General features: G+C 37.0%; 2 protein-coding genes across 4 annotated transcripts; one reads left to right on the forward strand and one right to left on the reverse strand.

The window, feature by feature from the left end:
• The first annotated feature begins 25,061 nt into the window (after positions 1-25,061).
• Positions 25,062-32,253, forward strand: LOC132640363 (proline transporter 2-like). Of its 2 annotated transcripts, none has more exons than XM_060356938.1 (7): positions 25,062-25,635; positions 29,072-29,282; positions 29,630-29,724; positions 30,474-30,663; positions 30,853-30,977; positions 31,391-31,606; positions 31,733-32,253. In XM_060356938.1, the coding sequence occupies exons 1-7, from the start codon at positions 25,597-25,599 to the stop codon at positions 32,108-32,110; spliced, it is 1,254 nt and encodes a 417-aa protein (XP_060212921.1). In that variant the 5' UTR covers positions 25,062-25,596; the 3' UTR covers positions 32,111-32,253. The 2 variants fall into 2 exon arrangements, with proteins under 2 accessions (XP_060212921.1, XP_060212920.1); XM_060356937.1 differs by having other exon boundaries at positions 25,066-25,635; positions 29,058-29,282.
• Positions 32,254-37,275: 5,022 nt separating this feature from the next.
• On the reverse strand, positions 37,276-43,140 carry LOC132640364 (proline transporter 1-like). Of its 2 annotated transcripts, none has more exons than XM_060356939.1 (7): positions 42,825-43,140; positions 41,640-41,864; positions 41,415-41,509; positions 40,889-41,078; positions 39,062-39,186; positions 38,296-38,511; positions 37,276-37,765 (listed from the first exon to the last, which is right to left on the reverse strand). In XM_060356939.1, the coding sequence occupies exons 1-7, from the start codon at positions 42,955-42,957 to the stop codon at positions 37,388-37,390; spliced, it is 1,362 nt and encodes a 453-aa protein (XP_060212922.1). In that variant the 5' UTR covers positions 42,958-43,140; the 3' UTR covers positions 37,276-37,387. The 2 variants fall into 2 exon arrangements, with proteins under 2 accessions (XP_060212922.1, XP_060212923.1); XM_060356940.1 differs by having other exon boundaries at positions 42,835-42,972.
• Positions 43,141-72,089: the final 28,949 nt, after the last annotated feature.

A 72,089-nucleotide genomic window follows, 5' to 3' on the forward strand; every position in this document is an offset into this window, starting at 1 on the left:
TTGTTTTAAGGAGTCGCCACCTAATTAATTTTAAGGTGGATTAGGGCACCTAATTATTAACTAAGGTAAAATTAACTAAACCTCCATTAATCGTCTGCTTAATCAGTGTGATTCTAGGTAAGGGTCCTATATCATTCTAAAGGGAAGGGGTTAGGCATCCTTTAGAATCCGTTAACTACGGTTATCCAGCCAAACTTAGGTTAATTAATCAATGTTGGATATAGTATTTAAATTTTAAGAAAATAGCTTGTGCAAATAAGACTTGTAAAAACATAACAATTTGTGCAAAAGAAGATTTTAAATGTCATTTTATAAAAAAAAAAAAAAAGACTTCAAATAATAATACTATTTTAAATAAGACTAATATTAGTATAAAGGAGATTTTAAAATGCTATTTAAATAAGGCTTAAAACTGCTAATGTCTTAGGTGAAAGTATAATAATAGGATTGGCAAAAGATGATGATTTGCATATAATTAAAAAAAAAACAGGTTTGTGCGATATTTTAGTAAATATCTGAGGCAAACTAAACGATGAAGTATTAGTTGATCCTGTACTTTAGAAGTATAAATGAAATACGAAACAGCTAACGAGTTTCTTTACCCTTTTGTTATCTTTTGTTAACCGAGCTTAATTAAGATTAGATCAACTTATAATACCTGAATTCATATATTTAGGTCTATGATACGTTAAATCCCTATTGCGATAAAGGGGTGGAAAGTAATCCTCCGGCTCAAGGCATTTGTTCTCATTATCGGAAGTTTATGATTCTAATATTAGTAGATATTATAAATGGTGTAAATAATTTGAGATGAATATTAAAGATAATGTAAATAACTTAAGATAGATATTATAGATAATATAAGTAAATAAAATGGAGCCTACTGAGTTATCTATTTAATTTCTCTTTAATTAACTACCCATTATACTAAACTAACCCACCAATTTACCAGAATTCACAAGTTATGAAGACAAATAAAGGCACAAAATAGATAAAAGGGGACCAAATAATGTCAAATGGGCCAGCCCGTTTTGAGACTGCTGCTGGTCTTTTTTTTTTTATATTTGGGCTTTGACCCAAAACTCCACTTTTATTTCTTTGGCAGCGGGCAGAGGGGGGAAATGATATTCCGTAGGGCCTTGAGCCCAACATCAAATGCGGAAGACGAGTCCCTCGGACCCGTATGCGAATGTCATGCATAAAATAAAAGGAAATGGATTAGTATGGGTCTAGATGATTAATAATTCAAAAAATGCAAAATCCATAATTCAAAGAAAGAGATTTTAAATACTATCACATAACAAATAGAAAACTAAATTGGATCAGGCTATCCACACACAAGTATATCCATATACGAGTATCTCCTTATACGAAATCAGATTTGATGCGTATTCCATGTTTTGGACGAAAGGAAGTCGTAACGGATCCAGCAAAAAAAAGCAACATATGTACCCAATAAATCTCAAGACACACGTGGTATGCATAGACTCAATTAAACAAACGTTGCGGAGTTATTTCGAAACATGGACATAAACACACATGGGCAAAGTATGCAAGCAGGCCTTATCAACATGCTAACTAGTGCAAAGGAGGATATTCGGAGGGTTCGTATGACTAAACAACCACCAAAACACATAAAAGATTTTTTACATTTTTTTTGAAGAAACAGAGTCATCAAGGAGTATGCGAAGAGGTCTGGGTTCAGCTTTAAACTAGTAAGCATGCTTCAAATATCAACTTTAGTTTGATAGTAACCTAAATCAGAGAAGAGGTTAAATATATCAGCCAAGCTAAGATAAAAAGAAAAGAACTGAAATGTGCGTCCTTAGTTTAAAGCTGAACTAAACTCCCAGTTGAATTTGAAGGAAACAGCCAAACTGACACAGAACCAAACGCACCCTTGATCTATTGAATTTTTGCTCGACTCAAATATGAAGGAAATGAAGAAGATGAACAGCAAGAACAAAGGGATCATTTATGACAACAGAAAAACAACCTGGTACCGAAAACTGATCCTCATGGATTCAGAGATAAGGAAAACATCAGAACGTGCAAAGTATGAAAAATGAGCTAAATCAAGAACCACAGAAGAATCTGAAAGAGAAAGAAGTCAACTCAAACAAAGAATTAAGACCTTCAAACAACCAAATCAAACATCATTTTTTTTAAAAGACCAGTCAAGAAAAAGGAGCCTGGAAAGAAACGCTGTTAAACTCACAGAAAACTAAGTTAGCCAGTAGCAAAACATTCACAGGGAAAACTCAATCCAAACCTAGTTATTACTGGGGTTATTCCTCATCTATGTTCAAACTCAGACACAGAACCATATAAGTAGTTTAAACAGATCAAACCATTCAGCAGTGCATTCCTCAAATTATGCTAGACACATGATTGAATATTTAATCAAAACAGGCATACATTCTTGATATACTCATGATAATGTTGCGATCTAAAATAACCTCTAGGCTCCACACATGTTCAATTTATACAATGGTAAGAAACAGGACCAGAGCATGCTATGCCTGCTTCACAAAAAAGGGATTCATGCCATTCTGGACTTTCAAACAAGTATTCAAACCAACAGTGCCATTTACTTTAAAATAAAGCAATCTGAATCGCATATTTATACATGTTGGGATACCACTTAGTGCTGTGCAGAAAAGGATCACATAAGGGAACAAATGACCATTCCTCACATACGAAAGCATGTTTTATTTCAAATGTGCCATGAATTATCCAGATAGACAGGTATAGAAGTGACCTTAATCAGTAGATAGAAATGAACTAAGCACTTAAAAATACCTATAGTGAATTGTAGACCATGAACCATTCCAATACACGGAGAAACAACATGAGAATATTCTTTGGGGAATGAAACGCATTTAATCAGTATGTTGGATCATTTACTCAACCTACTGAATCTCGACTAAACAAGACCCAGTTGACAATAGTCGAGAATTAGATGCTCTTAAACATGATTAAACTTTGCAAATGGTGAGAACACAATTAAACCTAACTAAATTTAACGTATACAATCCTGGTTGAAACAAGCAAACAATTTAATTACACCAAATTTTGAATAAACAAACAGAGTCAGAGTTTAAACACAAAATACAAATACAAATAGAAGTAAACAATTTATCTTACAGTTGACACAAAAAGAAACTAATCATAATTTGTGCAGAACCGAAATAAAAGAAAATATAAAGGAAAATTACCTTTTGCAGGTGCAGCGAAATGGGTGCGGGGCTTCGATATCTACTCGAACACAATCGAATCCAAACTTGCGATGCTCGGATTCGCAACAAACACCAAGGCAAACGATGAATTGATTCGGTATTTTACTGATAACAAACAAAGATCAAACTGCCAATAGAACGTATTTTAGGGATTTTTGCGACTGGAAGCTTTGATTTTTTAGGGGGAGGGGGTTTCTGCGATTCAAAAAAAGGGTCTCAGTTCTTGGGGGAAAAAAAAAATTGCAACAGATTTTTTCGATTCAAAAAACCTCAGGTTCTAGGGGAATTTCATGAAAATCCCACCTCCCCCCTCCCATTTCTGACTTGGGAAAGAATTATTTATAACATCAATCTTAGGTTTGAACTAGGGTTTTCGTCCGAAAAGGAAGAGAGAGAGGAGCGTGGGGGGACAATATGAAGTGGGGGACAGCAAGGAACAGGGCGTAGTGGGGGAGAGGAGAGGTATGGGCGAAAATGGAGGGAGAAGAGAGGGAAGGAGAAGAGAGAGAACAGGGGCGGGGAGGGGAAGCGGCGGAGGTGAAGAGAATAAAATGAAAGGGGAAAAGGGTTTCCTCATTTTGAACGGAGATGGGCTGGACCCAGTCCATTTGTGGACTGGGTCAAATTTTTTGGACTGAGTATTGAAAGAATGGGCTAGAATTAAAACATGGGCCGGTCTAAAAATTGAGATAAAAGATAGGGGCTAGTCCAAAAATATTAGGAGTTAATCGGACTTTGATTTGGGGTCCGATAAGTCAAAATACGGACTGAGTGTAAGGAACAGTTTGGCTTCCAAATTTAAATAAAAGACCCATTTTAATTAGTAATATACTGAGTATGACAAAATATTACCTAATACAAAAATGTGTAATCATTAGGACTCGGGCAATAAAATTATATGATGCTATAATAGCCGTGCAATATCATTTTAACAATAAATAAACACTATCATTTGAAATGCGCGAAATAAATGCGATGTGTATGCGGAAGTTGGTAAAAACGCTGAAATGCAAATTTCAATAATACTAAATAATAGTAGCGAATGAATAGCGATAATAATGCTGCTAATAATAATAATGATGATGATAATGGTAATAACAAGAATAATAATGATTAATAACAATTAATAATAAAAATGATAATTTAAGAATAATAATAATAATAATGATAATAATAATAATAATAATAATAATAATAATAATAATAATAATAATAATAATAATAATAATAACAATAATAACTGCAGTGGAATAATAAAACGTGGGTGTTAATAAAAGACTAATAATTATAGTAAAATTAAAATGCATATTTTTTAATTTCTCAAAATACCAGAGGTATAAATAGGTATTTCGGGGGGAGAGGCGGGACAAAATTGGGTGTCAACAACTTGTCCCTCTTTGCCTGGTAATGATGAAAGAATTTTCGGGCAAAGACGTTGACTTAGTAGCCTATTTTGTCCCGGCTAAAGGATTGTGGAGGACTAAGGGTAAAGAAAATTACGGCCGAACTCTGGTCTTTGAATCGCCTACATATCTCGGGTTGCACGAGAATCAGGCCGTGTGTAGTTCCGCGAAGACTACGACACCTATGACTGGCAACTCCCGATTTGATGCGAATCTTCGCAAAAATATTGTCCCAGTGTCGAATTATGATGACACTGGGTATTGTGATAGAACCCTGAAAATTGATTGTGCTGGAATGTGAACGGGAAATTTGAATTTGGAGCCGAGTGTTCGAGGTAGATCTTTGACCCTTGTCGAGAAGTCTGCTTGTCCTTCCCGAAGTATTGCCCCAGTTCGCTGCCGAAGAAATAGTTCCACGTTGCGCTAAAAGCTCCTGCGAAACTAAAAACTAGATAAAAATAGTCAGTAAGAATAAATATTGAAATACAGCGATGCAAGCGCGGTGCAATGCTGCTGCGAGCATATGCAGGGCATCAACAAAATAATAATAAAACAAGGTAGGTGCGGTGCAATGTCTTTATGCGGAGATTTAGAAAGGCGGTGCATGGCCCACGTGATATACGAAAGAGCGATGCAAAGGGCGTGCGCAGTCCATGCATCATATGAAAGGTGGTGCACAGCCTTATGCAGAAAATTTAAAGGGCGGTGCATGGCCCAGGCAGTATATGAAAGTGATGCAAAGGGCGGTGCGTAGCCCATGCATCCTATGAAAGGCGGTGCGCAACCTTATGCGAAAAAATTAAAAGGGCGGTGCATGGTCCAAGCAATACATGAGAGCGATGCAAAGGGCGGTGCGCAGTCCATGCATCATATGAAAGGCGGGGCACAGCCTTATGCAGAAATTTTCAAAGGGCGGTGCGCAGCCCAAAATGTCCTATTAAAGGCGGATTAGTCTAAACTGCCCTATTAAAGGCGGACTAGCCTAAAATGTTCAATTAAAGGCGAACAAACCTAAAGTGTCCTATTAAAGACGGACGAGCTTAAAAGTCCTATTAAAGGCAGACGAGCCTAAATATCCTATTAAAGGCAGACGAGCCTAAACTGCCCTATTAAAGGCGGACTAGCCTAAAATGTTCAATTAAAGGCGAACAAGCCTAAAATGTCCTATTAAAGGCGGGCGGGCCTAAATTGCCCTATTAAAGGCGGACTAGCCTAAAATGTTCAATTAAAGGCGAACAAGCCTAAAATGTCCTATTAAAGGCGGGCGGGCCTAAATGTCCTATTAAAGGCGGACGGGCCTAAATGTCCTATTAAAGGCGGACGGGCCTAAATGTCCTATTAAAGGCGGACGGGCCTAAAAGTCCTATTAAAGGCAGACGAGCCTAAATGTCCTATTAAAGGCGGACGGGCCTAAATGTCCTATTAAAGGCGGACGGGCCTAAATGAGGTGCTTTTGCGAACAATGATGATGTGCCTTTGCAGGGCATTTGAAAGTAATAATGTAATGCAGGTGCGGTTGCTTTTGCAGTGCGGGGCATTTTGAAAACAGTAGTGCAGTGCGGGGCATTTAAAGCAATAGTGCATGCGCATTGTATTTGAAAGCATTTATGCAAGGCATTTGAAAGCAATAGGAAATGTTTGTGCATCGACACGTTTGAAAAATCATTTGCAAGACTCAAGCATTAATTTGTTGCGAATCTCGTATATTATTGATACTCGAGAGGCATAATCGTTATAAGAAAGATCAAACCGTTCGACGTGCAATCCTTGCAAGGCTGCGAACATTATATATTTTGGCTTCCGCAACTTGGGAATCGTGAAACAAAGCGAGCATCCTTTCTCCCAAGTCTTCTTTTTGCCTGATGACTCTGTTGGCCATATTCTCTTTCATGTTTCTCGATGTCGCTTGCGATGATGCCCTTAAAAATTGTCCCAGTTACTCGCATAAGAGGGTGTCGTTTTGCGATGATGCCCCTTAAAACTGTCCCAGTTTCTGGTATAGGAGGATATTGAGCTTTTGCGGTGATGCCCTAAAAATTTGTCCCAGTTTCTGGTATAGGAGGATGTTGCTTTTGCGAATGACAAGACCGAGCCTGACATAGGCTGCCTATGTATCCCACTAAGGGAATCAGGTCAAACGCAGTTCAAATTACAAGGCAGAATAAAATTGAGATAGAAGACGGTGCTCGATCTTATGCTAAAATTTCAAAGGGGCGATGCACAGCCCGAAATGTCCTATTAAAGGCGGACGAGCCTAAGATGTCCTATTAAAGGCGGACGAGCCTAAAATGTCCTATTAAAGGCGGACGAGCCTAAAAATGTCCTATTAAAGGCGGACGAGCCTAAAATGTCCTATTAAAGGCGGACGAGCCTAAATGCAGTGCTTGATTTATGATTACTAAAATTAGTGTGGAGCGAGGAGCTTTTGCGATGCCTTATTTGTATGCGGTGAGACGAGTTTGACGCAGTGCGTAATTTGCAGCAGCAAATATTCATGACGTAATGCCGAAGATTTGGGGACCTTCTACCCTGCCAAAATTTGCATCTAAAAAAGTTCCTGCACTCAAAGAAATTTGTAAGTTTCAAATTTAATTAGTATTAAGTTGACTTTGCCCTTTGCTCTATCTGAATCTTGCAATTGCCGACTTGATACTGTGCGATATCCTTCAAAAATAGCTAAAATATGCCCCTGCGTTACTCAAAGAAAATTGTTAGTGTAAAATAAAATGGTTGTCTTGCATTGAACACCAAAGCTTTGGCGTTGAATCTGCATTTCTCGAGGTGATGTCATTGCAACAATCTGGTGACGCTTAATACATTGCTCGAGATTTCGACTCATGCTTTTGTCGAATAATGATAGGCCATTTGCAAAGCTGCCCCAGTGTTGCTTTATGGGGAAGATGGAATTTTCACTATATTAAGACCGTGTCCGAGAATGGACTGCCTACTTATCCCGAAGGAATCAGGTCGAAAGTAGTTCATAACAAGCTTTAGCAAAAATTACAAGAAGGAAAGCTGATGGGTGGAGAATGCTAGTGACGGTAGATCCTTTCAATCGTCTTACTTAGTTCCACACTTCCTTTTCAAATGTCTCGGTACCAATTTTGACAGATCACCGATAACAATAATTGCATTTGCAACTGAAGGGCCATCATTGTCGCACAATTTATTTTGTTGGACACTTATCTTATCCTTTTCGATCATGTTCTGGATCTTATGCTTAAGAGCCGGGCAATTTTCTGTGTCATGACCTGGAATATTAGAGTGGTAAGCACAACTCTTGGACCAATCAAAATCTGGCGGTAGGCTTTTAGGGATCCATCCTTTCTTTGGCTTCAGGAGTCCCTTGGCTTTCATTTTCTCAAATATGCTGGTTAATGACTCTTCAAGAGGAGTAAAAGTGCGGAATTTTGCGTGCTCTGACTGTCGTAAGCTAGACTGTGCTTGATCGGTTTGATTTTGAAAGCCTCGTTGATGAAGGTATACATGATCACGCGAACATTGATAGTTCTGCCGTGATTGCGGCTGACGTGTAGGCCTGACAGTTGAGTCGGTCTCTCTGTTTTTGCCTTGCAAGTTGTTGAATGTCTCGGCTTGAAATGTTTCTTGTACTGATGAAGTGTCAACAATTTTTCCTGCTCGAATGCCCGCTTCTACTTGCTTTCCAACTTGAATTAAATCAGAAAAGTCGCGTAACCGCGCACATAACAACTTTTCATAGTATATGCCCTTTTGCATTTGGATGAAAGTTGAAATCAGCTCATTCTCGGGCAACGGAGGGTGTATTTTTGAAGCTTCCAATCTCCACCGGATGGCATATTCCCGAAAAGACTCATGTGGCATTCTTTCTATCTCAAGCATATCATACAGATTTGGACTAACCCCGATGTTAAATTTGAAATGTTCTACAAAGTCGCGGGCCATGTCCTCCCATGTGTACCATTTGCGAAAGTCTTGTTCCGTGTACCAATCTAACGCCAACCCTGATAGGCTCTGAATGAACAATTTCATTCTTATGGCTTCATCTTGCCCAATTCCCATTAATCTGCTACAATAGTCCTTCAAGTGCGTAACAGGATTTCCTCGGCCATTAAAGGTGTTGAATTTTGGCACTTTGAATCCTGGCGGCAAATCAACATTCGGAAGCATGCACAAACTTTCATATCTTAAACTTTGGACATTTCTCGCCCGCATCTCTTCTTCGATAATTCTCCTTAAATTGTGAAGCTCTCTATTCGAGTTATTCTGATTGATTGTATTCATTTCATTCCTCAATCTCTTGTGTGGGTATACCGCTAGCTGATTTTGTTGGTTTTCTGTGAAGGGCGCTGCAAGTGCAGGCTTTTGGACATTAGGTATCAATGTGACTTGCAAAGCTTCTGGTTTAATAGAGTATCTTGGCGGTATGTTGGTAGGAGCTGGGTGAGGAGAGATAGTGAAGGAAATGTTTCGGGTAGAGCTGGAAGCTGAACTTGTGTTAGGAAGAAGGCTGAGGGTATTTCCCAAATTGACCAATACGCTTTTTTGTACTACATTCTTCTCGCTATCCTCATTTTGCGCTTGCACCAACCCCACACCGGTGTTGAATGACTCAAATATTTTTGCCATTGTATCTCGTCCTTAATGCAGATTCGCAGCCAAAACAATGTTCAATGCCAGATAACCCGTAAAAGAGGGACACAAGAAGCTCTAGAATTTGTAGTCTGACGGTATCGTGACAGGTTGAATTGATGGCACGTAATCCTGATTTGATTCGTCTTTAATCTCGTCAACCTTTAAAAACAGGTGTATAAAGTTATAGAATTATTTTGATAAGAAAAAATAAATTAAAAGATAAGGCTGAAAGCAAAGTCGCATGGCTTTTTAAGGCGAGGCCACAATGACCCTGATTGATAGATTTGATTGTTGATCTCGCGATTTTAAGTTCCTGCATCCAAAGAAAAATTCTCAGTTTGGGAGGGGGAAAGTTGATTCGTGTTGACTCGAAGCTTGACTTTGTTGGCGCCCCATTCATCCTGTTTGTTTGGATCTTGCAGCCTCCATTTAAAGCCTCGGTAGATGAACAGTAGTGAAACAATTGAAAGAAAGTCTTCCATTTGAAAAATATATACGTAAGTGTATGTATGTAAGGAAAGATATATATGAAAATATATGTATACAAGTTGTAAGATATTCCTGCTAACTTTCGATTGCGACACTTCCGAAAACTTTGAAAGGTCATTTGTGTGTACTATTCTTGTCTAGTAGCCTTAATAGTGTCGATGTCCAACTTTTCTCTTGTCTAATCTTCCAAAACATGCCCCAGTTTTGATTCTAAAGGGTACACTAAACCTATGTTATGTTGTGACCGAACCTTGTATAGGTTGCCTACGTATCCACCAAGGAATCAGGTCCGAACGTAGTTCGTGACGCATAAGATATTTTGGATTTTTGTTATAAAGCAACCGAACCCTATGTGGGTTGCCTACGTATCCCACCTCGGGAATCAGGTCAGAACGTAGTTCGTACGCATGTGAATGGCAAAAATTCTAACCTAGTATGACCGAGTCCCTATGTGGGCTGCCTACGTATCCACCGAGGAATCAGGTCAAGCGTAGTTCGCAACGCACAAGATATTTTGGATTTTTGTTATAAAGCAACCAAACCCTATGTGGGCTGCCTACGTATTCCACCATGGGAATCAGGTCAGCGTAGTTCGGACTGCTGTTAAAGGAAAGGTTGCAAAACTAGATTGTCTAACCTAATGGCGTACTTTGATTTCTTCTTGAATTGCCAGCTTTTAGGCTTAGGTTGTCATCTATCGGCTATTTCAATTTCTCGAGTGGAATCTTGTCTTGTCCCCTAGTTTCTTTGTTACTCTCTCAGGATTTGTCTATTCGTTCATGTCACAATCGTAGAGTTGGCAGATTTGATAAGTAAAGTAGAAAATAGATGATTAAGGAAAATCCGAAATGCATTCATAGTTTTGCAATTCAAGCTTCCACAAGGTGAAGCAAAACAAACAAAATTTTGGGTACGATTCAAGCATCAATAAAAGAAAACAAGTTCACTACATGTTCATGCCACCAAGGCTCCTGGCGAATCAGGGACGGAGTACAAGTCCAGTTCTTCAGAGTCTCTCCTGGTTCTGTACCCCGGATGGTTTGTGTCTCAGTAGTTGTTGCAGCCATCTTCACTGGCACTTGTTTTCGGATCATCCCCACAGGCGCAACGAACGTTGATGACACGCCTCTCTCCATCTTTTCCAATTGGCGTAACAACCTCCTTCCGATTTTTAACTTTTCGATAATTATCATGTTCACGTTGGCGTTTTCGTGAGTAGGAAAAGGGATGGCGATCCATATCGGGTCGAGCTCCAGTGAGCTGGATTGTTCCTTCCTTAATCAAGGCTTCGATTTTGCTTTTGAAGCCATAGCAATCCTCAGTGGCATGCCCAGGAACTCCAGAATGATATGCGCAATGCTTGGAACTATCAAACCATTTTGGGATAGGATTGAGAATTTTCCCTTCAATAGGTTGTACCACGCCTGCCGCTTTCAATCTTTCAAATAGCTGAGACAGAGGTTCAGCGAATTGAGTGTAATTACGGGTGTTTTTTATGACAGGGTTTGGACGGGCTCTATGTGTGGTATGTGGTCGATTTCGGTGGGTGGAAATTTGGACAAATTGGTATGGACGTAAGTTTTGATATTGAGGTGCTCGGGGTTGGTAGTAATTTGGTTGAGTACTATAGACAGGGTAAGGGAATAGTGGAGCTTGGTAGGGTTCAACGTAATGGTAAGGGTAGAAAGGTTGTTGTGGATGGCCAAAATATGTAAGGACTTGGTTTGGTGGGTTTAGATGAGTAATTGTAGGTGGTGGGTTAGTGTTGGTGGATAAAGCAATGTAAGGAGTATTACCTAGTGATTGATTTGGTGGGTTGACGGGTGTGATTGGAGGTAAGTTGTTGTTGGTAGGTGCATTGTTTTGTGGAGGAAAATGTTCTGGAACTAAAGGTTCAAGTGATGGAAAATGAGGCGGGTTTGGTGCGACACTCCTAGGTTCAGGAGGTGGACTTTGGGGTGTAATGGATAAGTTGGTCATGTTTCTAACCCGATTTAGCTCTCCGCGTAGATCCTCAATCTCTTGAGTCAGGCGGGCGATATGTTCATCCCGTTGAATAGTAGTTCCGTGTTCAGAAATCTCGGGGGGGTCATTAGAAACCATGATGCTTTCCGGGCTAGTTGAAATAGATGCGGCTGGATCAGACGTAATATTTGCTTTTCCCTGAACAACCCAGCTGCGTTGAGGTAACGATGATGTCTTTGACCTTGTGATATAAGGATGGTCGGCCATTGAGTGTCAACACGAATCAACTCTTTTTGGGAATAAGATAAAAGAAACATAAAGTATAAATGATGTTAGTCTCGTGAACATATCTAGGTAGAGTCATGATCATGTAAAGTCAAGTAAGACACGTAGCAAATAATTCATCAAATAAAGTCAAACAAGTTGTCAAACAAGTATATCAAACAACAACGAGTCCTAATATACATGTGACCTCTTTGTGCCAGAGGTAGGCCTATCGTCGTTTGAAGGGTAAAGTGTGTCATAATATGTCATCTTGTTGCTTTGATTAATTAAACGGATTCTATTTCCCCAAAATAAAGTACTATTAACACATTAAATGAATACAACATGAAGTGTTTCCTAATCTGAGTAAAGTAAATACAGCTTCCTATGTCTAACTTCTAGCTCTGTTTTTGATGTCCTTGATCTTCGTCATTTGTTGTACTCCAATGCAAATCCAAACCGGTCATAGAAACGTTAGTCACCCCCTCCTTCCTAAAGTTTAATTAATTAGAGCAAATAGTCAATATTTAGGCACAATTATCCTTCAAACATGCACATAAAGTATGATTGGTGTCACTCGGGGTCGCGAACCCGCTTGGACGTTTGGGTAAAGTCATCTAATGAATTTAATACACCAAGGGTATTAAACCTCCTAGGTCATGAAATGTATGCTCCTAATAAAGGGTGTTGGTTTAGCTCTATCTTAGGCAGACTAAGAGTTGGCTTCCTATGACACAAGGTTCCCCCAAGCGGACAACTTGGGAGTGGAAAGTCCGTGACCGTCGACTGCACCGCTGATCGACTAAATCCACTAGACCAATCCAACTAAAGGGGTAATTTAGTAGTGCACGGGCGCAAACTGCGAAGCCGCTTTAAGTGTGTGAATATGTGTGAGTTTTCCAGGAGTGGAAGAATATGTGTGAGTTTTCCAGGAGTGTGTGAATATGTGTGAGTTTTCCAGGAGTGTAAGGAAAGCAATAACATACATATTACATAGAAAATTTACATAATAAAACAATCACTTAAAAGAACATAAAAAGAAAAAAAAATAAAGCAACAATAAAGGCAAAAAATAAAGAAAACAACCAAACATCCAACAAATTTAATTATTAACCTAAGTTGTTATGGTTAAGAACCTAAAAGTCCCCAGCAGAGTCGCCAAGCTGTTATACCCCATTTTAACCGGGTTAAAGCAGAGTACAACATATTGGTGATTGCTAAATTGCTTTGTTTTAAGGAGTCGCCACCTAATTAATTTTAAGGTGAATTAGGGCACCTAATTATTAACTAAGGTAAAATTAACTAAACCTCCATTAATCGTCTGCTTAATCAGTGTGATTCTAGGTAAGGGTCCTATATCATTCTAAAGGGAAGGGGTTAGGCATCCTTTAGAATCCGTTAACTACGGTTATCCAGCCAAACTTAGGTTAATTAATCAATGTTGGATATAGTATTTAAATTTTAAGAAAATAGCTTGTGCAAATAAGACTTGTAAAAACATAACAATTTGTGCAAAAGAAGATTTTAAATGTCATTTTATAAAAAAAAAAAAAAAAAGACTTCAAATAATAATACTATTTTAAATAAGACTAATATTAGTATAAAGGAGATTTTAAAATGCTATTTAAATAAGGCTTAAAACTGCTAATGTCTTAGGTGAAAGTATAATAATAGGATTGGCAAAAGATGATGATTTGCATATAATTAAAAAAAAAAACAGGTTTGTGCGATATTTTAGTAAATATCTGAGGCAAACTAAACGATGAAGTATTAGTTGATCCTGTACTTTAGAAGTATAAATGAAATACGAAACAGCTAACGAGTTTCTTTACCCTTTTGTTATCTTTTGTTAACCGAGCTTAATTAAGATTAGATCAACTTATAATACCTGAATTCATATATTTAGGTCTATGATACGTTAAATCCCTATTGCGATAAAGGGGTGGAAAGTAATCCTCCGGCTCAAGGCATTTGTTCTCATTATCGGAAGTTTATGATTCTAATATTAGTAGATATTATAAATGGTGTAAATAATTTGAGATGAATATTAAAGATAATGTAAATAACTTAAGATAGATATTATAGATAATATAAGTAAATAAAATGGAGCCTACTGAGTTATCTATTTAATTTCTCTTTAATTAACTACCCATTATACTAAACTAACCCACCAATTTACCAGAATTCACAAGTTATGAAGACAAATAAAGGCACAAAATAGATAAAAGGGGACCAAATAATGTCAAATGGGCCAGCCCGTTTTGAGACTGCTGCTGGTCTTTTTTTTTTTATATTTGGGCTTTGACCCAAAACTCCACTTTTATTTCTTTGGCAGCGGGCAGAGGGGGGAAATGATATTCCGTAGGGCCTTGAGCCCAACATCAAATGCGGAAGACGAGTCCCTCGGACCCGTATGCGAATGTCATGCATAAAATAAAAGGAAATGGATTAGTATGGGTCTAGATGATTAATAATTCAAAAAATGCAAAATCCATAATTCAAAGAAAGAGATTTTAAATACTATCACATAACAAATAGAAAACTAAATTGGATCAGGCTATCCACACACAAGTATATCCATATACGAGTATCTCCTTATACGAAATCAGATTTGATGCGTATTCCATGTTTTGGACGAAAGGAAGTCGTAACGGATCCAGCAAAAAAAAGCAACATATGTACCCAATAAATCTCAAGACACACGTGGTATGCATAGACTCAATTAAACAAACGTTGCGGAGTTATTTCGAAACATGGACATAAACACACATGGGCAAAGTATGCAAGCAGGCCTTATCAACATGCTAACTAGTGCAAAGGAGGATATTCGGAGGGTTCGTATGACTAAACAACCACCAAAACACATAAAAGATTTTTTACATTTTTTTTGAAGAAACAGAGTCATCAAGGAGTATGCGAAGAGGTCTGGGTTCAGCTTTAAACTAGTAAGCATGCTTCAAATATCAACTTTAGTTTGATAGTAACCTAAATCAGAGAAGAGGTTAAATATATCAGCCAAGCTAAGATAAAAAGAAAAGAACTGAAATGTGCGTCCTTAGTTTAAAGCTGAACTAAACTCCCAGTTGAATTTGAAGGAAACAGCCAAACTGACACAGAACCAAACGCACCCTTGATCTATTGAATTTTTGCTCGACTCAAATATGAAGGAAATGAAGAAGATGAACAGCAAGAACAAAGGGATCATTTATGACAACAGAAAAACAACCTGGTACCGAAAACTGATCCTCATGGATTCAGAGATAAGGAAAACATCAGAACGTGCAAAGTATGAAAAATGAGCTAAATCAAGAACCACAGAAGAATCTGAAAGAGAAAGAAGTCAACTCAAACAAAGAATTAAGACCTTCAAACAACCAAATCAAACATCATTTTTTTTAAAAGACCAGTCAAGAAAAAGGAGCCTGGAAAGAAACGCTGTTAAACTCACAGAAAACTAAGTTAGCCAGTAGCAAAACATTCACAGGGAAAACTCAATCCAAACCTAGTTATTACTGGGGTTATTCCTCATCTATGTTCAAACTCAGACACAGAACCATATAAGTAGTTTAAACAGATCAAACCATTCAGCAGTGCATTCCTCAAATTATGCTAGACACATGATTGAATATTTAATCAAAACAGGCATACATTCTTGATATACTCATGATAATGTTGCGATCTAAAATAACCTCTAGGCTCCACACATGTTCAATTTATACAATGGTAAGAAACAGGACCAGAGCATGCTATGCCTGCTTCACAAAAAAGGGATTCATGTCATTCTGGACTTTCAAACAAGTATTCAAACCAACAGTGCCATTTACTTTAAAATAAAGCAATCTGAATCGCATATTTATACATGTTGGGATACCACTTAGTGCTGTGCAGAAAAGGATCACATAAGGGAACAAATGACCATTCCTCACATACGAAAGCATGTTTTATTTCAAATGTGCCATGAATTATCCAGATAGACAGGTATAGAAGTGACCTTAATCAGTAGATAGAAATGAACTAAGCACTTAAAAATACCTATAGTGAATTGTAGACCATGAACCATTCCAATACACGGAGAAACAACATGAGAATATTCTTTGGGGAATGAAACGCATTTAATCAGTATGTTGGATCATTTACTCAACCTACTGAATCTCGACTAAACAAGACCCAGTTGACAATAGTCGAGAATTAGATGCTCTTAAACATGATTAAACTTTGCAAATGGTGAGAACACAATTAAACCTAACTAAATTTAACGTATACAATCCTGGTTGAAACAAGCAAACAATTTAATTACACCAAATTTTGAATAAACAAACAGAGTCAGAGTTTAAACACAAAATACAAATACAAATAGAAGTAAACAATTTATCTTACAGTTGACACAAAAATAAACTAATCACAATTTGTGAAGAACCGAAATAAAAGAAAATATAAAGGAAAATTACCTTTTGCAGGTGCAGCGAAATGGGTGCGGGGCTTCGATATCTACTCGAACACAATCGAATCCAAACTTGCGATGCTCGGATTCGCAACAAACACCAAGGCAAACGATGAATTGATTCGGTATTTTACTGATAACAAACAAAGATCAAACTGCCAATAGAACGTATTTTAGGGATTTTTGCGACTGGAAGCTTTGATTTTTTAGGGGGAGGGGGTTTCTGCGATTCAAAAAAAGGGTCTCAGTTCTTGGGGGAAAAAAAAAATTGCAACAGATTTTTTCGATTCAAAAAACCTCAGGTTCTAGGGGAATTTCATGAAAATCCCACCTCCCCCCTCCCATTTCTGACTTGGGAAAACATTATTTATAACATCAATCTTAGGTTTGAACTAGGGTTTTCGTCCGAAAAGGAAGAGAGAGAGGAGCGTGGGGGGACAATATGAAGTGGGGGACAGCAAGGAACAGGGCGTAGTGGGGGAGAGGAGAGGTATGGGCGAAAATGGAGGGAGAAGAGAGGGAAGGAGAAGAGAGAGAACAGGGGCGGGGAGGGGAAGCGGCGGAGGTGAAGAGAAAAAAATGAAAGGGGAAAAGGGTTTCCTCATTTTGAACGGAGATGGGCTGGACCCAGTCCATTTGTGGACTGGGTCAAATTTTTTGGACTGAGTATTGAAAGAATGGGCTAGAATTAAAACATGGGCCGGTCTAAAAATTGAGATAAAAGATAGGGGCTAGTCCAAAAATATTAGGAGTTAATCGGACTTTGATTTGGGGTCCGATAAGTCAAAATACGGACTGAGTGTAAGGAACAGTTTGGCTTCCAAATTTAAATAAAAGACCCATTTTAATTAGTAATATACTGAGTATGACAAAATATTACCTAATACAAAAATGTGTAATCATTAGGACTCGGGCAATAAAATTATATGATGCTATAATAGCCGTGCAATATCATTTTAACAATAAATAAACACTATCATTTGAAATGCGCGAAATAAATGCGATGTGTATGCGGAAGTTGGTAAAAACGCTGAAATGCAAATTTCAATAATACTAAATAATAGTAGCGAATGAATAGAGATAATAATGCTGCTAATAATAATAATGATGATGATAATGGTAATAACAAGAATAATAATGATTAATAACAATTAATAATAAAAATGATAATTTAAGAATAATAATAATAATAATGATAATAATAATAATAATAATAATAATAATAATAATAATAACAATAATAACTGCAGTGGAATAATAAAACGTGGGTGTTAATAAAAGACTAATAATTATAGTAAAATTAAAATGCATATTTTTTAATTTCTCAAAATACCAGAGGTATAAATAGGTATTTCGGGGGGAGATCGTGCGATAGAGCCGTGTTATAAGATTTTCTCTTCCCTAATAGTGTGTTATGATTTCAGAGATGCCGCCAAAGAGAAAAGCTACATCCGCCCAGAAGGGCAAGACTACAATAGAAAGGCGGGTAGAAAGGGAGCCGCCAATGAATGTAGAAGAGAGTGAATCACATAATGAGGATCCATCTAATGCTTCTCCCACTCCGCCTAATTTAGAAGAACAAGATGGGGCTTCAGCTCCGGCTCCTATGCCTCCAGTTCCTCCCCCGATCACTTTGGGTCAACAAATGACCGAGGCTATTCATCTATTGACACTGTTAGTTGCCGCCCAGGCACAGCGGCAGAGTTCCGGTCTAAGTGACAGGGCAGTTAGTACTAGAGCCCGTGATTTCATAAGTTTGAATCCTCCGGAGTTTTTCAGGTCAAAGCCGGATGAAGACCCGCAGGGTTTCATTGATGAAATGTTGAGAACATTGAAGATTATTCATGCCTCCGAAACTGAATCTGTGGAGTTAGCATCTTATAGACTCCGGGATGTGGCGGTCTTATGGTACAATAATTGGATATCTTCACGAAAAGAGAATTCACCTACTCCAGTTTGGCAAAAATTTGTAAATGCCTTCATCCGCTACTATTTGCCACCCGAGGTCCGCCGAGCTAGAGCGGATAGGTTCCTAAATCTAAAGCAAGGAAATATGAGTGCCCGGGAGTATAACCTTTAGTTTAATTCATTGGCTAGATATGCTTCGACTGTGGTGGTCGACATGGGCGATAGAGTGCACAGATTTGTGAGTGGCTTAGGGCCATATTTATTTAAAGATTGTTTAACGGCTTCATTGCAAGATGGGATGGATATTTCCCGCATTCAGGCCCATGCCCAGAACCTAGAGGGGCAATAACATCTACAAAGGGGTGAGCGTGACATTGATAGAGGGCAAAGCAAGAGGGCCAGATCTATGGGTGCAGGTAGCAACTATAGAGGGGGATCGAGGCGATCATATCCTAGACACTCAGGCCAGTCGGCGACCAGTGCACCTCCACGATTTGCAGGTAGGATATTTGACAGTTCTATTCCTTCAGGGCAGGGTCAGAGTTCGAGAGCCTCAGGTTCTCAGTTTGGGGGTGATTATAACCAGAGGAGACCACCAGTACCGCGATGTAGTCAGTGCGGTAAGTTACATTTTGGACAGTGTCGCCGAGGTTCAGATGCTTGCTATGCCTGTGGCCGGGTTGGGCACATGATGCGAGATTGCCCATCGATGAGTGGTAGAGTTGGGGTTCAGCACACGGGATCAGCGGCTGGTTCTTCTTTTATCTGATCAATCAATTCATCAGGCACAGATTCCGTAAGCCCTGAACTAACAAGACATGGCATTTGCACCTCTCGTTTTGTTGGGATAAGCCTTGGGTGCACAACCTACAACAAACAAACAGATATATTCAACCAATAAGTGTGTAATCTGTTGGAACAACCCCCACATATGTTCCAACAACCTCCTAGGTTGTTACAACATATTCTTTAACTGTTGGAAAAACCAAAACAGTTGCTGCAGCTTCCTTTGCAACTGTTTTGATATTTTCCAACAGATTGTGAACCTATTGCAATAACTGAGTAAGTTGTTCCAACATCTTAGAAGTTGTTGCAACATCTTAGGAGTTGTTGCAACATATTCACTATCTGTTAGAAAATATCAGAACAGTTGCTGCAACTTCCTCAGCAACTGTTTTGATTTTTCCAACATATTCTGAGGTTGTTGTAGCAGATAAATGTATCTGTTGCAACAAGTAGTTACTTATGATAAAACTACTCATGGATATTTTCCAACAGATTCTGACTTACTGCTTCCTTTGGGAGGGGGGGAGGTTAAAAGGATCAAGATTCATTTTTTTGTTACTGTTTTTGGTAGTCAACCATCTGAGGATCCTTGGAAAACAAACTTCTTCCGAGTAGTCCCTGACTTGACTCCGTAGGTGAGGAATGGCTTCAAATGCCCAAGCCTAGAAAAAATTATGCCACCAAAAATCAGAATAATCAATGAAGGAAAAGAATTAAAAATATAAAACATTGAAGAAAGAAAGTTTACCATGAAGGCCCAAGAGAAGCCATAGATATTGGAAGTCTTCACATTAGGGTTCAAAGTTTTGGACAATTATTCAACAGTCAACTTAAAACTTTTATGACCCCATGGATAGTCATCGAATGCCTCATGATCCTCCGAGAGTTTAATCAAACCAAGTTGTATATTATTCTTTACATTCTTTGCCCAAAGAATAGAATTCACAAACCAAACTAAGCACAATGACTCCTTGTGCTTTTTTGACATAGTTTCTGACTTCAAGCCTGCTAGCAAATCCGCTACCTTGTAGATCTTTCCAACAACATCCACTAAATCCAAATCATCATCAACCTTGGCTTTGTCTTTCTTGGCTGCCTTGGATGACTTGGGTGTCTTGGCTCCCTTGGATGACTTGGGTGTCTTGGTTCCCTTCTTTAATGTAACTGTAGGAAGAGGCTGAGAAGGAGCATGACACCTCAGTCTGGTGATTATGGCAAACTCCTTGATGCCAAAACAAACTGGCATGCCGCAGTAGTTTATCCATGTCTCATCAGTTTTGCTGCAAATAATTCTTCGTTTGAGAAGACCATACACAATGGTCATTTGAAACCTTGCATTGTTGTCCTCAGGCAAATCTAGATACATGCCAAAACATATGGCCCTGAAGAAATCCTCCAAGTCCTCCTCTTGAAGTATCTTCCTAAAGTAATCAAAGGGCTTGCCCATGACTGATTTTACAACAAGATCACCATTCAAATCACCTAGTTTATCCATCGACATCTGCACACGGAACTTCTCAATACTAAAAGTTTTGACAACTTCATCAGTGGAAGGTCTGTTAATATCAGTCCCAATAGAAGAATCAACAGCCCCGGTCGTCGACCTTTCAAAAGATGCAGTTTTATCCTCTTCATTGTCATCATTATTTACATCACGTTCTTCTTCTTCTTCATTTTCATCATTTTCTTCTTCTTCTTCTTCTTCTTCTTCTTCTTCTTCTCTTTCTTCTTCTGTATATTCTTCTTTTTCTTTTTCTTTTTCTTTTTCTTCATCTTTATCTTTTTCTTTATCTTCTACTACTACTTCTTCTTCATCTTCTTCTTCTTCTCTATCTTGTTCATCTACTTGATCTTCTTTACTTTCTTGGCCAGAAACTCCTACTTGAGAGGTTTCCTGTTCAGCAGTTTGTTCAGAAAGAATATTTTCCTGTTCAGCAAGATCATCTAATGATGCCCCCTTAGCTCTTTTACTAACTGTAGATGATTCCTCCCCTTTTCTTTTTCGTAAAGACATTTTATCTGCACACAGGAGATAAGCAAAAACACTTTCAATTGATTTGTGCACCATTTAAAGTAAACAAATAATGAATTTTTATAACAGCTGAAGCATATGTTGCAACAAGTGTGTAATATATTGGAACAACTCCATCATATGTTCCAACAACTTCATAAGTTGTTGTAATAGATTATACATCTGTTGGAAAATATCAATACAGTTGTTACAGCTTCCTCAGTAACTGTATTGATTATTTCCAACAGATGGATAATCTGTTACAACAACTGGTTAAGTTGTTGGAACACATGATTGAGTTGTTCCAACAGACTAATCTGTTGGAAACCATCAGAACAGTTGCTGCAGCTTCCTCAACAACTGTTTTAACAATCAGAACAGTTGCTGCAGCTTCCTCAGCAACTGTTTTAACAATTTTCAACAGATTTTAAATCTGTTGCAACAACATATTCACTTACTGCAACAACCTCAGCAATTGTTTGGGCTTTTACCAACAGATTAGAAATCCGTTGCAACAAATTATTCAGCTGTTGGGTACAAAAAAGGCCCTTTTTCCTAAGCCTTACAAGGACAACAACATCTATTTCACTATCAGGGGGCAATATCAGTGTATTACAAACACACAACAGTCAAAAATTGAACAAAATACACAGCATTGAATAGACACCCTGGCCATGTTCTTCCTCTTCTTCTTTAACCAAAATTCATCATTTTTGTATTTTAATTTCAAAACCCTAACTTTTGAACCAGACAAAACATCTGTTTCACTACAAACACACAACCATCACAAGTTAAACAAAATAAACCAACCTCAACTATCAAACAAGTGCTGAAGTTGCTGTAACAACTTACTCAGCTGTTGGAAAAAATCCAAAAAAAATTCAAACCCTTTTTTCGAAACCCCAAGGAGAACAAGAACACAAACAGTACCAAAAACCATAATTTCACAACCACATACACTATTTAACAACATAGAAACCCCAATAAGTGGAACAAATAGAGCAAATACGGGTTTTGTCAAGCCCAACAAGCCCTTTTTTCGAACTCCTAAGGAGAACGAGAACACAAACAACACCAAAAACCAGAATTTCACAACCACATACACTATTTACAAACACACAAACCCCAACAACTCGAACAAATACAGCAAATAAGGGTTTCTCAAGCATTGAATAACAAAATAAACAACATTGTAGACAAACCCATGTTATTCTTCTTCTTCTCTGACCAAAATCATCATTTTCTTACTTTGATTTCAAAGCTCTAACTTTAAAAGAAGAAAAAGTTGAGTGATTTTACCTGAGAGGAATGGAGAGCAGCGGTTCTTTGATTTTGCTTTTGAAGAGGTTGACAACAGTTTCAAGAAGCACATTTAGCAATTGAGATCAGTTCATAGATTTGAACGTTTGAAGGAGCAGTTGATCGATCGTGTGTTTTGAATGAAAGCTTTGGGATTTGATATGGACCGATGTTGAGTTTGAAATAAATGGGGGGTTGGATTAAATGGATTGGGGTCTTTTTTGTATTTTATAACAGATTAACAAGTTTGGCAAAATACATTTTCAACCCCAATTTTCTTAATCCCAAATTTAATTGGGTTTTGACTTGATGTGGTCCCTACAAGTCACTTCTAGTAATTTCATAACTTAAAAGTCACCTCTAGTGAAATTTTCGTAGTAACTTGGTATTGTTGTAGTCAAAAAGTTTATTTCTTGTGCATGCTCTAATCAAAGGGTAAAAATAATTTATTTTTATTATATATAAGAGTAATTTGATAAACTTCATATTGCATTATTGATCTTTTAATATATGCATTTTTTGTTAAGATGACACTTGTTATTAAACAGAAAGAGTATTAAATTTAAAACCTAATTATTAGCCTTTAAAGTCGTTATTCTAAAATTCAAAACTCACATAAAGTTCAGATTCTTGTTCTGACCCATTCTGTCATTAATATGTTGAATGATATGTTTCACTTACTTTACATTAATTGTTGTTCTCGAAAACAACAATTATTAGTATCACTTTTCTATTGGAAAAGATAGTGCAATTGTTGGAAAGAAAACTCCCAAAACGGTCTTGATGTTTGTCTCTGCAATACCGACGTACCAGTTTTGAGATCTGATCTGAGAGATATTATATTTTATTTATTTATTTTAATATTGCATTTGATACATTTCTTTTTTAGTTTGTCTTTAAAAATTATCACATTCCCTAATTGAAAGATCATGTGGACCTCCTAGTACCATATTTGAATTAGTTTGCATAAATTGCAATTTTGGTCTTTATGTGTTTAACTTATGTGTCAAAAAGTCTTTTTTGATTTTTTAAATTCATCTTTCACCCAAACACGGCCTAATACAATCAGTATTGTCTGCTTTGGATGTGGATCTTTTTGCACTCCCAACAATCTGTTTCTCGAACTAAATATTTCACATGATCCATCACAAACTATGTTTCACATGATCTATCGTCTTATGAGTCTATTTGGCCCAAAGCTATCACTCTCCATACTCGTACTGTCAATTTGTAGTATACGTAAATATATTTTTTACATGGTATGATCTTGTCTTCTTTAGACCAAATTTGTACGATTTTCCCCAAAAAGCTCGCACCGTTAAAGATATCACTACAACTTCTTTTTTAGCTACTTTTGGATGTAAGACTATTCGCATTTCCAATAACATGATCGGACGACGAGGGGATGGGAGTATTATTTTGTTACAATTCCATTAGTCTTCTCAAATGCGGGAATGATTTGTATGAAGAATTTTTTCTATAATATTAGAACTTTCTTTAAGTAATCTAATAATTCTAAGGAACTCATTTTCCTTCTTGATTTAATCCACACGTCAAAGAAGCAAAATCGTTGATAATTTACATACAGTTAGTTATCTTTAGGATGGCTTTAAAAGGATATAGGCATTTAATTCGGGAAAAATACCAATTTCGACCTAATGTCTTTGACTATATATCTGTGTTTTCCAAGAATAACGGTATTTATGTAATTCTAACTTTTAATATTATTTCATCAAAGAATCATTAAGGAGATAGTTCAAATATTAACAACAAAAACAAGAAGTCATCTATTGTTATATTTTTTCTTCAATTCTACCTTAACTTTTTCGATTAGTATAATTTTAACTATGTGAAACGTTTAAAAAAAATAAAGGATACTTATACACAAAGGTGGATCTAGGGTTAAACACGATATACATGGCTCTTTCTTTAAAGTTCTTAGTATTGAATTTATTGGACTTCTAAAGTTTGGGGTTCAGAATGTAATATTCGCAACATTTTAGTACTATTCTTTTCTCGGGTAAATACATAACCCCCCCCCCCCCCCCAACGTATAGCCAGATTAATTATGACGCACTCAACCTTTGCGGGCGACCTATTACCCCCCCCCCCCCTCCTCCCCCAGTCTTAATTTTTAAGTATTTTAGTACCATTTTCGACTGACGTGGCAAAAAAAAAAATTATGGCGAGTCACTGACAGTGAGGTGTCGGTGACGTGTCAGTGACGTCAGTCAGCAAATGGTACTAAAATACTGAAAAATTAAAACTGGGGGTAATAGGTCGCCCGAAATGGTTGAGTGCGTCATAATTAATCTGGCTATACGTTGGGGTTTTTTTATGTATTAATCCTTCTTTCCTCATATATAATAATGTTATTTGTCGTTATATTGGGTTGGGTTGTACTCATAGCTACTAATTAGCTATATCCACCACCGACTAAGCATATAGTTGTAGTATTAAAGCTATATTTGTCTTTTTTAAGGACGGTACAAAATCTTAAATGATAGATAATATGGAAGTCACAACCCAATTAGCAATGACACGTGCTATCCACTTTAACACGGATTAGTGTCGTGGGCTACATACGCCATTATCAAGCCCAGCAATTTGCGTACTATGTGAAACTTCTTTAGTTTTCTTATCCATTATGATATGAGATTCGCCTAAGAATTTAGGTATCATTGCTTCTTCAAAAGCATGTCAGCCTAGAAGCTTGTCAGTCCTCTCTATGACACGCTCTCACCGGCCTGCGCTCCATCATGTACGTCACAATAGACTAGAGGATCATTGTAGATGAGGGAAAAAGAAAAGGAAAAGAAACGGAATTGGTCATATTCTATTTATAGTAAGAACAAAGAAATTGTCTACTGTCAGTAGTCAGGATTCCCTACTTCCAACCACCGCTACAAATCATAAATCAATTCGTACTATAAATGCGTGGCTCATTTTTCATTATCTTACGTGCAGAGTGAATCACTCAGCTATTCTGCTTTCTCCTTCACACAGTCATATCCAATTATAAACTGGATTTTGAACTGTGTTTTTGAATATTCCATTGAAAATAATTGGCTGAGGAAAGAAATTAAAAAATGGGAAAAGATGACCAAAGGGAGGAAGTGGCTATAATTTCAAGTCCCTCAAATTCACAGAAAGTTGATCATCATGTAGTGGCTTTAGATGTTGAAGTTCCTGAAACACTTCATGAAGTTGGAACAGGTCTCTCTCTTTCATCTAAATTTATCTTTGTTTCATTAATTACTTAATTAATTCATCTTTTTCTTTGATTCTTTCATCTCCCTTGTTAATTGCGAGAAGTATATACAACATATCGCTCCTAAGGGTCGTATTGAGAGAATTTCTCGTTCATGAGATATATATCGGGGATCTATACTCTATTGAATTTGACTACTAGTAATCATCATTGAATAATCTGAAGCAATTTAGTTACGATACTTAATTAGTTGGCAGTATTCATAAAGAGTATCCAAGGAATTGTGAGTTTATTACATCATGTTTCCCAAATGCGATATTGCTTGATTTACAGATAATCACTTAGTCACAAACTTCGTGTGAGGAAGTTTTGAGTTAAGAATTTGAACATGTAATCTGAGTGAAGTTTTTCTAATCTTCAACTTCCTCTTACGGGATCTTTCTTTATGTTCAGTTACAACTCAACTAATGTCACACTTTGCTTTCAATTTCTACTCCAAATAAACTTTTTTTTTTCAATTCCAATTCGAATTTTGTCCAAACGCACAAGTGTGTTATCATTCCAATCGTTTAGTAATACAAAATTCGATGAAAATGGAGTTTGCCTGTCAAGTGTCAACAAATTCATTGTTTTCCCATAAGAATTTTTGGAATGTAATACTTCCTCCTTTTCAATTTATGGGATGAATTTTAATTTAGCGCGAATTTATTAATAAAAAGGGATACTTTTTCAAAATTTGAGTAAAGATGTCATGAGATTTTTATGATTATAAAAATACTCCCTCCGTTTACTTTTACTTGTCCACTTTGGACTTTTCACGTTGTTTAAGAAATAATAAATGAAGTGCATAATTTACTAATGTACCCATATTAATTGGTGCATATTTTTATTGGATTTGAAAAATGATTTGAAGTAAGAAATTAATATTATGGGTAAAACAAGAAAAAAAATTGTATTTTCTTGATATGTTAAAAGTGACAAGTAAAAGTAAAAATCTATTTTTAGAATACTGCACAAGTAAAAGTGAACAAAATGAGTATCATCAAAAGGTTAAATTAGTCTTATAGAATTACATAGTTTTCAAATATAGTAAGATGTTAGACGGACTAATTAAGAATTAGGGCCACATTAAATGGGATTATATTTTGCTTTGTGATTCACTTGTATGTTTCCATCTTTAGATATGTGAGTCAAAACACAATAATTTTGTGAAGTTTCTATTTTGTCGTCTTTTTATGATCATGTACACATTACTATTTTTATTACACATTCTATATATGAAAGAAACTGCGATCCATGGACTTCGCCAACTTAGACGGATCGTAAAAGTCAACAATTTGATTCTACGGTCTATATTAGATCTTTTCCATTAAAGTCTCCGTTGTGCTGATAATGTTTGAAAAAACGGTTGTGTTGAGCTGCTTACCAAAATTGAACTCTTCACATAAAACATGCATCATAGTCAAAATTGTAGCACTATATTTTATCCTAAATATTTGTCGTTTTAGTAATAATTGAATTCTTCGTAAAATAGTTGACGTATTTAAAAAATAAGACATCATTTATTATAAGTTTTAATTAATTGGACGAGACGTTCAGATAAATACTTTTATAATTAAAACTATTACAAATAATTTAGAAGTTTGGACTCCAAGTGATGGCACCTGGTCTCCAATTTGTTTATTCACGTGCCTTAAAAATTTATCATAACTTGGCCTGCAAACTTACCTCTAAGCATTAAAAGCTTCCTAGAAAGGCGACTAGATATTTCCAAATTTGCTAAGGTGAAAAGAACAAGATGAGAAAAGATTAATGCACATTGTATTACTCCCTCCATCCCAATTTAAATATTTTACTTTTCTTTTTTATCTCACAGAAAGAGTGTCTTTTTCTAAATTTAGTTTTTCAATTTCAACATTCTTCATGACAAGTTTAAGACTATAAGATTTAAAGGACGATACACCCCTTTAATTTAAAACTACAAAATTCAAAAGTCTCCCTTTATTTTTTAAACTCCATACGAAGTTAAATTAAGACACTTAAATTGGGACGAGGGATTACTCTATAAGTTTAGAACTAGTCTCTACTTTTCCTTCTTTTTTTGTCTTTGCCTTTGGTGTCCGACCTGATTTTTATCTACGACGATCTAGAAATAAGGAAAGAGAAAAAATCTTTTGTTCACACTAGATTAATAAATAAATTGCATGTAATATTTAAGTATATTTATTGTTTAATCATATGATTATTCTGACTCATGCGGTAAACTCTGGAGATTATATTATATTCAGTTTGATGTAAACATTGACTTTGGCTTTGCTAAAGTTAGATAAGTTGCGCTGTTATGTTTTTCCTTTTGAACCATTGAATGGTCCGTTTAATTCAAATGGTCTATTAGTTTGGAGATAAAATATGCTCAATTTTGGCTTACTTTAGGATATTGTTTTGAGAAATATAATATCTTAATATAATAATCACAAACTACTTATATGAATTGAAATACTTAAAAGGATTAATTTTGATCAACTTTCTATTTAGAGGTGATGATAGTCCAATCAAAAAGTAGACTATCTCTACTACTCAATTAGGTTTCACCTTAATCTTCTTCTCTAGTATTCAGTTTTTTCTCTTTTTCTTTCAGTGTAGAAAAAAAGGCGCTGTATTTTTCTTTCAATTGACAAATAGAACGTCAAAAATCAAATACAAAGATATCTGTAAACAATTAAAGTTAAAACCGATAAAATATGTAAATTTCTACCGGAAAGTGTAGACCTCTCTCAATAAAGACAAATTCTTGAACTGTAACGTTTTAATTTTTTTTTATTTAAGAAAAATTGGTGAAATGAAATAAAAGTTCATCACGCATCCTTTGTCTTAATCAAAACAAAACGTTTTAATTAAGTTTTTTATTAAAAACTTAGTCCTTTTAAAACACATATTAGACTACTAGCATTAAACATAAAACATTACGCTTACTTTAACTCCAGTTAAATAAATATACCAGTCAAACAATAATGAAATGTTGTAAAGAATTGGATCAAGTCAAAGAAAATATAATAATTACTGTACTAAAATTGGAATGTTTTTTTAACTTTCAAGGTTGGTTTATTTAGTAAAAATTTTTAAACAAATAAAGTCCTAATGCCATCACACAATTTAAACCCAGCCTATCTAAAATCAAATTGTGACAATATGTTGATGTTTCTTGTACAAAATTCTGCATACACTAATTATATATTTTAACATGTTGTTGAAAATAACCTGCCTTATTTTCAGAATTTAATTTCACTTTTTATGGATAATCACATGTAGTTATCTTTCAGGTCACGTGATAGAGTAACTTTTATACTTACAGCATATAGAAATTAAGCTCTTTTTGATTATCTGTAGTAATGTTTGTGTTGTGTGTTCTATTTTGCAAAAAATGTAGATTCATGGTTTCAGGTGGGAGTTGTTCTGAGCACTGGTATCAACAGTGCCTATGCTCTAGGATATGCTGGCACTATTATGGTTCCTCTTGGCTGGACTGGTGGTGTCATTGGTCTTGTTTTATCAACTCTCATATCATTATATGCAAGTGTTCTTATTGCCAAGATTCATGAATATGGTGGAAAGAGGCATATCAGATACCGAGATCTTGCAGGATTTATGTATGGTACGTACGAGCAATTACAATACAAAATAATACTCCTTCCTTCCCAATTTATGTAACGGCGTTTGACTATGACCAACGGTTAACAATGAATGGAAGACGTTTGAAACTTGTAGTATAAAATAAGTCATAAATATTTGTGTGAATATAAATCTTCTCATTTAGGGTAAAATGTAAAGTTTAAAGTTAAACTGTTACTGAATATAGAAAAGTATCATTCTTTTATTACGAACTAAAAAGGAAAAAATGTTAGATAAATTGGGAGTATAAACAGATTTCTTCTTGAGGTTTACAAGATTTTAATTCCTTTGACTTGTGTAGTTAAATTGGAGACTTGGTTAATGTTGCAGGTCGGGCAGCTTATGTAATTGTGTGGGCATCGCAGTATGCAAATCTTTTCTTGATAAATATTGGATTCATCATTTTGGGCGGACAGGCCTTAAAGGTAAGATAAAATATGTTCCTCTCTTTGTAGGCATGCAAAACAATAGAGCTAGTGCTCTTCGGGATGATGAGATGGACAATCACTCACTTACCCTAGCTTCAAAAGAGCATATTGCATGAATCAATACTAACTCTGCTTTTCATAGTTAAGATGTGCCTGTGGGATGAGACTTTAGGGCTTTAGTGAGAGACACTTTCTTTCTCCTACTTAAATGTTGGACCGGTAGTAGGGGTCACTGTTTTTGCTATTACAGAATTCCGTGCTACGGAATGAATCTAGTCACCGTCCAATTTAGTTATTTTAGTATGGACGTGGCTTAAAACGTAGTTGGGAGAAGCTGGTCCGAAACTATAGCTAGAAATGCTTTATTTTGTTTCTTTCTCGTTCTTCATTTTCTCTTACTGAGTACTTGTAAGCTTGTCATCATGTCAGAGTCCAAGCTCACATGGGATATGCCCATCTTCGGAAACTTGTCAACCAGTCAGTATTTCGCCTTGACCCACCCTTCATCATCAGTGTCACATATCCAGTACTTGACCTCATCCCAAAGCTCCCTACTATTCCAAAAGGTCGCGAAATTGAAAATAGAAAGAAGTGATATGAGAAAAGGCTGGGGAGATGGAGGTTGTTTGAAAGCTATCGACGATAGGAATAATGAAATATAAAAGAAAAAATTGTTAATTTTATCAGATCTGTCAATTAGTAGATAAGTAATGATCCTGAAACAATTTTGTTTTAATGATTGGCAGGCTTTCTATCTTCTCTTTAAGGATGATGACCGGATGAAGCTAGCATACTTCATCGCGATTGCTGGATTTGCCTGCGTCTTATTCGCCATTGCTGTGCCCACCTTGTCATCACTAAGGATTTGGCTGGCTGTTTCATCGGTTTTCAGTCTAGTGTATCTCACTATAGCCTTTGTTTTAGCTCTTAGAGATGGTATGCATATCTCCTTAATTCTTACAAATGACAACACCAGATATATGAAAATTTTAATAAGTACCGTGTGCTCGCGACAGTGTGAAATTAATAATCTTCAGGTTCGCAAACTCTGGTGCTGATCAAGAAATGTTGTGTGATGTGAAGAAGTAAATTGCTATCTCTTCTTTTTTTGTTGTTAAATTGCAGGTATTAATGCTCCTCCTAGGGACTATAGCATTCCAGGATCCAAAATAAACAGACTTTTTACAACTGTTGGTGCAGCTGCAAACCTTGTTTTTGTATTCAACACAGGAATGATTCCAGAGATCCAGGTAATTAACCTGGAAATATGTGAAAATTTTGTGAAGAATGGGACATTTTAGCCTCAATAAGCCGTAAAAAGGAGGTGTCATATTTTATGTGGTTAACTTATCTATTTAATTGGCGCTTGAGAACACGGGCAAAAGCTTTTCTAAAATTTGAGCCACAAGTGTCTAATTAGAACACTTTATCATGTGTTCGGGTGTTCAATTGGAACAGAGCGTAGTTCGAGTCTCTAAATGAAATTTACTGACAAGTTTAAGGGACTATCGATGTATTCTGCCAAAATATCTTAACTATTACCTCTGCTTAAAATACTTTAAACTGGATCCAATTCCTTAGTGCATAAAATGGCGAATTAGTTTCTTGCTCTTTTTTCTTGATTTTGTTTGGTGCTGACAAACTTAATTTTTTTCTTTAACAGGCTACTGTAAGAGCACCGGTTGTCGACAACATGTTGAAAGCCTTGTATTTTCAGTTTAGTTTAGGATCTGTGCCAGTTCATGCTGTTACTTATGTCGGGTACTGGGCGTATGGATCCAGTTCATCGTCCTATTTGCTCAACAATGTCAGTGGTCCAGTTTGGGTTAAGGCACTCGCCAACATTACCGCATTCTTGCAAGCCATCATAGCTCTACATGTAATCATCTTACCGCTGTGATCTTACAATTTTGAGTTTAACTTCTATACACTGACAGTATAATTCAGCTTACTATAGTATTATCGCTCCATTCTCATGTTGTATTGCTCTTTTGGCTTATTTTAGATATTTGCGAGTCCAACATATGAATTCTTGGATACAAAATACGGGATTAAAGGAAGTGCAGTTGCTGTTCGGAGCCTGGCATTCAGAACTCTAGTCAGAGGTGGTTATCTCGCGCTTACTACATTCCTATCTGCATTGTTACCTTTCTTGGGTGATTTCATGAGCCTCACTGGTGCTATCAGCTCGATTCCACTCACATTTATTCTTCCCAACCATATGTATATAATTGCCATGAAAAAGAAACTGTCTTCATTACAAAAGAGTTGGCATATGATCAATGTAGTCTTCTTTAGTTTCATGGCTGCTGCTGCATTAGTAGCTGCTTTCAGGCTTATAGCAGTGGACTCAAAAACTTACCACGCCTTTGCAGATTTATAATTTTAAATTAATCTCAACTTTCTCAGTTCTTGGCCTCAGAGAGGTATATGTTTGTACTATATATTGGATGAATGATATTATAAACACAGATTCAGGTTGATTTGGATGAAATGTGGAAAGGAATATCTTCATTTTGAGGAGAATCTCTCTCATCTTATTCTACTGGCATTTCAAAATTCTACTGGCATTTCAAAATTTATCTCAATATTCGGCCTCAGAGAGGTATATATATTTGAACTACAGTCAAACCTTTCTATAACAACAGTTCACTGCAACACCCCAGTTTTCTTTGAAACTGATTTTTTATGTAATGTTACATTATATTATATGTTCTCTATAACAACACTTCATTATAGCAGCCAAAAAAAAAATCTAGACAAACGATTCCTATATAGATCGGATGAATGTATTATAGAACAGTTTTCAGATTGAACTGGTTGAAATGTGGAAATGAGATCAAACGTATGTTAGATCGAATACTACATTTTCAATTTCTTAAGGGGATAGAGGATAGTAATGCAACCTATTAATGAATCATCTCATCCTTATGAATGGTATTTTTCAAGTTCAACTATCACATTGACCTATGGAGGCCTCAAACTATCTCCAAAGCTATCTGGAATCTCAGAAAGAAGCCTACACTTTATCACCACCAACCAGTGGAGACTCGGAAATTGATCGCTATCAGAAGAAATCCACTGTTTAAAGTCCAAATTGCACAATTCCAAGAACTTGAGATTGCAGAACCGTCCATCACATGTTTCCCAAACTGGTCCGCTGAAACAATTGTATCTCACTTTTGGAACCTCAAGGTTTGGTAACAATCCAATGATTATCATGTCCTTCCACTCCAAGCAGCCAGTTGTCAGTGTGAGCTTCTTCACGTTCGGAGGAAATGTTCTATGATTAGGAATGCCTACAGGCACTTTGTTATACAGAGTACTAAACCAGTTAATTTCCAATGTCCCGAGATGATTCAAGCCTGCGAAATCAAGAAGGGAAAGAGAATCCTTCTCATTTAGATATGAGAGTTCTTGCTAGCGCCTCTTGGATAAGAAATGAAAATTTCAATGTGGTCATGGTCTGCATATCATCAAGCAACAGAGAATTTGGAAAACAATCACAAGGCATTTCAATTGCGAAACTAGGATAGACATATAGATGCCTCAATTTTGCCATCTTCCAAATACCTCGTCCTAGAATCAAATCAGTCTCTCCTCCATACCTAAGAATGAAAGTTTCCAAGTTCCAGAGACTATCTATTGGTAGTCTGTGCCTCCCAACACGTTTAACACGAAGAGCCAAGTACTTCAAATGCACTAGCTGTAATGCTAATGTGGGAAAACCATGAAATGTCACATCATTTAGATCCAACACTCGGAGGAATCTATAAAGATAATCTAGATCCACAATGCAAGGGGATTCGGATATATGGTGCACAGGAATGCTCATGAAAATTAGCTCCACAACTGCAATGAGAATGAACACATAAGGTTTGGATAGAGTGGTGACGACTCCAACACTGTAGGTTGGAGGAATTGTTGTCATGAACCCATTTGTACAAGTGAAGTACCCTGAAGGATTCATCTTCCTTAAATTTCTTGATACATAAATCTCTAAGCATATCATGAACAAAACAAGCCTTGACTTCACCGTTAGACCGTTTCTTGGCAATAATAACTAAATTTCTATCAACAAGATCCATCAAATAACTCATTGCAACATCTTCTAGGCTCATATTGTCAACCTTTTCTATATATCCCTCGGCTATCCATGATAGTATTAATCTTTTAAGAGGTATCGCATGGTCTTTTGGGAATATTGCAAAATAAAGAAAGCATAACTTTAATTGAAAAGGTAGGTGCTCATAACTCAATGCTAATGTGCCCATGAATTGGTCTAAAACTTCTTGGTCATCATGATGGGCATCCATGCTTTTGGCAAATTCGCTCCAGCTCATTACTGTCATTTCCTTGTTTGCAAGAAGTCTAGCTGTAACAACAATTGCAAGTGGTAATCCTCCGCATCTTTTAACAATTTATCTTCCAACGGCTTCCAACAATGGAGGACACCTTTTTTCCCTAAATGCCTTGTGACAGAACAAAGTCCAACTTTCAACCTGACCTAGAAGAGAGAGGTAAAAGGGCAACCTGCAAAGGTTAGCACCGATTGCTACTTCTTTTATCCGAGTTGTCCTCAGAATCCTACTTTTATTGTTGTTTTCTGGAAAACAACTTTCTAATTCATTCCAAACATTATCATGCCACACATCATCAATGACGATTAGGTATCTTTTTCCACAGAGGTATTTCCTCAACTTGTCTGCCAAATCGCTCTCATCCATGAAGCTTAGTGTGTGTTTATCTTTGGTTGCATAATTCAAAATATCACACAGTATATTTTTCCTTTGAAATGCTTGAGAAACAACTGTCCATGCCAAAAATGAAAAGTGACGAGAAACAAATTGATTATTGTACAAGTTCTGAGCCAAGGCTGTCTTACCAGTACCAGCCATGCCAACAATAGAGATCACTTCTCTTTGCTTATCTCGGCTAAAAAGCCTGTCCAGGATTTCATTTGTAGCCTTCTCGAAACCCACTAGCATTTCTTCTCCTTCTCCTTCTCTGTTGCCCCTGCTTGATGTGTATCTCGAAGAATTTCCTTCAATCACAACTTGAATAGGAGCATGAGAAGGATCTGAAAAGTTTATCCTTGACAATTCTCTTCGGAGGGTATTGAAATACTTCCTGAAGAAAGCTATTCTGAGGCCAAAGGAGAGAAATAACGGCCTAGCAAAAAACTATCAGTAGCATCTAATGCCATAGAAGCCCAGTATCTAGCTTCATGGTTTAACAATTGGAGTTGCTCTATTTTAATGCCTTCTTTATGAAACTTTGCGAAGATAGACCTTATAAATCTGATATCCTCAAAAAGAGCCACAACATGTGCTCTTTCGTTTGAGGACAGAAGTGATCGTCTATGTTTAGCAGCTAGGAATCTAAAAAGAAGCACATGGACCAAGCATTTCTGAAGGGTGATTGGAGTCCGATGAACGTTGCAAAAGCAACGTATCGTGGTTACATAATCTCCTTCATCTGATGTTGGATGAAGGAGAATATGTCCCTCTTGGATTTCAAGTTTCGGAAGAGAGAATCGGAGCAGAGTTCCAAATAGCTTACAAGGAAAGGAGCACGGCTTTTCTGAAAGCAACTCCAAGTTTTCAAGCAAAAACTCAAGAGCAACATTTGCTTCATCCATCATTTGCTTCTCCCAAGGGTCTGGCTTAGAATTGAAGAACACCTATTCTATTTCATCACTTTCCTCTCACTATCTTACACTTTGGACTATGAAGTATGAACACAGTGTAAATCTGACTTGTTCCAGCAACGATTTGACCCGAACACTGAAACATTCCACCACTAATAACTGAGAACAGGGACCGAGCTACAAGCCTATCTAGCTTTGGCCCGTATTTGTGTTTAAAAATCCACTTAATATGTGTAAAAAATTTATTCAACCTCGAGTAAGCTGACTTTTTTGAAATTTAACCCATAAATTCAAAATCCCAGCTTTGACCGGGGAAATATGTATGTATATATAAAATTTGGAAGATTGATAGACAATTTGCTCGATAAAACACAGGCACACCAACCACGAATAACTGGGAATTTGCGCATCCAGACAGCTAAAGTGTGACTTTATCTAAACTTTTAATTAACAGCATTTTTTTAAAGCAAATTTCAATCAACAGTATGTGCATTGTTATATTAATAAAAATTGTTCATCAAGTTCAAGTCTGGACCACAAATACTTGTTTCTTACACCTTGTTTGGATGGTTGTTACCTATTGTTTCGTTTCTCGTCCTTGCATAATGTCACACTCACACATTATGCCTACAAGAAAAGTAGGGTATTGTATAAAACTATTATAAAAAGGTAGGGTAAATGACAAAATAGGATTATTAGATAATAAGCAAAGACAAACATGAGGAGAAAAAAAAAAGTAACGATGTGATCACACCAAACCGGTCGTTACATAAAATCAGAGTTTCCGCCGTTGTATAACGATGGATTTAATTAACTATACACTACAATATAATTCAAGTAACAATCAAAACAAACATTGTACTTGTACTAACAGTACAATTTAATATTGTGAGGACCCACAGCAGGTGTTAACACATACATGCAACTGTGAACCCTTGTGCCAGCCCCTTGCGACTGGACACCATGACTTGTCATGACATACTCAGGTATTGTAGCAGTGAAATCACAACAGTTCGCTGCGCCCTGCAGAGCTTCGAACCCGTGACCTCAGGCCTTTTGTTCTCCCAAAGGAGACGACTCTCACCAATTGAGCTGAGGTCACGGGTTCGAAGTTCTGCAGGGCGCAGCGAACTATTGTGATTTCACTGCTACAATACCTGAGTATGTCATGACAAGTCATGGTGTCCAGTCGCAAGGGGCTGGCACAAGGGTTCACAGTTGCATGTATGTGTTAACACCTGCTATGGGTCCTCACAAATATAATAGGTAACAACCATCCAAACAAGCTGTTATAACAACTTTAAGTTTTAATTTTTGATATAAATACAAAATTTGAGCTAAAGCTACTGAGTTTTGCAGAACCCGTAATTCTAACTTGGTTCTGCCCTTACGGCTCGGGCAGCGGACGAGATGGGAAAAATAATCAGAAGTGATAACTAGAGGCATTGCAGCAATAGATAAACCAGATCCGAGCTGGGACAATTTGCCGTCTGGTTGAAGAGGAAGAGACTGTACAAAGTGCGAAAATGATTCTTCGACTGCTTTCTCTTCAAAATTCTCTCTGCTCTTGAAGCCATTGTTTTGGTTTCTTCTTCCTCTGCTATGGCTGCCATATCCTAAATACTTGGAAACAACCACTTTTTTCAGGAACCCCACCTTTTTTTTTTTTTTTTTTTTTTTTTTGCAAGTCTCTTGGGAAAATTAATACTCCCTTGAAAGAAATGTTTTAACGGAAAAGGGCCAAAAATACCTTAACGTATGAAAAATGACTCACAAATACCCTCCTTCCACTGTTAGGTATAAAAGTACCCTCATTCTTAGGGTATTTTTGTGAAGAATTATAATACTCAATAGTAGTCAAATGTTAGTTCACCTATCAACTGGATGTACATTTACCATTCTGAGTATAAAATCAGAAGATATTTATTAGCTGAATAATTTAACATTTACATAAAAATGATCCCCAAATATGAGAACATTATCCCCTCTATCTAATGCTGAAAAATAACATTATAAATCAGCAAAGACATGGTAGGTTTTAGAGTCTACATCGATAAGCTTTAAGGCAGCTACTAAGGCAGCAACTGATATGCAACCAAAGAAAAAAATATTGAGCCAATGCCAGCTCTTCTGTAATAATGACAACTTCTTTCTATTAGCAACAATGTACATGTGATTTGGAAGTATAAATGTGAGTGGAAATGTACTGATAGCTCCAGTAAGGCTCATAAAGTCTCCCAGAAAAGGCAACAGAGCAGAGAGGAAAGCTGTAATGGCTATATAGCCACCTCTAACAATAATTCTGAATCCCAAGTTTTTACAAGCCAGTGCACTCCCTTTAATTCCGTACTTAGTATCCAAGAACTCGTACATTGGACTTGCAAATATCTGGGATCATAAATAGAAGCAACTCTCAGTATGCAAAAAATAATTAGACATAGTATGTATATGAGGAACCAAATGAGTGGTATGTGGAACTGCTTAGGGCAATGTAGTGCATGAAGCATCCCACGTTCATGCAGGGTCCGGGGAAGGGTCGCACCCAAAGGGGTTTGATACCTTGACGCAAGCTTTAGTGACTGATTCCACGGCTTGAACCCGTGACATATAGGTCAAACAGAGACAAATTTATTGTTGCTCCAAGGCTCGCCTTCTTATCTTGAACTGTTTGAAGGAAAAAACTTACCAACACCGAGTGTTTACACTAAACTACATTACTTTATCATTAGTGTAAGAAAAGGAGAGGTGAGAATCGGTATTAAGTAGTTAACTATGGTTTACTGATAACAGTTTATTTAAAGACATATCGTATGAATCTATTGCGTAGGTGGTGGGTAAATTGTTTCCCTGTTTGAATTATGTAACATGAAAATAGCTGTTGTATAAAGGTCATAAGATTGGAGCAGAGTGATAATTACATGCAACGCGATGATAGCTTGCAAGAAGGCAGCAATATTAGCCGTTCCCTTCAACCAAATGGGACCACTAACGTTGTTCAGCAAATAGGAAGATGCATTGGATCCATAAGCCCAATATCCAATGTAAGTAACAGCATGCATCGGAACAATGCCTAAAGTAAACTGAAAGTTGAGGGCTTTTATCATGTTCTTGACAACAGGTTCTCTCACGGTAGCCTACAAGAAAAAGAAAGAAGAGATTGTGAGAATTAAAAACAATGGAGAAAATAAATTCAGAAGACAAACAAAAGTATCTGTATGTAAGGAAATGGTGCTAAGACTTGAAAAGTTCCTGCAGAATATAATCGTCATCCTTCATTCACAATTAAACGAGTCTCTTTAGTAGAATGTTGCACCACTTCGCTCAGCAGATATCTCTCTCGTCCAATTCTTTTAGCAGATATTCATTGTATTGTTCGATCAATTCTTTACATCAAAGTTGAAGCCAAAGAGTAAGTTATGGATATAGGACCTTTAGAGCCAATCAGTAAGGTCAGAAGTAGACCATTAGTTTGTCAATGAAATTACATCAACCATGGTGGCTAATTAAGTCATTTTGTTTCACTCCAAAGGACACAATGAATAGAACGAGATCCAAAAAATCACCTTAAATTATCAATTATCAACTCATGTCAAGTAAGTCGCTACTTTTGACTTCATAATAAGTCAGGTGGTTGACCAAAAATTTCTATGCATAAATAAAGTTATCAATTTCTAGGTCAGTTACCTGTATCTCGGGAAGCATTCCTGTGTTATATGCAAAAACAAGATTACCAGCAGCACCAATAGTTGCCCAAATCCTACTGCTTTTAGTTCCTGGAATGCTATAGTCTCTAGGAGGTGCCTCAAGACCTGCAATTCACGATATTTAAAAGGATGAACCATAACAGCATTCCTCTTAATAATATAGAGCTACAAGATTGAAAGGGCAAACATGATTTTTGTAGAGAAGCAAAATGCTGTGAGAGCAAGGCTATGCTTTCCATTACAGACAAACCAAATGAACCACTATGCTGTGATACTTTATAAAACAGGCCCTGATACTATGTGTAAGAGGACTAATACTTAAGACAGAAAATGTTACAAGAAACATGATAAAAACTAAGAGTCCACCAAAAACAGATAAGGGACCAGGTTCCTTATCTGTTCCCTCAAGCAAAAAAAAGAAAGTAAATGAGACACAATATTTACGTGGAAAACTCCTTGGTCAAGGGATTAAAAACCACGACCTTCACCAATAGGATTTCCAACTTCACTAACTGAGCAACGTTTTCAGATTACAAGCCTTTTGCAACCAAGGAATTAGCCCACTAATCCCTCCCCTTATAATAACTCTATTGCAAGCACTCTCTTGACTAACTCTAGCCAAAAACTAAACCATTCAACTAACTCTAGCTGAACCTCAACTGACCATAACTAACTATAGTCAGGCGTTTATACAAAAAGCTTAATAAACCAAATACCTACAAAAGTCCTTCCTAAAGAAGTGTAGGTTTACAATATTTAGACCAAGAAGACAAGGACTAAAGAACTTAGGACTTAAGACATCTTCAATCTTGGGATCTGGTCCTTAGAGTTATTTAGTCTTGATCTTGAAAGCTCAGAGAAAACAGTGGCGGCTGCTCTTTTCAACAATGAGAATAATATATTTTGAAGTGCTAGGTTAAACAAATGCCAACATGTTGTTTATATAGGGAACCAATGAGAGCATGTGAGGATCATGTGAGTGGCATGTGATATAGATAGAGACGTTGCAATGATCCTTGTCTTTTACCCGACATGTAGCTACTGTTCCGCTGTGGCTCTGCAAGTCGGAACAATGCTATAGCTTTACAGCTGTCACGTTCGTAAAGTGCCCAGGAGACCTGATCAAGGACCTGGTCCTTGGTGTAAATGTCGATCATCAAAACTATGAAGTGTCATAACTTATCAAAGCATAATCAGAGAAAAAGTAATATTTTGCATGGAAGCATGCTCCAATTTCTAGAGAACGCCCTATATTGAAGAAATGATCTCCATGTTGTTGCTTTTAATTTTTGTATCACAATCAAGTTCAGTAGGTTCAACAAAGTATTTTAGAAGGCAAATTTTGCTTTCCAAAACAGTAACTAATTGGAACTTTTAGACAAATGAAGAGGTTACACTATACGCCGGTAACAAACTAGGAGTCTATCCCATATACTTAAATTGGAATGAATTGTATTCAGAGTCAGCTCGCGATGAACTCTCTGAATACCCAAAAACTGATGGTTCAATTGTGCATTGAGCATTTTTAGGACTTAAATTCTTTATACAACAGGTAATCTCTGTGGTGCCAAAAATACTCTCACGGCCTCACCCCTCAGAACCCAAAAAAAGGAGCAACAATAGGCTTTTCATCAATCTCCAAACAGGAGAATTGGGAGAACCTAGAGGCAAACCACATATTCATACACTAAGATGTGATCAATTTTACTTTTCAACAAAAAGGTACAGCAGAAAGGAATAATTTCCCGAAACAGCCGTCTGTTAAATTAATGCAGTTGGCTCAAGAGATAAAGGAAGGAGAGCATACCGTCTTTAAGACACAAAGCAATCACAATAAAAACATACACTAGACTGAAGAATGTTGAAAACCCCAGCCAAACCCTTAAAGCTGACAAATGGGGTATAGCAATGGCAAAAAGGACGCAGGCGAACCCAGCCAGTGCAATGAAGTATGGAAGTTTCATCAGATGGTCATCCCTAAAGAGAACATAGAAAGCCTGCAATCAAGTTACAGGAATCATTCCATCAGAAAATCCAAAGAAGCTAATGGAATCATATTAAAGTTGCTTGGACATCAAATCTGTGAACTAAAAGATATTAATGAATATGTCAAGATCAATTGACTGTCAATACTTCAGAATTACTTTGGTGCAGGGCACAAAAAAAAAAAAAAAAAAAAAAAAAAAAGGTGAACCAATCAATGAAGCGTGCATGTGTACTTGACAAAGCACAGTTTATTTCTCATCATATTTTCCTTTTCCTTTCCCTTTATTTGTCCTTGTTCTTTTTATCACACCTTCTCAGTGACCTGGAAAGTTACAGAGGCAAATTACCTTTAAGGCCTGTCCACCCAAAATGACATATCCAGTATTTATCAAGAAAAGATTTGCATACTGCAATGCCCAGACAAGCGAATAGGCTGTCTGTCCTGTTATCAGCCAAAATCCCATTCAGCTAAACCAATGGACAAAACCAGATAAATCACAGAAGAAGCAAATCAAACGTGATCAATGTAAGAAGCTTGACTATGTACTTGATAAGTTTTCAGCAACACATACCATATATGAATCCTGCAAGGTCTCTATATCTGATATGCCTCCTTCCCCCATATTCGTGGAGCTTAGCGATAAGAATACTAGCATATAGTGATATAGCTGATGATAAAATCAAACCAACTACACCACCAAACCAACCTAGAGGAACCATAATTATGCCAGCATATCCGAGAGCAAAGGCACTGTTGATGCCAGTGCCCAAAACAATTCCCACCTGAATCCATGAATCTGTGGTTTGAAATGAACACGAATTACTATAATCAGCACATGATTAAAGGAAACAAGGCAAGAATGTACAAGAAAACAGCAAACTCTCCCATGTCCCAACTTAAGTGACACTTTTCACTTATCGACAGTCAATTTGACTAATCTTTGAAGCTAATTTCAATCAGATTAAATATTTTAAAATGAAAATTGAAATATTCAAAAAATATACTATAAAAGTACTATAAATTACAATTCTTCCCATGTCAATATAAGTTTAAAATCTTGATCAAAGTTCACATAGTTTGAATCTCGATAAATGAAAAGTGTCACATAAATTGGAATGGAGGGAGTCAGGGGCGAATTTATGTAGAAAAAATGGGTCACGTGATCCTATGGTCACCCAACTAAACTCAGTATATTTTATGTATATAATTCTTAAAATATGTCTAATTAACGGAAGGAGCACATGGTCAAATAAGACTGAGTGGATCACCGATTAAGTGTTGGGTTTAATCCCTTAAGGTCGCACGATCGACCCTCACTAACTGCACTTTTGCGTCTTTTTTTTTTCTTTTAAATTTCTAAGCATCTTTCAACGGTTTGCTCGACAAGTTGATGTCACTATAAAATTTTATATTAAATGTCAGATTTGTTTTTAGACCACTAATTTCATTGAGCTTGACCATCAGTACATTATCTCACAAAAATATAGTAAAAAATATAGAAGATCATGAATTATGAGTAAAAGAGGAAGAGGCCATGACTGACTTGGTGGCCAGTATTAGAAATATCAATACTAATACTAATTTGGCATCTCAAAAAACTAGAACAACAAAGGCAAAAGAGCTTAAGATGTCAGATTTGATTTTAGGCCACTAATTTCATTGAGATACACAATCAGCACATAATCTCACAAAAAAAAAATTAATTGATATTGGAAAAAATAGAACATGACAAATACAGAGTAAAAAAGAAAGAGACCATTACTAACTTGGTGGGCGGTATTAGGAATACCAATGGCCACTAACTTAGAGGTCATATTTGGTTTTAGGACACTAATTTCATCATTGTGCACTTTTGGTAGAAGTGGATGATCCAACGATGTCGATGACATCGTTAGATTCTGATGTGAAAGAGGCTATAAGAGCAAAGCAGAGCAGTGAGGCTTTACTCTATTGCCTCTTTGATCAGCTATAGTGCTTTTCTTCTCTCCTTTCTCTGTTTTCTATGGTATAAAATAAATTCTGTTTCTTGCAGATATTTTTTGTAGTGCCGCTGTAGTAATACAAGTTGCATGTCCCGTGATTGGATAGTGATGGGTACTTGGCTGTGGCGTTGTTTTCTCTTTTTCAGTTGTTGCTTGGGATAGTGGGATTTGTTTTTTTTTTTTTTTTTTTAATTTTATTTTCAAGGACAGGTGGGATTGATTCAGTTGATCCAATAATTGGGTGAGAAAAATGAAAAATCTGATCATGTGTTGCTGGCGAAGAAGACAGTTACGTTACGTAATTTGAAAATAGGGAAATGCATGAATTAATCCTAGGGCCCGTTTGGCCACAAGAACTATTCACTTTTTTCCGAAAAATTTTTTTACTTTTTTTCCGAAATCAGCGTTTGACAATAAAAATTCCAAATACAACTTGAAGTTGTATTTTAGAATTTAAGAAAAACTTGTTTTTCAAGTTTTTCACTTTTTTCACAACCAATATAACTACATTTCAACAAAAAAATATAATTTTAAATATGACTCGAAAATAGAGTACAGAGGCAAATATGCCCCTAAAGTTGGATGACAAGGGTAAATATATCAAAAAGGTATAACGAAGGTGTAACACCTCGTAAAATCCGTACTAAATCCTGATCATGACTCAGGAGGTTAGAAACCCAAGAAGGAGAGTGTTGGAATCGAAAATATGTTTCAGTTCAGAAAATCCAGTGTCACGCTCCAAGGGACGGACCGTAACGTGTGTTACGAACCGTCATTCATACCGTAACGGGTACGCTTGAAAAATCACTGTCTCGTAACTTTTGGACCGAAGGACGATTCATCGTTATGGACCGTAACATGTTTACGGCTGGTAACGTGTCAGCGTCACCCAACCCAGAAAATCAGACCTCACTGGAAATTTCACACGTATTACAGTCTAGTGTTACGGACCGTAACCTGTGTTACGGACCGTAATGTGGTCTGTAACCCAACCTCAAAATTTAGAAGCTCACTGGAATTTTAACGCACGTTACGGTCCAGTGTTACGGACCTTAACATGTGTTACAGACTGTAACACGGTACGTAACAATGTCGCGACTGAGACAATAAAAAGACGGGAATTCAGTTTTATTTCATAAGTCTCATTCCTCTCAACTTCTCCAAGTATCAAGGTAAGCCCCTTAAAACTATCCTAAGTAAATTCCATCAATTTCCATGAATTCTAAATAGGAATTTCATGTGTCTTAACATAGGGTTTTCAAGAAAACCCAGATAAAAAGGGATTCAAGACTAGGCTTTGGCATTCTTCTTCCAAGATCAAATTTTTTAATACAAGTTTGGAGCGTTACCAGGTATGTAGGGTTGCTATCTACGTGTGAGAACGTCTTTGTTCTTCCCCACGCCACGTTCTTCCATGGTTATACGCAAGTTCTCAAAAAACTAGGGTTTTTAGCCATGTTCATGATAACCCTAGGTCCATGTACTATATTATATTAAGCTTTGTGATATAATCTCGTTGTTGTGTTCTTGATATTTCATTTTGATTATCGAGAATCTGTCTGTAATCCATGAAAACCCATATCTCGTATTTCATGGGTTTTTGCAAGCATTTTTTTTAAATAAAAATGCTTATTTCACGAATATCCTACATGTCTATAATTTTTCATGCAATTGTATTATAAAATTATCTTCATGCCATGATTTTAAGATACATACATGCTAAATACAAGTTATTCCATGTTTACAAGTTATTTCATGAAATCGTGATTACAAGTTAATTCACGAAAATCATGGACTTCTTAGCCAAATATACCATATTCATGTTGTTAGGAGTTGCACAAGTTACCGAGAAAGCTCAGATACCCTGAAACTACATAGCCACCGTAGGACAAGGATCGCTCCGCCCAGTTAGGACGATTCCTTAATTTTACACTGAATGGATCCATCAGGCATGTTACACTTTATATCCTGGCAAGGTATGGGGGCTCTGCTGGTCCGGCGAGGTACCAGACTTCACGTACCCACGTGGTGATATCATGTTGTCGATTTATGAAATGTTTTCCCTACTTACCATGTTTTATTCATGTTATATATATATATATATATATATATATATATATATATATATATATATATATTCATGCTCATGACTAGGTTTCAGTTTCAGTTCACTTCTTATCATGTTATTTCATGTCCCATGTTATTTCATTCAATTGTTTTATATACCAGTACATTTAATGTGCTGACGTCCCCTTTTTATTGCCCGGGGGGCCTGCATTTCACGATGCAGGTACGGATTTACAGGACGACGCATCTGCTCAGTAGGACAACATTCGTATCAGCTTATTGGTGAGTCTCATCTCATTAGAGGTTTAGTCAACTCTTTATTTTATGATTAGCTATGCATTTAAAGGTATGTTGGGGGCCTTGTCCCAGCACGTATGTTTCCTTTCCAGTTAGATTCATGATAGAGGTTTCATAGACTAGACCAGTCAGTTATGTTATGTCAGATATTCAGTGTTGTTTAGCCATCTCTGGCTTGATTCATGGTATTTCCGCATTCATGTTTTAAACAAGTATTTTATAAGTTATTATGACTTCATGTGTTTTCTTAAAGCCCATCATGTTTCATGTTCCATTCCGCTCATGTATGCCTCATGATGATTCAGCAAGCCATGTGGTTCGCTCGGTCACATGCAGTCAGGCACCAAGTGTTGTGTTACGCCCAGGCCATGGTTCGGGGCGTGACAGAAGGAAAAATATAGTTTATTTGTGAGAGTACAAGAGGAATTCTGACCCTTTTCCGCAGTATAAATATGCGCATGAAAAATTATAGGGCATCTCTGCACTTTCATTACTTGTATCTCTTTATTTGCTGTGTCTACATTCCTATTTGCTCTTATTTTATACTTCATTTGTTTCAATTTACGTGACACTTTTGTTTTTCAAGATTTAAACTACTTAATTTTGGCAGACATTTGGACATAGAATTTTTTTTTAATTATTTATATTTAAAAATAATATAAAAATATATATAAGTTACAATAATCAATAATTCAAAATATTTTATAGACATAAAAAAATTACAATCAAGGAATTTATTGAATCTCGAAATTCGAACATTATTACATAAATTAAAATAGAATAGAGATAGTAACACGTTGTTAACACGTGGATTAGTAACACATGGATTAGTAACGCATGGATTAGGGGTCGTCTGGTTCAAAGACAAGTTATACATGGATTAGTAACGCAAGGATTAGAAATGTCGGGATTAGTCATGCATGAATTAGTAATACAAGGATTATTTTTGTTGGGTGTTTGGTTCATTGCACTAAAATTGGATACAAAAGATAATATTTGAATATTTATTTATTTTTAAAACTTAAGAAATAATTTGTTACAATTATACCCTTTGATCCTTGGCCTTTATAGGTTTCTTGGAACAAAACAAGGCTAATTTTGTCATTTTAATTTTTTATCCATGGATAAGTTATCCCATGGTGGTGGTGGGATGAGATAATACACTCTTGTGTATTAAATAATCCATGTATTAGTTATACATGCCCCAAAATGTCAACCAAACATGGTATAAAATAATATCATATCTAATACCATGAGAGATCGTTTGGTACGCAGACTAAATTATCCCTAGATTATAATCCCGGGACTAATTTATCCCATCTGAGAGATGAGACAAAATAATCTCAAGGTTAGTGGGATAAGGTGGGATATCTCATCCTTAAGATGTGCTTCATTCTATACTCTGTTTGATAAAAGGTATAAATTTATCCCAAAATAAATTTATATTTTCTATGAAATATGATATAAAAATTTAGTGCTGAAATATCCCAACTTATATCATACACCAAACGATCCCCGGCTATTTTAGCTAAACCTCCTGCCAAACGAGCTCATCGTTGTAATCAGTCAGGTTAACGAATTCGTATTGAAACGGGAGATTTTCTTCTTTGCGATAGTGACTTTTAGTGATGTGATGTGATGTGATAGGATCACCCATTAAAATAAAATTTAAATAGATTCCAGGTAAAGGTATCATGAGACGTGTCATTTTAATCTTTCTCGTCGAATGAATTTTATTATTGTTTATACGTTCCACTATTATTATGAATTATTGCAATTTTATTATTTTTTATTGTAATACACGGGAGAATCAGTCTTGTCTCCTGCTTTTATTGGATTGTTCATGGTTACTTGCTAAGCACATATAAGTATGGTGGGTGCGGAACCAAAATGCGTCCGGAAAATTTTTTTTGAACCAAAATACCCTAACAAAAAAATAAGTTATAAAAGTATCCATAGCGCAGTACTTTACTGCGCTATAGCACTAACGGAGACGGAGCCGTTAAGTGCTATAACGCAATAAAATAATGCGTTATTCAAAAGATTCTCTCACCTATAGCGCAATATTTTACTGCGTTATTGGACTTTGTTTCTCTCCTATAGCGCAGTAAAATACTGCGCTATATAACTCCTCTATAACCCGATCGGGTTCCACCACTAGTCCCCTCCAGTGGAAAAAAAATTCAAAACGCCATTGGAGGCGATTTAAGGTGGTCCCCACGTCTTAAAAACGTCGTTTTCTATTAAATTTCATCCGGAAAGTTTAGATTCTCGGTATATTCAAGTCAAGGAGCAAGATTCTAAGTTCGAATTTTGAGAAAAAGCGGCGTACAACTCGATTAAAATAACTCTACAAAAAATCTTCGATTAAGGTTTTCTACTATGAACTTTTGTTATTATTTTGTTATATACATTACATTGCATGCATGTTTTACATTTAATCGTCCTTAATTTAAAAAAAAAAAAAAAAAAAAAACAGCAAATTTCGGTTTTTTTTTTTTGGTTTCATCGGGCTGGTTTGATCGGGCAGTGGCTTAGACCACTGTTCCGTTTTTTTTTTTTTTTTTTTTTGGTTTAATTCATTATTTATTAAATGTTTATGAATTGTTAATTTGTTAAATGTTTATGCATTGTTAATTTGTTAAATGTTTATGCATTGTTAATTTGTTATATGTTTATGAGTTGTTAATTTGGTTAATTATTTGTGAATTGTTAATGAATTATTATTTTGTTAATTGAGTATTTGTTAAATATTCTTTATGAACTGAAAGAAGTTGATTGGTAATGAATTATTATATTGTTAACACTTTGTTTGGATGATTGTTATGTATTGTTTTGACATTTATCGTATTGTGTTGTATTGTATAGGATCAAATCAGTGGTTACATAAAATAGAACCTTTCGTCGTTACATAACAATAAAATTAAAGTAGCAACCAAAACAAACATTTTATTTAAACTAACAACATAATATAATACAATAGGCAACAACCATCCAAACAAGTTGTAAACGATTATGAAATGTTAATCTATACAATTTTAAAAGCGTGAATATATATGTTAAAAAAAAATTATCTTAAAAATGTAAAGTTTATAGGAAAATATGTGGTCGACGAATATACTCTCTTATTTTAATTTTATCGTAGTTGTGTTGGTTATTTGGTCAACTAAAAATGTATCACATATTCAAAATAGAGTTCCAAACAAATATTACTGCTAAATTTCGATTAGTTAATATAATTTATCTTTCATTTCAAGAATAATGACTAATTTAGTTTGTACAAATCGGACTCTTTCATGGATCCGAATGTTCCCCCTGGCCCGATGATCACCCGGGGCCCGATGATCACCCGGGGCCTGCTGTTCACCCGGGGCCCACTGATAGATCAGTATTGTCTTTGCAAGACAATCATAGGTCAGGGTTATTATGGGCCGGTACTATAGGGATATCTACTAGGCTCCGTCCCCGTAGGCTGCAGAGAGCGTGAGCTCTTTTACGCGAGCACCCCCCACACCCTCGCGTGTTGGAGATATTATTTCGGAGCGGCATCTACCGTTGCGTGTCCGTTGGTCGGGTACAGCATGATTGGGCGCTCATCACGGCCATGGTTGAGCGGTGGAGGCCAGAGACACATACCTTCCATCTTCGCACTGGTGAGGCCACAATTACACTTCAGGATGTCGAGGTCCTCTTTGGATTGCGGGTTGATGGAGAGCCACTGTACACTCGGTACGAGCCTCCTCCTGGTCAGACGTGGGTGACAGAGTTGACTAGGATCACCCACTTCGTGCCTGATGTCGCGGCCCAGATATCGGGACAGAGTTGGGTTCAGCTTAGTGCACTCTGCACTTATTTGGAGGGTCTGTGTTATATCCCGCATTTCGAATAATCGTATAATTCAAGACAATCGCGGGAAGACAACAAGCAAGGCCATATTTTATTTTGTTTGACATATGAGTTGCTTATAAAAAATTTAGAAGTGGAATTAATGAGGAAGGTCAAGGGCATGAAGGGAAATTCGCAATATGACTCGTGGGAATATGGAAGAAAGACGAAGGGCAAATTTGAAAGTTGGAAAAATGTTTCATGAATTACAAGAACTAGCCCAAAAATAAGTGGGCTTGAAATTTTTAAGGAGATGGACAAGGCCCAACCGGCCATGGACTTGGGCCAAGCCCATGTGGGATTTAATTTGTAATTTATAAGAGATGACTAAGTCATCTTTACCTCATAAACTTCTAGAGATTTCAAAAAAACAAGAACAAAAAAAAAGGAGGAGAAAAACCCTCAAGGCCTTCGGCCATAGTAAAATTTCCAAGGAAAATTGATAAAAATTCTTTCAAAAATCATTTTCTACCAAGTAGAGGGTGCTTAACAAGGTGGAGTTGTTGTTGGAGCAAGAAAGATTCATAATCATACAAGTTGCTAAGATATAAGCAAGTGAGGAGTTGAAGAAGAAAGGTGAGTCTTGATCTTGTTTTATGTGTTATGAATGGTTTATATGTGTTGTAATATGCCAAAATGGATGAAATTCATGAAGGGAATGAATATAGCATGTGGCCGTGCATGTATATATATGTGTAGGAGTCATGCTTCAATTATTTTAATTAGTGTTTGGTTGTTATTGTTGTGAATGATATGTGGAAAATGGAAGTTGAATGAGTTTGGAGAGATTGTAGTGGTGTATACATGTTGGAGTCGTGTGTGTGTGCATGGTGTATGTGGCCATGTATATGGCATATGTAACCATGTATATGTGTTGAATTATTGAGGAATAATGAGCAAGTTATATTTAATGTTTTAGTTGTTGTGTTGTAGATTTCACATTGCAAGTAAAGACTTGATAAGTTTGGTGAAGCATTGGCAATTGGAAGATTGTGTATATTGAAAAAATAATGTTCTTGCATGGATAGCATGTAATGATATTAGTATGATGTTGTTGGAATATATTATAAGGTTGCTATTGTGTTCATTGAAGTCGGAAGGTTTTGAAGAAAGTAGTAAACTGAGATCATGCATCTTGAATGGAATATGTGAATTGCTAGTGTGATTGTTGAATTATGTTAATAGTTTGGCCGGGTTTGAATTCCCGGATTGTGGTTGATGAGAATTTGGCTATGTTGAATATTGAGGATGGTATATTTACAGAGGAAGTGCTGCCGAAATTTCGGTAGCCAAGTGTTTCCTGAAGATTCTAACGCTAAGTATCCTAATAAGAATTTTGGTAAACATGACCAATTTGCAGATTTTGACGAGATTGCAACGTGAATTCGGAATAGCAAAAGGAGCGGAAAGAGGTATGTAAGGCTTCACCCTTCTTTCTATGGCATGTCTTAGACGTAATAAGTCGGGTACGAGCCTCGGAGACAACCCTATTCTCCGGAATCCGTACTTAAAGTTTTCCTTTTTTCCTTCAGTGGAATTGAACTTGAAATTGTGCAAAATGTTGAAAAACCTCCCTAACCCTCTAGAACTTGCATAAAGAGGACCCGATTACCTTAAAACCGTTACAAATAACGCCATGACACGTAACATAGGTAAATTGTGTACACTATCTCATTCGGCCCGAAGTGGGCCCACTGTTCCCGGATTTTTCCTATGGCTTCGTTTGACTTTTTTTGGAGTAGAATTCTAAGGAAACTCCTGATCTTTGTTCCGATTATCAAACGATAAGTACAGCACCATCCTATTGTGAATATGTCTACGATGACCATGATAACGATAATGCTAAGAAGGAACATATGTCTATGATAAGTATGATGAAGATGATTCCTTGACTAAGATGGCGAATATGATCTTACAACGATAACGATGAAGACAAAAATGAGAAAGAGCCTACGATAGATATGATGACAATATGTTCTGCTATAAAAATGAAAATATGGAAATGTTAAATTATTTCTTGACACCTCAACTCTATTATAGGTAACGACTACTACAAAGGTTCTAAGTAGATGAAACTATACCTTATGACCCTATTTGATGTTTTCTTTCCATAATGATACCTTTCATTGGTAGTCTCGCCTTATAGTACTCGTTCCTTCAAGGTGAGACAACGCGACTATGGTTATTCCATAATGTGATCGGAGGTTACCGACCTTACGTCACTCCGATGGATATGTACTTTCTTTGGGCTCCCATGCATGCTGTTTATATGATACATATATATATATGTGTATGGATATGTATATTTATATGTATGTGGGGAAAGGGGAAGGGCAACTGTTATATCACCACCTGTTTCAGCTGGATTCCATTCCGGACGCGGAATGCCCGGACGCGGGATATGGGAGAGCCGTACGCGGCGTCTGTATATGTGATGTATGATATATGTGATGTGTTGTGTTGGGACACTGTTGGGGAGGGGGGTGGGAGAGCCGATGAATTCGGCATCTGTAAATGTGAGTAAAAGATACCGTTTACTGAAATGTACTGTTTTCTGTATACGAGAATAAGGAACACCGTATTCTGAAAAATGGACTAAGCTTGCATGGTATCTGCCTACAGAACATACATATGTACAGGTTACTTCTGCTCCAGGATAAGCTCTGTATATTTATTCTGTTATTATTCACACTCTATATTCAGTTACTGTGTTATCACTCATGCCTTACATACTCGGTACACTATTTGTACTGACGTCCCTTCTTGTGGGCGCTGTTATACCCCTTTTTAACCGAGTTAAAGTAGAGTACAACATATTGGTGATTCCTATTTTGCTTATTTTATGGAGTCGCCACCTAATTGATTTTTACGGTGAATTAGGACACCTAATTATTAACTAAGGTAAAACTAATTAAACCTCTGTTAATAGTCTGCTTAATCAGTGTGATTCTAGGTAAGGGTTCTATATTATCCTAAAGGGAAGGGGTTAGGCATCCTTTAGAATCCGTTAAATACGGTTATCCGGCCAAACTTAGGTCAATTAATTAGGGTTAAAGGTAATGCTTATGTTTTAAGAAAATGACTTATAAACATTGTTGAGATTTCAAAAGAAAATGATGATTTCATTTAAACTAACTTGTAGAGAAATGTAGTAATTTATATAAAGAAAATGCTTTTTAAAAAAAATGAAACCTATAAATGCTGTTTAAACTTTGAATAAAACAGTATTACTATTTAGAAAATAAAACTGGTAGAAAATATAATAATTTGTATAAAAAGAAGGTTTTAGAAGCTAAATAGAACTTAAAGATGTTGCTGAGGCCTTAGAAAAATATGGTAATGCTATTCAAAATAAGATTTATATATATAAAAAAAATAGAGTCATTTGCCCGTGAATAATAGCTTTTTAAGAGAAGATTTAACAAATGTGAACTTTCAAATAAAAAATTATATTATATGAATATTGTGATGTAGAAAAGCCTAAACTTATTTTTTATATGATGAAAAAAAAGGATAACTTTCTTTCTCTTTTATTAATTTTTATTTAGCTATATTCGACTAAAGTGTGCGAAATCAGATCAATCTAAAATGTTTATAAAATTATACTAGGATTAATATTTGCATATTGGTGATACGTTGAACATGTTTAAGATAGTAAAATAAAACATAATTCTTTTAACTCAAAATATGTATCCATGTTATTTTGAAAATCATTTTTTTTTCTCTAATGGAAATAAATATTATAGATATTATAAATAATTATAACATAAAAGAAAATGAACTTAAAGATGTTGATTTCTTTCGAATTAACTACCCCTTACTAAAAATACCCATACTAATCCCTTATAATTCGTCTCGGCTAACAAAAAAAAAAGATGAAAAGTTAGGCATACAATCCAAAAACACAAGATATTAAAAATGGCGGAAATAGGAAATTGCCATGTGGCTGCTGCTGTTGGAATGGGTTCAGCCCATTTTTTAAAAGACTGCTGCGGATCAGCCTGTTATTGGGCCTCGGCCCAGAGTTTACATTTTTTTTTACTTTGCTGCGGACTGGGCCTGATAAGGAAATGACTTGAGAATATTATGTTGGACTTTTAGCCCAACATCGAATGGTGGGAAAGGAGACGAGTCCCTTGGATTCGTAGGCGGAGTTCATGCAAAAAAATGAAAGAAAAAAAGATCAGTCTACGATCAACCAGGTTAAACAAAAAAATACAAACTGAAAACCACTCAGTAGGCTATGTATACTAGGTATATTTAGGTATACTTACATACACACTTCGAATGAAGCATGCTTGCAACAACGCACAAAATCTAAATGAGCAGAACATGAATAGCACAGAATACCACTGCTTTTTTTTTCCGGCTAATTCATGCAAAGACACCTTTATTCATTAGAATCCCAAAGCTCACATGATAATGAGCTAACGAAAAATACCAAAACCAAGACAACATATTAGCATTCAATATATAGTTTGGGGAGGAAGAAAGTATTATGCTTGCACAGACAACTGCTGTAAACCTGAGTAGTTAAACTGCTTAGCAAGAAACCAAGGTTAACTCCTATTCAGACCAACATTTCAATGACAACCAGGAAATCCTATAAGGCCTTTGTTTATGCTCCAGAGATGTTATTCATTCTTATGCAAATAGCACACTATCAGATCATACAGAGTCTCTTCAGAAGAAAATTAAACCCCATACCCTATATGGGTTAATCTAATTAAATCCAAAGACATCTGAATAGACAGGGAGTTCTTTGAGAAAGGAAAGATAGTGGAAAGATCCATAGAAGGACTGATGGAAAGCATAACAAAGAATGGCTAAACATGATAAGATTACATCGACATAGTGTGGCAGAAAAATCCAGACAAAAGACATGATTTTAATCTTTGAAGTACTTCCTTAATCCTTCCTGAATTCAATAAAAAGAAAATGCTGGGATATACCGAATTTGAAATAAGATAAAAAAAAAATGCATCCAACCAACATCCAAGACCGAGTTGAAAGAAAAAATGCAGCATTGTACATAGGTTCCTATTTTAACATGAACAAGTAATTCCAGTAAAAAGGGAGTAACCTGACCCAAAAATTATAAAAATACACAAATCCCTGTCATGGATATTTACTCTGAACAAATCCTATCTCACTGTATACAGGTTTTTGTCATTTCCATGTTCATGTTTGCATGTGGGTTATTAATTAACACCTTTGTTTCAAATAACTAGGGAGGCAATAAATTTAATGAAAACACATATTTCAGTTGAGAAAAGTACTTTAAATTTATCCAATTAATTTGATTATAGTGGGGAACCTATAAAACAAGAGAATATATTACCCCTGTCATGTAGGTCCTACTACTACTTGGACTGGAAACTAACTGAAACAGGCAAGTTCATATCAATACCAAAGAAGGGAATCTCAGGAACAGTTTGTAAAAAACTAGCAAAGAAACACTACCACACCATATTAAACCAGTTTGGACATCTTTTATCATTTCGAAATTATTAAGCAACTAAAGCATGCTAAATATAAGTTTATATTTTAGATGGGATGAGTCGAAATTTAAACTAACAATAGACTTCATGCAAACAGATGGACATCTAAGAAAGGAACCTCAACAACAAATCAAATAGGTAAGCCAAGGGGTTGAACAAATCCCCATAGAATGCAGAAACTAAACAGGATCATATAAGTGAATAGCATGGATTATGTTACACTACTACTAAGCAAATACTGAACAGAGACATACTAAACATGCTGAAACTATTAATGAACGATCGACTTATAATGGGATTAACAAATGTGCTGAATTACACTAAAACACAAACTACTATTCAACTAGAAACAAACATAATATCTCAATCCTTTTAACATTAAAGTTCTGAAATCTCTGGTAGGATACAAAACTAACTATACAAGTAAGATTTATCCTTTGTTAACTTAGACATGATAGGCTATGAATTGGAAAAAACAAATCTTGTTATTATTTTGATAATCAAGTTGAAAATTTCGCATGAATCTAAATGATATGCAAAAGAACAACATATTCCAATTGAGCTTTGAGAATTGAGCACACTACTAAATAAGGCATACTCTTCAAGGTCAAAGTGGACGACAATTTGTTTAGGGACTAACTAAAGGAGAAACAGCTAGTGTATACAAGCCAACACATCAGCACATACTAGATTAACTGATGAATATCAATCTGAGTAGATACGCTAAACTGCTACTACTGATCACAAAAACAGGCTAATGGCACAAAACTCAAGCTAAGTCCGAACAGAGGCAACAAATGTTGAGATAAATGACACGAAATAATTTGAAGGAAGAAGGATTACCTTCTTCGGATGCAGCGAAATGGGTATGGGGCTCAAATATACGCTCGAACACTTCGAATCTACTTTGACCCAAACCCGAATCAAACTTGTATATTCTCGGATCCGACGCAATACCAAAGGGGAAAAATAAAACAGAAGATCGATTTAGTATGTTAAATCGATATAAAAATGTTACGACTGCTGCGAACTTAATGCTTTCCGGGGGATTTTTGGCGATAAAATGAAAGCTTTTCGATTTCTATCCAATTTTCCGGCTAAAGGGATCAATTTTCTTAAGGTTTTTGTGTGGTTCAGAACTTAGTTCTTGGGGAATTTTCTCAATACCAAAAAAAATCCAGATTCTATGGGGGGTTTTACCAATCCAAAAATCCCGCCTGCAACGAACATAGACATCGGTATTTATAGGGAAATCTAGGGTTTGCGAAGAAGAGAGAGAGGAGCGTGGGGGACAGATGTGGGGGACAAGCGGGGAACAGGGAGAAGTGGGAGCGGAGAAGGAGGAGGAAAGGAAGGAACGAGAGAGAGAGCGGCGAAGGGGAAGGGTCGCAGAGGAGCGGCGGAGGAAAGAAAGAAGAAGGAAAAGAATGAAGGGGAAACCCTAAAAGGGTTTCCCTCATTTTGAGCGGAAATGGGCCGGACCCAGTCCATTTGTGGACTGGGTCAAATTTTGGACTGAGTATGGAAAGAAATGGGCTAGAATTAAAAACATAGATTGGTCTAAAAATTAAGATAAAAGATATGGGCTAGTCCAAAAAATATAGGAGTTAATCGGACTTTGATTTGGAATCCGATAAATCAAAAATACGGACTGAGTGCAAGAAATGGTTCAGCTTCTAAAATTTGAAATAAAGACCCATATTGATTAGTAATATACTGAGTATGACAAGATACAAAATGTGTAATTACTAGGACTCGGGTAATAAAATTATACGATGCTATAATAGCCGTGCAATATCATTTTAACAATAAATAAACGCTGTCATTTAATTGTGCGAAATAAAATGCGATACGTATGCAGAAATTGGTAAAGAATGCTGAAACGTAAAAACATTATAATAATAATAATAATAAAATGAAAGTAACGAATAGCGGTGATAGTAATGCTAATAATAATAATTAGTAGTAATAATAATGGTAATAATAATACTAGTAATAATGATAATAATAATAATAATAATAATAATAAATTAATAATAATAATAATAAATTAATAATAATGATAATAACAATGATAATAATAAATTAATAATAATAATAATAATAATAATAATAATTAATAATGATAATAATAGTAGTGGTGACGGTAGTAAAGATAATGATGGGATAAATGAAATGTCGGTATAAATAAAGGCTAATAATTATAGTAAAACATAAACATATATATATTTTATTTTCCAAAATATTAGAAGCGTAAATAGGTATTTCGGAGGGGAAGCGGGACAAAATGGGGTGTCAACAACTTGTCCCTCTTTGCTTGGTAATGATGAAAGAATTTTCGGGCAAAGACGTTGACTTAGTAGCCTATTTTGTCCCGGCTAAGGATTGTGGAGGACTAAGGATAAGGAAAATTACGGCCGAACTCTGGTCTCTGAATCGCCTACATATCTCGGGTTGCACGAGAATCAGGCCGTGTGTAGTTCTGGGATGACTACGACACTTGTGACATGGCAAATCACGATCGGTGCGAGTCTTTGCAAAATATTGTCCAGTGTCGAATTATGATGACACTGGGCATTGCGATAGAACTCTGACAATTGATTGTGCTGGAACGGGAACGGGATATTTGGAATTGGAGCCGAGCGTTCGAGGTAGATCTTTGACCCTTGTCGGGGAGTCTGCTCATCCTTCCCGACGTATTGCCCCAGTTCGCTGCCGAAGAAAATAGTTCCACGTTGCGCTAAGGCCCCTGCGAAAATTTAAACTAGATAAAAAATAGTCAGTAAAAATAAGTATTGAAGTAAAACGATGCAAGTGCGGTGTAATGCGGCTGCGAGCGCACGCAGGGGCATAATAATAAAGCAAAGCAAGCGCAGTGTGATGTCTTATGCAGAAATTTTCAAAAAGGCGGTGCGCAGCCCATGCAACATATGAAAGCGATGCAAAGGGCGGTGCGCATCCTTATGCAGAAATTTAAAAAGGGCGGTGCATGGCCCAAGCAATATATGAAAGCGAGGAAAAGGGCGGTGCGCAGCCCATGCATCATATGAAAGGCGGTGCTCAGCCTTATGCAGAAATTTAAAAGGGCGGTACATGGCCCAAGCAATATATGAAAGCGATGCAAAGGGCGGTGCGCAGCCCATGCATCATATGAAAGGCGGTGCACAGCCTTATGCAGAAACTTAAAAGGATGGTACATGAGAGCGATGCAAAGGGCGGTGCGCAGCCCATGCAACATGAAAGGCGGTGCTCAGCCTTATGCAGAAATTACAAAGGGCGGTGCATGGCCCATGTAACATATGAAAGTGATGCAAAGGGCGGTGCGCAGCCCATGCATCATATGAAAGGCGGTGCACAGCCTTATGCAGAAATTTAAAAGGGCGGTACATGAGACCGATGCAAAGGGCGGTGCGCAGCCCATGCAACATGAAAGGCGGTGCTCAGCCTTATGCAGAAATTACAAAGGGCGGTGCATGGCCCATGTAACATATGAAAGTGATGCAAAGGGCGGTGCGCAGCCCATGCATCATATGAAAGGCGGTGCTCAGCCTTATGCGGAAATTTAAATGGGCGGTGCGCAGCCCATGCAACATGAAAGGCGGTGCTCAGCCTTATGCAGAAATTACAAAAGGGCGGTGCATGGCCCATGTAACATATGAAAGTGATGCAAAGGGCGGTGCGCTCAGCCTTATGCGAAAATTTAAATGGGCGGTGCGCAGCCCATGCAACATGAAAGGCGGTGCTCAGCCTTATGCAGAAATTACAAAAGGGCGGTGCATGACCCATGTAACATATGAAAGCGACGTAAAGGGCGGTGCGCAGCCCGTGCATCATATGAAAGGCGGTGCTCAGCCTTGTGCAGAAATTATAAAAGGGCGGTGCATAGCCCATGTAACATATGAAAGGCGGTGCTCAGCCTTATGCAGAAATTTAAATGGGCGGTGCGCAGCTCATGTAATATATGAAAGCGATGTAAAGGGCGGTGCGCAGCCCGTGCATCATATGAAAGGCGGTGCTCAGCCTTGTGCAGAAATTATAAAAGGGCGGTGCATAGCCCATGTAACATATGAAAGGCGGTGCTCAGCCTTATGCAGAAATTTAAATGGGCGGTGCGCAACCCATGTAATATATGAAAGCGATGCAAAGGACGGTGCGCAGCCCATGCATCAGATGAAAGGCGGTGCTCAGCCTTATGCAGAAATTTAAAAGGGCGGTGCATGGCCCATGTAATATATGAAAGTGATGCAAAGGGCGGTGCGCAGCCCATGCATCATATGAAAGGCGGTGCTCAACCTTATGCGGAAATTTAAATGGGCGGTGCGCAACCCATGCAACATGAAAGGCGGTGCTCAGCCTTATGCAGAAATTACAAAAGGGCGGTGCATGGCCAATGAACATATGAAAGCGATGTAAAGGGCGGTGCGCAGCCCGTGCATCATATGAAAGGCGGTGCTCAGCCTTGTGCAGAAATTATAAAAGGGCGGTGCATAGCCCATGTAACATATGAAAGGCGGTCAAGCCCAAAATGTCCTATTAAAGGCGGATGAGCCTAAAATGTCCTATTAAAGGCGGACGAGCCTAAAATGTCCTATTAAAGGCGGACGAGCCTAAAATGTCCAATTAAAGGCGGACTAGCCGAAAATGTCCAATTAAAGGTGGACAAGCCTAATGTCATATTAAAGGCGGACAAGCCCAAATGTCCAATTAAAGGCGGACAAGCCTAAATGTCCAATTAAAGGCGGACAAGCCTAAATGTCCTATTAAAGGCGGACAAGCCTAAATGTCCTATTAAAGGCGGACGGGCCTAAATGCGGTGCTTTTGCGAACAATGATGATGTGCCTTTGCAGGGCAATTGAAAGTAATAATGCAATGCAGGTGCGGTTGCTTTTGCAGTGCGGGGCATTTGAAAATAGTAGTGCAGTGTGGGGCATTTAAAGCAATAGTGTATGCGCATTGTATTTGAAAGCATTTATGCAAGGCATTTGAAAGCAATAGGAAATGTTTGTGCATCTACACGTTTGAAAAATCATTTGCAAAACTCAGGCATTAATTTGTTGCGAATCTCGTAAATTATTGATACTCGAGAGGCATAATTGTTATAAGCAAGATCAAACCGTTCGACGTGCAATCCTTGCAAGGCTGCGAACATTATATATTTTGGCTTCTGCAACTTGGAAACATGGTGATAAACAATTTCAGCTGAATTTGGAACTGTGACATATTGTGAAACAAAACGCGCGTCCTTTCTCCAAAGTCTTCCCTTTGCCTGATGACTTTGTTGGCCATATACTCTTTCATGTTTCTCGATATCGCCCTTAAAATTTTGTCCTAGTTTCTGGCATAGGAGGACATTGAGTTTTACGATGACGCCCTTAAAATCTGCCCCAGTTTCTGGCATAGCGGAAGGTTGAGCTTTTACGATGACGCCCTTAAAATCTGCCTCAGTTTCTAGCATAGGGGAAGGTTGAGCTTTTACGAATGACGAAACCGAGCCTTATGCAGAACATCAAGAAGGCGGTGCTCAACCCATGCAACATATAAAGGCGGTGCTCAGCCTTTTGCGCAAATTACAAAGGGGCGGTGCACGACCCATGCAACATATAAAAGGCGGCCAAGCCCAAAATGTCCTATTAAAGGCGGACGAGCCTAAAATGTCCTATTAAAGGCGGACGAGCCTAAAATGTCCTATTAAAGGCGGACGAGCCTAAATGCAGTGCTTGATTTATGTTTAATAAAATTAGTGCGGTGAGATGAGTTTGACGCAGTACGTAATTTGCAGCAGTAAATATTCATGATGCAGTGCCGAAGGTTTGAGGACCTTCTACCCTACCAAAATTTGCATCTAAAAGTTCCTGCACTCAAAGAAATTTGTAAGTTTTCAAATTTAATCAGTATTAAGTTGACTTTGCCCTTTGCTTTATCTGAATCTTGCAATTGCCGACTTGATACTGTGCGATATCCTTCAAGAATAGCTAAAATATGTCCCTGCGTTACTCAAAGAAAACTTGTTAGTGTAAAATAAAATGGTTGCCTTGCATTGAACACTAAAGCTTTGGCGTTGAATCTGCATTTCTCGTGGTGATGGCATTGTGACAATCTTGTGACGCTAATATATTGCTCGAGATTTCGATTCATGCTTTTTGTTGAATAATGATAGGCCATTTTCAAGCTGCCCCAGTGTTGCTTTGTGGGGAAAATGGAATTTTTAACTATATTAAGACCGAACCCAACATGGGCGCCTACGTATCCCGCTACTAACAAGAATCAGGTCGAACGTAGTTCACGCAAAGCTTTAGCAAAATTACGAGAAAGAAAGTTGATCATAGGGCAAGTGGGTGGAGGATGCTAGTGACGGTAGATCCTTTCAATCATCTTACTTGATTCCACGCTTCCGTTTCAAATGTCTCGGTGCCAATTTTGATGGATCACCGGTAACAATAATTGCATTTGCAACTGGAGGGCCATCATTGCTGCACAATTTATTTTGTTGCACGCTTATCTTATCCTTTTCGATCATGTTCTGGATCTTATGCTTAAGTGTTGGGAAATTTTCTGTGTCATGACCTGGAATATTAGAGTGGTAAGCACAACTCTTGGACCAATCAAAATCTGGCGGTAGGCTTTTAGGGATCCATCCTTTCTTTGGCTTCAGGAGTCCCTTGGCTTTCATTCTCTCAAATATGTTGGTTAATGACTCTTCAAGAGGAGTAAAAGTGCGGAATTTTATGTGTTCTGACTGTCGTAAGCTAAACTGTGCTTGATCGGGTTGATATTGAAAACCTCGTCGGTGAAGAGATATATGATCATGCGAAACTTGATGGTTCTGTCGTGATTGCGGCTGATATGTAGACCTGATAGCTGAGTTGGTTTCTCTCTTTTTGCCTTGCAAGTTGTTGAATGTCTCAGCTTGAAAAGTTGCTTGGACTGATGAAGTGTCAACAATTCTTCCTGCTCGAATGCCCGCTTCTACTTGCCTTCCAACTTGAATTAGATCAGAAAAGTCACGTAACCGCGCACATATCAACCTTTCATAATATATGCCCTTTTGCATTTGGATGAAAGTTGAAATCAACTCATTCTCGGGCAATGAAGGGCGTATTTTTGAAGCTTCTAATCTCCATCGGATGGCGTATTCCTGAAAAGACTCATGTGGCATTCTTTCTATCTCAAGCATATCATAAAGATTTGTACTAACCCCGATGTTAAATTTGAAATGTTCTACGAAGTCGCGGGCCATGTCCTCCCATGTGTGCCATTTGCGAAAGTCTTGTTCTATGTACCAATCTAATGCTAACCCTGATAGGCTCTGAATGAACAATTTCATTCGTATGGCTTCATCTTGTCCAATTCCCATTAATCTGCTACAATAATCCTTCAAGTGCGTAATAGGGTTTCCTCTGCCATTGAAGGTGTTGAATTTCGGCACTTTGAATCCTGGCGGCAACTCAACATTTGGAAGCATGCACAAGTTTTCATATCTTAAACTTGGACATTTCTTGCCCGCATCTCTTCTTCGACAATTCTCCTTAAATTGTGATGCTCTCCATCCGAGTCATCCCAATTGATTGCATTTGTTTCATTTCTCAATCTCTTGTATGGGCATACCGCTAGCTGATTTTGCTGGTTTTCTGTGAAGGGTGCTGCAAGTGCAGGCTTTTGAACATTAGGCATCAGCGTGACTTGCAAAGCTTCTGGTTTAATAGAGAATCTTGGTGGTATATATGTAAGAGCTGGGTGAGGAGAAATGGTGAAGGAAATGTTTTGGGTTGAGCTGGAAGCCGAACTTGTGTTAGGAAGAAGGCTGAAGGTATTTCCCAAATTCACCAACACGCTTCTTTGTACTACATTCTTCTCGCTATCCTCATTTTGCGCTTGCACCAATCCCACACCGATGTTGAATGATTCATATCTTTTTGCCATTGTATCTCGTCCTTAATGCAGATTCGCAGCCAAAACAATGTTCAATGCCAGAAAACCTTTTAAATAGAAAAGTAAAACTTCATAAACAAAATAAATGTTAGTGCATGAAGTAAATGCCCAAAATAATATATATATATATATATATATCTTTTTTTTTTTAAAGTTGGATTAGTTCGTGATCTAATTAAGCAGGCTCTAGATTAGAGACGACTTGAGTCATATAAAGGAAACGAATGGACGAAAATGAATCATCAGCTATTTAGCTCTGACGGTTGAGAATGAATCGGAAGAAAAGAAAACTACATTGGAGTAGAACATGCCATTTGAAAAAAGGTTGACTCATATCGAACGCCAAAGCTTGGTTCTGAGTTAATTCTTACCAATTCTAGCATATTTTTTAAAAAATTTGCCCCAGTTTTAGGACGTTTTGAAAAAATGTCTTGGGTTGCATTCCAAAATTGTCCCAGTTTCATGCTCCTTCGTTTGGGGAATATTAAAATTTGTAGTAGATAAGACCGGGCCTTATATAGGCTGCCTACGTATCCTGTATCCGACAGGAAATCAGGTCAAACGTAGTTCGGGCGGTGTGTAAAAAGATTATTTGTTTTAATAATGCAAGAGATTAGCTTAGAGAAGATCATGATTGATCGGGCGCAAGACAGTTGAATTTAATATACCCAAGAGTTACGAAGCACTGGCGGGTTGCAAAATGTCAAGGACAGGAGACCTATGAGATTGTCCTTCGACTTGTATGCCAAAAATTGAAATTAATGGGTGCGCGAAGATAAATTTCAGCGACCCAGAATGACGCGATTGACTGAGCGCTAACCGCGGAATAAATAGTTTTTTTTTTTGAAGTGAAATGATGCAAAAAATAATTAATGAACAATATGCAATTGTGCGGCAAAGCAAATATGAATTTTACTTTTCTTCTGAAACAAAGATGATGTTAGTAAATATCAAGTAATAACTTTTCACAAATAAATTCAAATAAGAGCCTGCAAATAAATTTAAGTAATGAGCTTGTCATCAGGTGATAATCGCAAATAAATTCAAAAGCAAGCATATTGCAAATAAATTCAAGTAAACCACTTAGCAAGCAAGCACGCAACTTAAAAGCTTATAACAACAAGTATATAAAATAACAACCACGCGTGTTAATATGTAGGGAACCTCCTTATGCCCGAGGTAGGCCTAGCGTATATTTGAAAGATGAAGGTGTCATTATATGTCATCCCATTTGCTCTTTAATTAATTAAATGAGTCTATTCCCAAAATGAAGTACATAAATATTTTTAGGCTTTATTACATGCCAAATAAGAAAAGAAAAAATATTCCTAAAAATAAGCTAAGTTCAATTGCATCCAAGCTTCTTTCAAAACTTGCTATCTTCATGGCTATCTGCATCACAAAAGGTTAGTCAAACCCCACCCTCCTAAAGTTTAATTAATTAGAGCAATGATCGATATTTGGCCCAATCAACTTCAAATAATGCACACATAACATGATAAGCGTCGCTTGGGGTCATGAACCCACTTGGACATTTTGGTAATGTTTACTAATGGACTTAATACACCTTGGGTATTAAGCCTCCTAGGCTCGTGCATGTCCTTAAAAGGGTTTTGGCTTAGCTCTATCTTAGGCTGACTAAGAGTTGTTTTCCTATGACACAAGGCTCCCCCAAGAGGACAACTTGGGAGTGGAAAGTCTGTGGCCGTCGACTGCACTGCCGATCGACTAAATCCACTAGACCAATCCAACTAAAGGGGTAATTTAGTAGTGCACGAGCGCGAACCGCGAAACCGCTTTAAGTGTGTGAATATGTGTGAGTTTTCCAGAAGTGGAAGAAATATGAACGGAATGTCAGTTAAAGAAAGCAGTAACATATTAAAACATAGAAAATTTCACATAATAAAACAATCACTTAAAAGAATATAAGAGAAACAAATAAAGCAACAATAACAGCAAAAATAAAGAAAACAACCAAACATCTAACGAATTAACTATTAACCTAAGTTCGTTATGGTTAGAACCTAATATTCCCCAGCAGAGTCGCCAAGCTGTTATACCCCTTTTTAACCGAGTTGAAGCGGAGTACAACATATTGGTGATTCCTAAATTGTTTATTTAAGGAGTCGCCACCTAATTGATTTTAAGGTGAATTAGGACACCTAATTATTAACTAAGGTAAAACTAATTAAACCTCCGTTAATAGTCTGCTTAATCAGTGTGATTCTAGGTAAGGGTTCTATATTATCCTAAAGGGAAGGGGTTAGGCATCCTTTAGAATCCGTTAAATACGGTTATCCGGCCAAACTTAGGTCAATTAATTAGGGTTAAAGGTAATGCTTATGTTTTAAGAAAATGACTTATAAACATTGTTGAGATTTCAAAAGAAAATGATGATGCCATTTAAACTAACTTGTAGAGAAATGTAGTAATTTATATAAAGAAAATGCTTTTTAAAAAAAATGAAACCTATAAATGTTGTTTAAACTTTGAATAAAACAGTATTACTATTTAGAAAATAAAACTGGTAGAAAATATAATAATTTGTATAAAAAGAAGGTTTTAGAAGCTAAATAGAACTTAAAGATGTTGCTGAGGCCTTAGAAAAATATGGTAATGCTATTCAAAATAAGATTTATATATATAAAAAAAAATAGAGTCATTTGCCCGTGAATAATAGCTTTTTAAGAGAAGATTTAACAAATGTGAACTTTCAAATAAAAAATTATATTATATGAATATTGTGATGTAGAAAAGCCTAAACTTATTTTTTATATGATGAAAAAAAAGGATAACTTTCTTTCTCTTTTATTAATTTTTATTTAGCTATATTCGACTAAAGTGTGCGAAATCAGATCAATCTAAAATGTTTATAAAATTATACTAGGATTAATATTTGCATATTGGTGATACGTTGAACATGTTTAAGATAGTAAAATAAAACATAATTCTTTTAACTCAAAATATGTAGCCATGTTATTTTGAAAATCAATTTTTTTTTCTCAAATATTATAAATATTATAAATAATTATAACATAAAAGAAAATGAACTTAAAGATGTTGATTTCTTTCGAATTAACTACCCCTTACTAAAAATACCCATACTAATCCCTTATAATTCGTCTCGGCTAACAAAAAAAAAGATGAAAAGTTAGGCATACAATCCAAAAACACAAGATATTAAAAATGGCGGAAATAGGAAATTGCCATGTGGCTGCTGCTGTTGGAATGGGTTCAGCCCATTTTTTAAAAGACTGCTGCGGATCAGCCTGTTATTGGGCCTCGGCCCAGAGTTTACATTTGTTTTTACTTTGCTGCGGACTGGGCCTGATAAGGAAATGACTTGAGAATATTATGTTGGACTTTTAGCCCAACATCGAATGGTGGGAAAGGAGACGAGTCCCTTGGATTCGTAGGCGGAGTTCATGCAAAAAAATGAAAGAAAAAAAGATCAGTATACGATCAACCAGGTTAAACAAAAAAATACAAACTGAAAACCACTCAGTAGGCTATGTATACTAGGTATATTTAGGTATACTTACATACACACTTCGAATGAAGCATGCTTGCAACAACGCACAAAATCTAAATGAGCAAAACGTGAATAGCACAGAATACCACTGTTTTTTTTTTCCGGCTAATTCATGCAAAGACACCTTTATTCATTAGAATCCCAAAGCTCACATGATAATGAGCTAACGAAAAATACCAAAACCAAGACAACATATTAGCATTCAATATATAGTTTGGGGAGGAAGAAAGTATTATGCTTCCACAGACAACTGCTGTAAACCTGAGTAGTTAAACTGCTTAGCAAGAAACCAAGGTTAACTCCTATTCAGACCAACATTTCAATGACAACCAGGAAATCCTATAAGGCCTTTGTTTATGCTCCAGAGATGTTATTCATTCTTATGCAAATAGCACACTATCAGATCATACAGAGTCTCTTCAGAAGAAAATTAAACCCCATACCCTATATGGGTTAATCTAATTAAATCCAAAGACATCTGAATAGACAGGGAGTTCTTTGAGAAAGGAAAGATAGTGGAAAGATCCATAGAAGGACTGATGGAAAGCATAACAAAGAATGGCTAAACATGATAAGATTACATCGACATAGTGTGGCAGAAAAATCCAGACAAAAGACATGATTTTAATCTTTGAAGTACTTCCTTAATCCTTCCTGAATTCAATAAAAAGAAAATGCTGGGATATACCGAATTTGAAATAAGATAAAAAAAAATGCATCCAACCAAAATCCAAGACAGAGTTGAAAGAAAAAATGCAGCATTGTACATAGGTTCCTATTTTAACATGAACAAGTAATTCCAGTAAAAAGGGAGTAACCTGACCCAAAAATTATAAAAATACACAAATCCCTGTCATGGATATTTACTCTGAACAAATCCTATCTCACTGTATACAGGTTTTTGTCATTTCCATGTTCATGTTTGCATGTGGGTTATTAATTAACATCTTTGTTTCAAATAACTAGGGAGGCAATAAATTTAATGAAAACACATATTTCAGTTGAGAAAAGTACTTTAAATTTATCCAGTTAATTTGATTATAGTGGGGAACCTATAAAACAAGAGAATATATTATCCCTGTCATGTAGGTCCTACTACTACTTGGACTGGAAACTAACTGAAACAGGCAAGTTCATATCAATACCAAAGAAGGGAATCTCAGGAACAGTTTGTAAAAAACTAGCAAAGAAACACTACCACACCATATTAAACCAGTTTGGACATCTTTTATCATTTCGAAATTATTAAGCAACTAAAGCATGCTAAATATAAGTTTATATTTTAGATGGGATGAGTCGAAATTTAAACTAACAATAGACTTCATGCAAACAGATGGACATCTAAGAAAGGAACCTCAACAACAAATCAAATAGGTAAGCCAAGGGGTTGAACAAATCCCCATAGAATGCAGAAACTAAACAGGATCATATAAGTGAATAGCATGGATTATGTTACACTACTACTAAGCAAATACTGAACAGAGACATACTAAACATGCTGAAACTATTAATGAACGATCGACTTATAATGGGATTAACAAATGTGCTGAATTACACTAAAACACAAACTACTATAAAACAGAAGATCGATTTAGTATGTTAAATCGATATAAAAATGTTACGACTGTTGCGAACTTAATGCTTTCCGGGGGATTTTTGGCGATAAAATGAAAGCTTTTCGATTTCTATCCAATTTTCCGGCTAAAGGGATCAATTTTCTTAAGGTTTTTGTGTGGTTCAGAACTTAGTTCTTGGGGAATTTTCTCAATACCAAAAAAAATCCAGATTCTATGGGGGGTTTACCAATCCAAAAATCCCGCCTGCAACGAACATAGACATCGGTATTTATAGGGAAATCTAGGGTTTGCGAAGAAGAGAGAGAGGAGCGTGGGGGACAGATGTGGGGGACAAGCGGGGAACAGGGAGAAGTGGGAGCGGAGAAGGAGGAGGAAAGGAAGGAACGAGAGAGAGAGCGGCGAAGGGGAAGGGTCGCAGCGGAGCGGCGGAGGAAAGAAAGAAGAAGGAAAAGAATGAAGGGGAAACCCTAAAAGGGTTTCCCTCATTTTGAGCGGAAATGGGCCGGACCCAGTCCATTTGTGGACTGGGTCAAATTTTGGACTGAGTATGGAAAGAAATGGGCTAGAATTAAAAACATAGACTGGTCTAAAAATTAAGATAAAAGATATGGGCTAGTCCAAAAAATATTAGGAGTTAATCGGACTTTGATTTGGAATCCGATAAATCAAAAATACGGACTGAGTGCAAGAAATGGTTCAGCTTCTAAAATTTGAAATAAAGACCCATATTGATTAGTAATATACTGAGTATGACAAGATACAAAATGTGTAATTACTAGGACTCGGGTAATAAAATTATACGATGCTATAATAGCCGTGCAATATCATTTTAACAATAAATAAACGTTGTCATTTAATTGTGCGAAATAAAATGCGATACGTATGCAGAAATTGGTAAAAAATGCTGAAACGTAAAAACATTATAATAATACTAATAATAAAATGAAAGTAACGAATAGCGGTGATAGTAATGCTAATAATAATAATTAGTAGTAATAATAATGGTAATAATAATACTAGTAATAATGATAATAATAATAATAATAAATTAATAATAATAATAATAAATTAATAATAATGATAATAACAATGATAATAATAAATTAATAATAATAATAATGATAATAATTAATAATGATAATAATAGTAGTGGTGACGGCAGTAAAGATAATGATGGGATAAATGAAATGTCGGTATAAATAAAGGCTAATAATTATAGTAAAACATAAACATATATATTTTTTATTTTCCAAAATATTAGAAGCGTAAATAGGTATTTCGGAGGGGAAGCGGGACAAAATTGGGTGTCAACAGGCGCTGTGTTTCATGCCGCGCAGGTCAGCAGATAGACGGACCGGATTCCTAGAAGTTCTATCAGCAGTGTTGTAGCAGTGCTCCAGTTGTTCCGGAGCTCCAGTTACTTGGTACTACTTTTGTGTATATATACAGGTCCGGTAGAATCCGGCCCTTCATATGTATATGTGTACTATGTTTAGAGGCTCGTAGACAGATGTGTACGGGTAGATGTTTTGTATCTCTGAGTGTCCTTGTCGCTGTGTAATGTGCTAGTAAAGCTTACTGGCCTATGTTTATAACTATGCCACTAATGTGAATGTTCAGTAACAAAAAAAATATGGTATAGTTTATACGGCATACTTAGTAACAGGAATATGACACGAGACAAGGGTGCTCGGTACAAGTATCGGGTACTCGTCACGGCCCCTAGTCGGGTCGTGACAGTCTGGATCCGGTTGACGACGGCACCCCGCAGGACGATGTTGATCGTCATGCCCGTTTGTACCTGCTTATTATATTCGGGGGCATTTTGTTCCCGAATTCATCGGGTGCCTTTGTCAGTTTACGTTACTTGGTTTTCTTGGAGCATCTGGACCACTTGGGAGACTACAGCTGGGGCGGTGCTGTTTTGGCGTATCTTTACAGATGCCTGTGTCGAGCGTCTATTGGTGCTGTCAGAGATGTGTGTGGATTTTTTGCTCTTCTCCAGGTAATATTTAAGTGTGCGTTCCTTTAATGTCAACAAACTTCTTGAAAGGACGACTAAAAAATCGTATTTTCTAATATCGCTTACAGTTATGGGCGTGGGAGAGGATGCTGCCTTTTCAGCCTGTACCTAGGCATCACCTCGAGATTGACATGCCTTATGCGAGGAGGTGGACAGCGGGTTTTGACCGGGATGTCGATACGCACCACAGTATTCTTCCATTCCGGGACCAGCTTGATCACATGACGGACGATACGGTAAAACTATTTAAATTTACATTATTAATTTAATTAAACGTCTTTTCTACTTGGTGATCATTGATTTGTATTTATATGTTATGCAGTTATTTATATGGACACTGTACACTGCTATATTAGATGGTTTGCCCCCCTTCTGTAGGGCAGGTCAGGGGGTTTGGAGGTCGCGGTGTCCATTGATACACCTGGACATCGTAGAGGATCACATGTCCGAGCGTGTATTACGACAGTTTGGGCATAAACAGAGTATACCCCCTGATGTCCGTCATGAGCTCCGACACTACCAGCGGGACGATCAGGCTGCTGTTGATGATGATTTTTTGGCTTTTATGGATGTCCAGCTCCACCGTTGGGAGAACATGTTGGGCACTTTAGCGGTGGTCGGCCATTTGACTCCCACCGAGACTTACATGCGCTGGTATCATCAGATCACACGCTAATTGATCGGCAACCCAGCTTTGCGTCCCCCGAGGGATGTAGGATATTCAGCACTCGCGCGGCAGTACGAGGCATTGGTAAGTTTATCGTATTGAGATTTATCTAATTTCATTAATTGTTACGTTTTAAAAATAATTTTTTTTGTTTCTGTTAATCACAAATGCAGCTGGTGGCCGTACAGCGTTTACGCATCTTGAGGTTAGAGCATATGCCTTACCCTGGGCTTACGGGGCTTGCTACGGAGATGGTTAGGATTTCCAAGGATGGTATCCGCCAGGCAGGCGAGATTAGGCGCATGGCGGAGCCTGTTCCGGAGGCTGAGTATCAGGCAGCACCGGGTGCTCCCAGAGGAGGAGGCCGTGCTGCCGGAGGACGCCGTGTGCGTAGAGGACGCGGCCCTGCTGCTAGAGGACCTGGTGGTGGAGGACTGGTAGATGAGGCGGATGAGGTCGATCCCATTCCAGAGGGTGTTCACGGTCTAGTCCATCCGCAACCCTTCCAGGCCGATGGCAGCTCACCTACGTTTACGCCAGCGCTCTTACTTGCTGAGATATCCGGGTCTTCATCACAGCCGAGCCAGAATGCATACATGGAGGAGCGTGATAACGTTGATTGGGCGGCGTTACGCGCTTCATTAGCTGATGAGCGGCCTGTGAGGAATTTAGAGGGAGCCCTGATTCTTGACTTCGATGAGTTTTTGATCCCGGTTAGTATTTAAAATACTTATTTGTTCATTTAAATCATTTATTTTAAATATATCTATGTTACTCATTATTTAGTACTATTTTATATTTTAGGATTCAGCGCCAGCGGGTCCACCAGAGCCACCCACTCAGGCATTTTCTCACGGGCCTACCAAGCCAGCGATGTCTTCCCATGTGACTGTCGATCCACATGTAAGCTTTTAATTAAAATTAGTTTTATTCAATATAAGGTCAATATTTAACATACATATTTGATCATTTAAAGTACTTATTATTTCATTTTTTTCATATTTTAGGATTCGGCGCCAGTGGGTCCACAGGAGCTGCCCATTCCGGAGCATTCTCATCAGCCTGCCGAGGCAGAGGTGTCTTCTCATGAGACTACCGAGGCGCATGTAAGTTTTTTACTTAAAACTAATTTGATTCAATATAAGTTAAATATTTATTTAATTTTTATAACCTTTACTTGGACTTCGAACAGCATCTCGTCCAGGAGACTACCTCATATTCACCATCACACCCATCTCAGGAGCCTACAGACCCATCTCAGGAGCCTTCTCAGGCGCCCGTTGACACACACGTTTGATTAAATAAATAACGTTAATGTATTCAATATAAATAAGAAATGATACTAATATTTATATACTTTTCAAGTTCATCCTTCGGCGCCTGCGGTGGCGACTCCCGACGAGGAAGAGGTCGAGTTTCCAGACCAAGCTCAGCCTGAGGTTCTGAGCGTGCCAGCGGGACAAGATCCCAAGAAGAAGCACGTTCTAGTTAAGGGCGCAAGGGCTAGGGGAAGAGGAGATGATCATGACTTGGAGCGCCCGGTTATTAAGAGGAAAAAGG

The sequence above is a fragment of the Lycium barbarum genome, chromosome 5, assembly GCF_019175385.1.
Source record: "Lycium barbarum isolate Lr01 chromosome 5, ASM1917538v2, whole genome shotgun sequence".
NCBI classification, from domain to species: domain Eukaryota; kingdom Viridiplantae; phylum Streptophyta; class Magnoliopsida; order Solanales; family Solanaceae; genus Lycium; species Lycium barbarum.

Excerpts from the sequence above, each read along its gene's own strand:
- LOC132640364 (XM_060356939.1), bottom strand. The coding sequence starts at position 42,957 with ATGTCATCGACATCGTTGGATCATCCACTTCTACCAAAAGTGCACAAT. Across the intron at positions 41,865-42,824 it reads CGCCCACCAAGTTAGTAATG|ATTCATGGATTCAGGTGGGA; the intron begins GTCTCTTTCTTT and ends TTCAAACCACAG. Across the intron at positions 38,512-39,061 it reads GAATGCTTCCCGAGATACAG|GCTACCGTGAGAGAACCTGT; the intron begins GTAACTGACCTA and ends TTTTTCTTGTAG.
- LOC132640363 (XM_060356937.1), top strand. The coding sequence starts at position 25,509 with ATGGGAAAAGATGACCAAAGGGAGGAAGTGGCTATAATTTCAAGTCCC. Across the intron at positions 29,283-29,629 it reads TCTTGCAGGATTTATGTATG|GTCGGGCAGCTTATGTAATT; the intron begins GTACGTACGAGC and ends TTAATGTTGCAG. Across the intron at positions 31,607-31,732 it reads AAGCCATCATAGCTCTACAT|ATATTTGCGAGTCCAACATA; the intron begins GTAATCATCTTA and ends GGCTTATTTTAG.